We start from the raw sequence: 72,089 nt of genomic DNA on the forward strand, positions 1-72,089 counted from the left end.
ACAGACCAGAGACCTGCCACAGCGTCCTGTGGGGGCCTGGGAGGGGAAGTTAATGCCACATCTGACCTTCTCTCATCACCCAGATACCAGATGACTGCAGTCCCCAGACAGAAGCATAGAGCCAGTGTTTTCTTACCTCTGGAGGTCAAAAAACTTAGCAGGGCTGATGGTTCCTCCCCCAAATATCTAGAGAACAGACAGATTGTACAAACTCACCTGGGTATTACTGATTAATCACCAATTCGGAAGTTTTGAAAACTTATACCCTGGCTCCACACATCCGAGGACTCCAGGGGTGGAGGAACATCTCTCCGAGGCCTTCCCCTGGAGCCGTCAGGCCGTGGCAGGCCTAGGTGGGGGTCCATGGGTGGCATCTCGCTGGGGCCTCCAAAAATGTTGTACTCATGTGCCACCTGTAAGAAAGACTCGGACCCCACTTCAGGTATAAATCAGATGGTGATTTATTACACCTGCACAGGCAGGCCACCGCCCTGAAGGACAAACAACCCCAAAGAGAAAAGCAAGCTGTCTTTTATACCCTTTTTGTGCTACGTGGCAAGCCAAGCCAAAACAAAAGCAGAATGTGGCAGCTGGGGCGGAGTTACAATGAGTTGGCTCAGGGGGTTACACCGTGGCGACTGTGTGGCATACAACATGGTGGTTGGCATGGGGACAAACTTAAGAGACTCAGTAGCTTGGGAACCTTTGCTTATTGCTAGGGGGTTGGTTGTGGTAAATTTTCCCATTATTTTACCTGTTGCTAGGAGTTCTTGGGAACTCAGGAAACTTCCTTGTTCTATTCTGAAACCTGTTTGAGAAATTAACCCAGGGGTTTAGGGGGGTGGGTTAAGACGTGTGGGGACTCAGGCTGAGACAGTTAGGGGTCTTTGGGGGTCTTTTTGCTGAGTCTTACAGCGATTTTTTAGTTCTCCCTCATAGGTCTTTCTCCTTCATAGTTAAATATATTCCTGGTTATTTTGTTCTTTATTACTATTGTGAAAGGCATTGAGTCTTTGATTTGATTCTCAGCTTGACTGTTCATGCATAGGAATGCTATAATTTGTGTACATTGACTTTGTATCTAGAGAATTTGCTGAATTTACTTATCGATTCAAAGAATCTCTTGGCGGAATATTTTCTAGATGTAAGATCGTATAGTTAGCTAAGAGCAATAGTTTGACCTCTTCTTTCCCTATTTGGATACCTTTGATTTCCTTCTCTTATGGGATTGCTGTGGTTAGGACTTCCAGTACTACGTCAAATAGAAGTGATCAGAGTGGGCAATCTTGTCTGATTCTAGTTCTAAGTGAAAAACGTTCTCCATTTTCCTGTTCAGGATGATGTTGTTGTATGGCATGTGTGGCTTTTGTAATATTGAGGTATGTCCTATCTATGCCTATTTTGTTAAGCATTCTAACAATAGGGTGATGAATTTTGTCAAATGCTTTTTCTGCATCTTTTGAAGGTCTTTGTTTTTGCTTCTATTTATGTGGTGAATTACATTTATAAATTTTCATATGTTGAACCATCTTTGCATTTCTCAGATGAAGCCCATGTGGTCATGGTGGATTTTTTTTCTTTTATGATATGAAGCTGAATTTAATTTGCCAAGATTTTACTGAGAATATTTGCATCTCTGTTTTTAAGGGGTATTGGTCTTTTTTTTCTTGTGTCTTGCTTAATAAATTGTAATTACAACATAAAAAATGATTAGGAAGCTATATTAGTATGGAAAAAATGTTTATGATATATTGTTGAATGGAAAAATCTGGTTATGAAACATGTAGTATGATCTCAGTTTTATTTCAAATAAAAGCTATATATGTTTGAATATATGTATTATAAATGTGTACAGATACATATTTGTATATTCACACATACAGAACTAGAGATAGAGACAAAGGGAACTATCTCTTCAGTCTCAGCTTAATTTCAGTTACAGGGTGGAAATGCACTGGAAACTAATTAACTGGAAAAGATAATTACAATTATCTGTAGGAGTTGGAAGCACAGTTGATTTTGCTTATTTGCCTTTTCTAATTATATAATGATACTATCTTTATAATTTGTATATTAAAAATTCACTTTTATATTCAAAATTTTAGTCATTTCTACTACAAGGTATATTTATATAATATGATTATTTCATCCTTAGCCTGCAAATAAAACTCACACCACATTTCTTAACACTATAAAAATTTTGGCACACAATAAATAATATAATCCAAATAAATCTTGAATGGTTGATTTTAATAAATTAAGTATTATAAGCGAACATGCTACCTCCAAAGAGACATTAAATATATCTTACTGATTTTTAAAACATCCTAAATTCCATACCAGGGATTTTGTCTACTCAAGTTAACATTATACAAATACATGTAACATATTTACAAATGGCAGAATTACATGAGGTTTTAAAGTAAAAATAACTTAGAGAATCCTCTAGTTTAGCATTTACATAGCATTTTGTTATTTTATCATCAAGACTAAATGGTAACTAGGAAAGTTGATAATATATACTTTTGTTTTATGTAGAATGGAAGCAAGTAGGTTTATTTCTTAAATTTCAGAATACTACAACATTTATTTCTTTAATTTCAGAATATGAGGGTACGAATGTTTTGTTACATCAATTGCTTTTGTACAGTTTAAGTCAAAATTATAAGTGAGCCCTTCACCCAGAAAGTGTGCCTTTCACCCCCATTTAGGTGTGAATTTACCCCTCTTGTCTGCTTACTTTCCATTGAGTTTTACTACCAAATGTACACATGGGTGTTTACCAATCAGTGAATACATGTGGTGATCCTTATCCATTCTTGCAAAATTTCACTTGGGAAGCATATGGATTTAAGCACTTTTTAATACAGCACTATTGGAATCACAGCCAAGATTAAATTAAGGAAATCTAAGTTTCCTGTACTAGTTTATTCTTGGGAATAATTATGACTAACATGGAATTTCCCTATTTTGTGAAATTTCTTTTCTGTATTGTATCTTAGTACATGACACAGAATTTAAGAAACTTCACCATTTCTCACCCAAACAACTTTCACATGGTGGACAGTTTTGGAGAAAGCAGAGGTGGAATAAGGAAACAGGTAAGAGGATAAGAATCAATTAAATTAATTAATAATAACCACAGTTAAAAAGTTACCATGAAAGTTTTATCAGATTATTGAAATTGTGAAGTTGTGAGTGGAACACAACTGTAAAATGTAAAGCCAGAGTTCTAACTCTAGATGTCTTATGGTTAGTTGTATGAGATGAGGCAAGTCATACTCCTTGGAAATCAGTTTCTTCAACTTAGAAATGAGATTGGACCAGGTTTATTAAAATACCATTCAGATGCATAGTTATAATCACTCTAAGAAACATACAACTGTGGAAACCTTACTACTATCAGGTACTGCTTTGGCAACACTGAAAAAGATCAGTTTCAATACAATTTAAAACAATATATGAACTATCGTTTTCCACTTTTGAAACAAAAATGACTAGAATATTGTTATACCATGAATAGCTCTTATTTTCTTTAATTAAGAAAACTTTGACTTCCTATTGATCTAAAAAGCCATTTAAAAAATTTATGTAGGATTACCATCTCTTGGAATGTAGAATTCTGCATTCTGTTTATTTTTTAGTATTAATATTTAATTTATCAACAGATGTGCTTTCTTAGGAAACCAGTACTGAGTAATACTTTAAAATATTCATAAAATTCCTATTTTCATTACCGTTAAATCTCTGCATTCTTCAAGTGTTTAATGCAATTTACAGAATGGGAAGTTCAATATGAAAGTCTATATACCCTTTTAATGTCCCTAATTTGAATTACACATTCCCTCATACTATAAATCAATTAAAACCTAATGAGTAAATACCTATGTGGATTAGATACTTTCTGAGGAAATATGGGGAAATCATACCCTTAAATAAATATATTCAAGAGAAGATTTCTGTCTAGCTTGACTTTCTCCTTTACAAAGATCTGAGAAAGTAAACTCTAGCACTGTATTTTTACCTGTCCCTCAAAACTCAGCTTTGCTTTATTTCTGCTAGAAGAGGTGCTTTTATTTAACTAGATAAATTCAGCACAGGTTGCTGCAAACAGCAAATAATATACTATTTATCACTCTAAGGTAAAAGAGTCCATTCACACTTGAGGGAAACAACTTGTTGGGTCTGTGTAAACACCTCAGTCTCTCAGGTCATCCTACTTCAGAAGCAACCCAAAGAAATTACTATTTAGTTTTCCTTTATGAAGGATTCTAAAACAAAGCCACCTCTCTGTTCTCTTTTGAGTGGTACAGCCTAAACTTCCAGCAAGGCAGAAATTTCTTCTTGTATGCTAAAAATGGAAAATGTCAAATAACCATTATCAACTCTAAGTTAACCTTTTCACAATCAAGAAGTGGGGCTCATGGTAGTAAATGATGACAACAATGAACATTTAAGTCCTTATTATGTGCAAATACTCTACATTAATTAATAATCATTCAATTCTCATAACAACTTAAGAGGTAATAATGGTTAGCCACTAAATATGATAATGTAGAAGAAAATGATCTGCAGGTTAAAGCAACTAATTAATGTGAAATCTATGACACATACATTCATGATCTCATGTCCCCCAAAGTAGCTATACCTTTTTCAATTTTCCTTTTACTTACTTGGAATTTGAAAATATATTTTTAGTTCTTAATGGCTAATTCAATACAATAAGTACTTAATCTATTCTGGTAGGCATTTTTGGCACTATGGGGACACAGGAACAAATAAGGGAAGTCCTAAATCACATGCTGAGAATATGTATTTCTGGTACTAATTTTAATTTCATGAAGTATTCTCCTAGACTGAGCAATGTAAAAAGGCTTTTAGGTTTGTCTATACAACATACTTTGTCTATAGCACCAATAATGATCTTACAAGGGGGTCCATGGCGTCTTTCCTATCTTGCCTACATGCTACCAGAGGGTTCATGCTCAGTGTGTGAAATCTGACTCTCTCAAAGCCGCTGTTACATAATGTGAGTTTTTTTAGATTCCACTATTAGAAGATGTCTGAGTCACTCCTTAAATCCTATGAATTCTTATTTCATTTTACAGATTTAATGAGTTCCACCATGTAATAACAAGCAGCTGTTTCTTTAGGGAAAGATAATCTCTGGATAACACTACCAATCACTCTAAGGAATACAGTTATAATCACTTTATAGAAGAAACACACAACTGTGGAAACCTCACTACTATCAGGTACTGCTTTGGCAATACTGAAAAAGATCAGTTTCAATACAATTTAAATCAATATATGAACTATCATTTTCCACTTGTGAAACAATACAAATGACTAGAATATTGTTATGCCATGAATAGTTCTTATTTTCTTTAATTAAGAAAACTTTGCTCTAAAACTTAAAATGTGTTTGCAAGATTGACAGAACTTATAATTCTCTGAGACCACATGGGAGTGTAAAAAAGAACAAGGGATTCTGGCAGAAGCAGATTCAGTCAACAGACTGAATCAGTTCTGATCCTAACTCAGTCATCCTCCATACATATGAAGGGTTATTTGCTTTCTCTAAGCCTCAGCTTTTTTGTCTGTAAATTGAAGCTAATATGAATAGTCATTTTAATGATCCAGCAGAGATGATACAGTAGGTAGTTAATAGTTAACTATTTTTATCTATCATCTCTGCACTGCACGACTGACTAGGCTGAATTCCAAGAATATATACTTGGTGTGTCCTAAATTAGATGACCAGGTTAAGCATGAGACCAATTAATACAAGGACATACAGAAAACAAATAAATAAATAATATTTTTCTGGATGTTCTCTACAAATTTATCTTTGCATACAGCTGTCATCTAAAATCAGCTATAAAACTCTGGCTTAGTTAAAAGGACAATTACTTTAATCGTGTTTATGGCTTTAGTCTAGAAAATAACCACAGTGACAATCATCTTGAAGTCCTATTCCTATGGAATTTCTATAACTAATGTGCAAGATAACCACTACCATGAAAATAATGTCTTTTGGTCACTGAAATTATAAAGTGAAATAGAATCTAGAAAGAAACATTTCACTGATGGGTTCATTATACAGTGCCTATGATTGTCATGTAAGCCTTGGAATAAAGTACACTCATATTAAAATATGAGGCAAAATTCCTAAATAAAACGCCTCAATGATTAAGTTCTCCTGAGCTATTGCCTCAATTGACCAAAATTCTAACTTGCACAGTATGAACGTAACTGCTTGGCAAAGAAAATCAGTTTTAGAACAACCATTCATTTACAAACCCGAATCAAGATGCGTACCATCCACATGTTGGATTACTTCTATGATTACAGTACCTAGATTTTATTATTTAGATTAAATATACTTAAATGACATGCCCAGCTTAGTGAGGAGATCATGAATCACTCCCCTGGAGGAATTACCAAGGCATGACAAAACTTTATATATTTTAATGGTACAGACAATCTGATTATTACCTTGTATTTGAGGCAGTTTATCTACAGTTCACAAATGTTTTCACTGAATAACTCCAAAGTATCTTTTCATTGTCAGTAGAAGAGTCTGGCATTTAATCAAAATAGATTCTTCTAACTAAAAATAATTCAATAAACATTCTTAAATACCTGGCTAAAATTGGCAAATTGATAAATAGCTAAATAAGTAAGAAGTAGAATCATCAAAACACTCTTGAGAATATAGTTCTGCTTGGAGGGCTCCATGGAGGAAGTGCTTCATTTTCAAGAAAGGAATGACGTTTGTTTTGTTTTCGTTCAATTCTTTCCTGCCTTTCTTTATTTTCCTGAAAAGCAAGTACAAAACTATAAATTTACATATACATATGAACATTATTTTCAAATCAGTTTGCTTAATAAAGAATAAAATAATCCAGTATAAGATTACACTTGATATCACTTAATCTTTTTACTATTAAAAATTATAACATGAAAAATGAATTTGTAAAATAGAAAAAATTCACAATTCTATACCTGAAAGACAGTAATTACCAGTAGTGAGGACTTCTGAGAACAGATTCTCAAAAGGTAATTTACTAAGTATAAAGTTTAAATGTGCCACAGCAGCATGAGATTCTTTAAATTTTTTACAAATAGTTGATAATTCAACATTATGTTTTTTTATGTATTGAGTTTGAGCACATTTTCAAACATTTATTTAGATTTTTGTGAATTTTCTACTGAATTATTTGGCCCATCTAAGTATATGGTCTGAGTGCTTTTAATTTTTAGCAATTTGTATATTTTCATATAATAAATATTACTACCTTTGCATCAAACATTTTAACATTATCTTGTTTTAATCATTTGTAATCCTTGCACAATGTGTACATACATGGAGACATAACTTTGTGCCTCATAAATATGTATGATTATGTATCAATTAAAAATAAAAACAAAAATGAAAATCCAAACATATAAATGTTTCCTGTCACTCAGAGAACTTTCAAAACCGATAATAAATAAGAAAATAAACAACAGAAATTCCAATTCATGTGCACATCTATGAAACATGCTTTAAAATACTGTGTGAAAGATTAAAAGGAAGTGCTTACTTTCAAAGAAAAGTGAATTCAGGGAAAGTTGCTTTGAAGTGAAACACAATGAGTAAGAGAACCACTTGTGTTAAGTGTGGGGGGAGAGGATTTCAAGCACAGAAAACAGAAGAGGTGAGTGCTCTGACAAATGGGAAAAAACTTGAGATGTGAGAAAGAACAAATGGTTGCCAGTGCGACTAAGGTTGGTGGGAGGCTGAAGAGGAGATGGGAGCCAGATGACAATGAAAAGGTAGACTAGTGAGATCACACATACTGTGCGTGCAGCCACGTTAGCATTTAGAATGCAGGTGAATGAATTCAACAAACGACACAGAAGGCACACAGGGAGGTGAGAGGAAAACCTCTCTGGGAGAGGAACATGCCAGCCAAGGAGGAAACAGTTGCAAGGAGGAAGTTTATAGTGTCAAATGCAGAGATATTCTGGTGAATGGGGCAGAGATGCCCATTAGACCATCTAGATCAGGGGTCCACATGTGGCCCATGGAGGACATTTATCCGGCCCACTGGGTGTTTTTGCCACAGCTGCCTGTCTTGCTTAACAGCTGACTCGTCCCAGCCCGCCGGGTGTTTTTGTCACCCTGCCAGTCATGCTTAGCAGCCAACTTGTCCCGAGCCGCAGTGCGCATGTGTAGAATGTGTGCCAACTCTCTGACTCCACTCCTTCTCTCTGTCTCTCCCTGCCCTTCCTTCTCTCTGTCTCTCCCTGCTGGGTGTTTTTGCCATCCTGCTTAGCAGCCCACTAGTCCTGGCCCACAGTGTGCATGTGTGAAATGTGCCCCACACTCTCCAACTCCCCTCCTACTCTCCGACTCCTCTTCTCAGTCTCTGGTGTAATCGGAGGAGTCACCAGGTTGCCTGTACAGAGCCTGCTGCTGCCTAAGGACCAAAGTAAGAACAAGTTAGGATTTACTTTTTTTTGGAAGTTAGGAGGTCTTTTTTTTTTTTTTGAAGTTAGAAGAGCCTTTGTTTTGAAGTTAAGAGAGCTAGGAGTTTTTTTTTTAAGTTGGTTGGTTGGTTGCGGGTGGTTTCTAGGGGGGTTGCATCACAGCGATAACGCAAATAGCGCTCAGTGCTAATGCAAATAGTCAGTGCTCAGAGCTAATGCAAATGGTCTGAGCTCAGAGGTAATGCAAATAGTGCTCAGTGGTGATGATAACTGTAAATGCTCAGTGTTAATGCAAATTGTTAGCGATCAGTATTAATGCAAATTGTCAGCAGTGTTATCGCAAATGGTCAGCAGTCAGTGTTAATGAAAATGGTCAGTGCTCAGTGTTATTGCATGGGGGCCCCAAACTGGCAATCTGCCTCGGGCCCCATGGGAACTTAATCCAGCTCTGCAGACAGCCGAAGAATAGGAAACCCAATTTAATTGACAGTAAGTGCATTTATATTCTGATTGCTATTCAGTTGTATATGATGTTGTATGTTGTGTGCTGTGTAAGCCCTGGTTCGCACTGTTGTGATCTCTGAGCAGTGTGAGTTCAGCCATATGCTTGTATGGCTGAATTCACATTAGATTCGGAAAAAAAAAAAGGCATATGTGCCTTCTTTTTTCCTGCAGTGGAATCTGATTGCGTGGGTGAGAAGACCCACGCAATCAGATTCCTGTGTGAGTTCACAGATCACAGTGCGGTTAGCACAGGGTAGTGAGAACTTGAAAGGTGATGGAGGAACCAGCTCTGTAATCATGACTGTTCCTGCACCGCACCAGTGTGAGTCTGAGGTAAAAGCAGAGTTCCCCCATATGGGCACTGGCGAGGCTGAATTGATGGGCACTGATCAGACTGCATTGATGGGCAGTGCAGTCTATATGTCTCTGTGTGGGCAAAGTTATTGCTGGTACATTGTTTTTGGAGCACTGTATATATATATATATATATATATATATATATATATATATACACACACACACACAATACACATATATATATCGGTATTTTACTAATAGCAATTTGGAATCCCTAGGAAACAATGATATCAAGAAAGAGAAAAATTGACTCGGAGTGTAGGATATTCAAAGAACCGTGGACTTATGATTACTTTTTTGTGCAGTACAAGGAAAGAGCTGTGTGTTTGATATGCCAGAATATAGTGTCTGTGTTCAAAGAATACAATTTGCGTCAACACTATCAAACTCAACATAAAGATAAATATGATTGGTTGGTTGGAGAAGTGAGAAAAGATAAAATATTAAAACTGAAATATACATTGACAACTCAGAAAAATACTTTTGTGAAGCAGAAGCAGCTAAATACTTCATTACTGTGAGCAAGTTTTCAAGTTGCCAAGCTAATAGCATGCACTGGCAGACCATTTGTGGAGGGAGAATTTGTTAAAGAATGCCTTCTTTCTGTTGCCAAAGAGATGTGTCCAGAGAAGGCTGATTTATTTAGTACAGTGAGTCTTTCAGGACCCTCAATTACACAAAGGATTGAAGAAATGGGAGACAATTTGCATCAGCATTTGCAAAACTCTGCAAAAAAACTTTCCTATTTTTCCTTGGCACTCGACGAAAGTAATGATGTTCATGATTCTGCACAACTTCTAATTTTTATTCATGGGACGAATGACTATTTTGAAGTCACAGAAGAGCTTGCTGCACTGCAAAGCATCAAAGGAACAACTACAGAACAGGATATCTATGAAAAGGTTTGCCAAACTGTGAATAGTTTGGAGCTGGACTGGGCAAAACTAGCCAGTGTGACAACTGATGGTGCTCCTAGCATGGTGGGGTCTAACAAAGGAGTAATTGCTCGCATTAACCAAGAGATGGACAAACATAACCATTCTCAACCATTAGCCATATACTGCCTCATCCACCAACAAGCGCTGTGTAGTAAATCAATGAAGTGGGACTCTGTTATGAAAACTGTAGTATCTTGTGTTAACTTCATTAGAGGTAATGCACTAAAACACAGACCATTTCACAAATTTCTGTCTGAGGTAAATGTTACCTGTGAAGATGTTCCATATCACACAGAAGTCTGATGGCTGAGTCGAGGGAGAGTTTTGAAACATTTCTATGACTTACTTCCACAGATTACAGCTTTTCTGCTTTCAAAAAACAAAGAAGTACTAGAGCTCAATGATGCAGAATGGAAATGGCACCTTGCCTTTCTGACAGAAGTAACAGAGCTACTCAACAGTTTCAATGTGCAACTTCAAGGAAAGGGGAAGCTCATCTGTGATATGCAATCACATGTGAAAGCATCTGAAGTAAAATTAGGCCTCCTCATCAAACAAGTGAAGGAGGAAAATTTTTGCCATCTCCCCACAACTCAAAATCTGTTATCAGAAAATCCAGTGGTTGCATTCCCAAATAAAACATGTGTGGATTCACTGGAAAAGTTGCAAAAGGATTTCCAATTTAGATTTAAAGAGCTTCATCTCCATGAACAGGACATACAGCTTTTCCGTAACCCATTTTCTATTGACATTGAACATGTGGATACGATTTACCAAATGGAACTGGCTGCACTGCAGAATTGTGACTCTGAAAGAAGCAGCCTTTCAAGTCAAGCAGCCTTCCTAATTTCTATGCATCTCTCCCCTCTGAGACATATCCTAATCTGAGGACATGCACTCAAAATGGCAACCATCTTTGGCAGCACTTATGTCTGTGAACAGACATTTTCCAGAATGAAACATCTGAAATCTCCAACCAGATCTAGACTAACTGATGCACACTTGCATCACTTGTTATGACTAGCAGTGACAAATATGGAACCGGACATTGACCATCTCATTAGCCAAAAGCAGGCCCATAGTTCCCATTGAAATACTGGTAAATTTGTTGATTTAACTTTACTTGTTCTACATTTTAAATATTGTATTTGTTCCCATTTTGCTTTTTTACTTCAAAATAAGATATGTGCAATGTGCATAGGAATTTGTTCATAGTTTTTTTGTTTTTTTTTTTAAACTATAGTCCGGCCCTCCAACGGTCTGAGGGACAGTGAACTGGCCCCCTGTTTAAAAAGTTTGAGGACCCCTGGTCTAGATGTAAACCTGTCCCTTCCTGTGGTTTTGGCTCCTGTGGAGGACACAGACCAGTCTGCAGTGGGAGCAGACTAAAAAGGATACAGAGACCTGCCAAAGGGTAGATCAAACTTTCTACAAGTTTTGCTATGAAGAAAAGCAGAGAAAAGAGAGACAACTTGTGGAGGGAAATGCAGAGTTAAGAGTTTATTTTTATAAAGTTTCATGTCCTAGACCTAGAACATGACGGGGATAATTCAGGAGGATAGAATGCTGGAGTAGAATAGTGAATTTTTATTTTATTGCTTGACAGGAATAGTCCTGCTTTGTATTATTTTAAAAATATTACCTTCCATATTTTTACCTTTTTATTAAACAGTTGAATTTGAGAGCCATTTCACTTCCCTGAACATACTTCCTTTAAAGTATCTGTGGATTAGTATGAAATCTAAGCATTTATTGAGGGATACGTGAAATGTTAGTACTACTTGGTCTTTCCATTCTGCAATTTGGCTTGTCTCTCCATTTCTCTAAGTCTCTGTTAATATCATAAAATTTGGTGGTCTCCTTATCTTGGTGATTGACTCACTCTCCTCAAAGAGCAGCAGTACCAGGAAAGCCCTTGCACAACCCTGGTTCTGCAGGCTGACGCCTGGGGAGAAGAGGCTTCATGGTGAAGTATTGGGTGTGCATGCCTCTTTTCTCAGTATACCCACATCTTGGCTTCATGCAGGCATGCTTGCTTCCTTGATTGCCACTCCTATTAACATGAAGAGGCAACTTCCTTTCAAGATTTTTTTTTTTCCAATTGTTGGGGATTCATTGAGGGTACAAAGAACCAGGTGATATTGGCTGCTTTGTTAGATAAAGTTCCTCATAATTGTGTCCCGTCCCCAAAAGGTGTGTCACACACACAGACCCCCCCACACCCTCCCTCCTTTTGAGAAAAGAAAAGCTGTAATGAGATCATCATCAATCATTTTAGTATTTTAGAAAGAGGCAGACCATCCACAGGTGGAGGAAAAGCACCTAGGCTGTATCCACAGAAAGTGACAGACTAAATCTTTTTTTGTACATTCCACTGAACGTGGAGAAAGAGTTATTTGAAACAAGCTTGATCTGACCAGTAGGAGGCTGACAAGCCAGGACAGCAAACGGACAATTATTGACCTAACTATCAATTGACAGGAATCAATAATGTTACCTTGACAATAATTAAAAGAACCTTGTTGAAAAATCTGATTGCAGGGAGGCACCTGTGGCTCAGTCGGTAAGGCGCCAGCCCCATATACCGAGGGTGGTGGGTTCAAACCCAGCCCTGGCTGAACTGCAACCAAAAAAAAAAAAAAATAGCCGAGTGTTGTGGCGGACGCCTGTAGTCCCAGCTACTCCGGAGGCTGAGGCAAGAGAATTGCTTAAGCCCAGGAGTTGGAGGTTGCTGTGAGCTGTGTGAGGCCACAGCACTCTACTGAGGGCCATAAAGTGAGACTCTGTCTCTACAAAAAAAAAAAAAAGTATTAAAGTATCTAGTGAAAAAAAAATCTGATAGATTTGTAGTCTATTTCTCCCTTCAATTTTTTGCCTTATGTATGCTGATGCTTTTTTTTAAGTGTATATGTTTTTAGAATTGTTACATCTTCTTGATAATGTATTATTATAGGGTATTTTCCTTTATCCCTGGAATATTTACTGTTTAAAGTCTACTTTATCTGCTATTAATACTGCCACATTTGCTGTCTTATAAATAATGTTTATATGTTATATCTGTTTACTTCTTTTACCTTTAGTGTATTTATTTCTTCATATTTTAAGTGTGTCTTGTAGACACTGTTTAGTTGGGTTATGCTTTATTATCCAATTTATAAGTTTTTCTTTTCCTTGGAGTGTTTAGCCAATTTAGATTTTAATGTGATGGTTAATTTTATGTGTCAACTTGGCTAAGACATACTACCCAAATATTTTGTCAAATACTATTATATACGTCTCCATGAGATGAAATTAACTTTTTAATCAGTTAACTTTGAATAAAACAGATTAAACTTAAAATTTTAATGGGTGGCCTTATTCTATCAGTTGAAGGCATTAAGATCAAAAAGACAGCAATCCCCCAAGAAAGAGGAAATTCTGCTTCCAGATCACCTTTGGACTTGAGCTATAACACCAACGCTCTGGATCTGTAGTTGACCAGACTATTTTACAGATTTTGTGCTTGTCAGTCCCTACAAACATGTGAGCCAATTCCTTATAATAAATCTCTCTCTCTCTCCTCTCTTTTTCTCTCTCTCCTATTGGTTCTGATTCCTTGGGAAAGCCTGAATAATATACATTACCTTCTTGTCATTTTTTTCTATTAGTTCCATCTCTTTATTGTACCTTCTTTGCTCTTTCTCTGCATTTTGTCATTAATTGCATGTATTACATGTAATGTAAGAACCTCTACCGTCATCTACTTCTATTTCCCCATCCAAATGTACTTACACATTTTATTTCCACACATGCTATAAATTCCAAAATAAAATGTTATTATTTTTCCCAAAAGTAGTTAATTTTTTAATTCATTAATATTTTTAATATATCTTTCATTTTAAAATGTAAGGGATTTTTGGCTTTTTTCATGTTGATTAATTTGAGTGCTCTGTAGATCCTAGTAATCTAGCTTTTGTCTGATTCAAAATATGCAAATATCCTTTCTCATTATGTAGGTTGTCTATTTGCTTTGGTTCTTATCTCCTTAGCTGTACACAAGCTTTTTAATTTAATTAATTTCCATTTGTTTATTTTTGTTGATGCTGCAATTGCCATGGCAGTCTTCTTCATAAAGTCTTTCCCCAGGCAAGAGAGATGAAAAGAACCTTCTATAAAGAAGACAGACAAATGGCTAACAAAAATATGAGAAAATGCTCATTGTCCCTAATTATTAGAGAAATACAAATCAAAACCACCCCCAACATATCATCTAACCCCAATGAGAATGGCCCACATCACAAAATCTCAAAACTGTTGATGCTGGTGTGGATGTGAAGAGAAGGAAACACTTTTACACTACTGGTGGGACTGCAAACTAAGACAACCTTTTTGGAAGGAAGTATGGAGAACTCTCAAAGAACTCAACTTAGACCTCTCATTTGATCCTGTAATCCGCTTACTGGGCTTCTACCCAGAAGAAAAAATATCCTTTCACCAGAAGTACACTCACACTAGTCTGTTGCAGTTCAATTTACAATCGCCAAAATGTGGAAACAGCCTAAATGTCCACCAACCCAAGAATGGATTAACAAGCTGTGGTATATGTATACCATGGAATACTATTCAGCCATTAAAAAAAATGGAGACTTTACATCCTTCGTATTTTATATTCTACATTTACTAAGTTTCACATGTACCCTTGTAAGATGCATCACAGTTGTAATCCCACCAATCACCCTCCCTCTGCTCACCGCCCACCTCCCTCCCCTCCCTTTCCCTGTTTCCCCTATTCTTAGGTTATAACTAAGTTATAGCTTTCCTGTGAAAGCCATAAATTAGTTTCATAGTAGGGCTAAGTACATTAGATACTTTTTCTTCCATTCTTGAGATACTTTACTAAGAAGAATATGTTACAGCTCCATCCATAGAAACATGAAAGAGGTAAAGTCTCCATCTTTCTTTAAGGCTGCATAATATTCCACAGTGCACATTTACCACAAATTATTAATCCATTTGTGGATCAATGGGCACTTGGGCTTTTTCCATGATGCGGCAACCATGAATTGGGATGCAATAAACATTCTGGTACAAATATCTTTTTTATGATGTGATTTTTGGTCTTCTGGGTATATGCCTAGTAGAGGAATTATAGGATTGAATGGCAGATCTATTTTTAGATCGCTAAGTGTTCTCCAAACATCTTTCCATAGGAATGTATTAATTTGCATTCCCACCAGCAATACAGAAGTGTTCCCTTTTCTCCACATCCACGCCAACATCTCTGGTCTTGGGATTTTGTAATATGGGCTAATCTTACTTGAGTTAGATGATATCTCAAAGTAGTTTTGATTTCCATTTCTCTGATGATTAAAGATGATGGCATTTTTTCATATGTCTGTAATCTGTGCGCCTGTCTTCTTCAGAGAAGTTTCTCTTCAAGTCCCTTGCCCAGCCTGCAATGGGAATCACTTGCTCTTTTCTTGCTTAGACATTTCAGTTCTCTGTGGATTCTGGTTATTAAACCTTTGTCGGAGACATAACCTGCAAATATTTCTCCAATTCTGAGGGCTGTTTGCTTGCTTTACTTACTGTGTTCTTGGTGGTTCAGAAGCTTTTCACTTTGACCAGGTCCCAGTAGTGTATTTTTGAAGCTGCTTCAATTGCCCGGGGAGTCCTCCTCATAAATTACTTGCCCAGATCGATTTCTTCAAAGGTTTTCCCTGCACTCTCTTCTAGTATTTTTATAGTTTCATGTCTTAAGTTTAAATCTTTTATCCAGTGAGAGTCTATCTTAGTTAATGGTGAAAGGTGTGGGTCCAGTTTCAGTCTTCTACAGGTTGCCAGCCAGTTCACCCAGCACCATTTGTTAAACAGGGAATCTTTTCCCCACTGAATGTTTTTAATTGGCTTGTCAAACATCAAATAATGGTAAGTAGCTGGGTTCATCTCTTGGTTCTCTACTCTGTTCCAGACATCTACGTCTCTGTTTTTGTGCCAGTACCATGCTGTTTTGATCACTATTGATTTATAGTAGAGTCTGAGGTCTGGTAGTGTGATTCCTCCTGTTTTGTTTTTATTTCTGAGTAATGTCTTGGATATTTGAGTTTTTTTTGATTCCATATAAAATAAAGTATTATTTTTTCAAGATATTAAAAGTATGACAGTGGGCTTTAATAGGGATTGCATTAAAATTGTATATTGCTTTGGGTAGTATGGACATTGTAACAATGTTGATTCTTCCCAGCCATGAGCATGGTATGTTTTTCCATTTGGTAACACTTTCAGCTATTTCTTTTCTTAGAGTTTCATAGTTCTCTTTATAGAGATCTTTCATGTCCTCTGATAGATAAACTCCCAAATATTTCATCTTCTTTGGGACTACTGTGAATGGAATAGAGTCCTTAACCATTTTTTCAGCTTCGCCATTGTTGGTATATATAAAGGCTACCGATTTATGAATGTTGATTTTGTAACCTGAGACGCTGCTTTATTCCTTGATCACTTCTAAGAGTTTTTTGGTAGAATCCCTGGTGTTTTCCAGATAGACAATCATATCATCTGTGAAGAGCGAAAGTTTGATCTCTTCTGACCCTATATGGATACCCTTGATCACCTTTTCTTCCCTAATTGCAGTGGCTAAAACTTCCATTACAATGTTAAAAAGCAGTGGAGACAATGGGCCACCTTATCTGGTTCCTAATCTCAGTGGAAATGATTTCAATTTAACTCCATTTAATACGATATTGGCTGTGGGTTTGCTGTAGATGGCCTCTATCAGTTTAAGAAATGTCCCTTCTATACCAATATTCTTAAGTGTTCTGATCATGAAGAGATTCTGGATATTATCAAAAGCTTTTTCTGCATCAATTGAGAGAATCATTAGGTCTTTGTTTTTTAATTTGTTATGTGTTGAATTATACTTACAGATTTACGTGTATTGAACCAGCCTTGAGACCCTGGGATAAAACCGACTTGGTCATGATGTATAATTTGTTTGATGTGTTGCTGGATTCTGTTCGCTAGAATCTTATTGAATATTTTTGCATCTATATTCATTAGTGATACTGGTTTATAATTTTCTTTTCTTGTTGGGTCTTTTCCTGGTTTGGGGATTAGGGTGGTGTTTGCTTCATAGAACATGTTGGGTAGTCTTCCTTCTTTTTGTACATTTTGGAACAGGTTGAGTAATATAGGTACTAATTCATCTTTAAAGGTTTGGTACAATTCTGACATGAAGCCATCTGGTCCCGGGCTCTTCTTTTTAGAGAGATTTTGTATGGTTGGTGCTATTTCAGAACTTGATATTGGCCTGTTCAAAATTTCCACTTGATTCTGGCTAAGTCTTGGAAGGTGATGTGCTTCCAAGTATTGGTCAATTTCCTTCAGATTTTCATATTTCTGAGAATAAAGTTTCTTGTTATATTCATTAAGGATTTTTTGAATTTCTGTGCACTCTGTTGTTATTTTGTCTTTGTCGTTTCTGATTGATGAGACTAGAGATTTTATGATTTTTTTCCTGGTTAGGTTAGCCAAAGGTTTATCTATTTTATTGAAATTTAAAAAAAAACAACGTTTTGATTTATTGATCTATTGTATAATTCTTTTGTTTTCAATTTCATTTAATTCTGCTCTAATTTTGTTTTTTTTTCTTTTCTTCTACTGGGTTTGGGGTTGGAATGTTCTTCCTTTTCCAGTAGCTTGCGATGTCCATTAAGTTGTTAACTTCCTCTCTTTCTGTTCTCTTGACAAAGGCTTGCAGTGCTATACATTTCCCTCTTAGGACTGCCTTTGTGGTAGCACAGGTTCTGATAATTCGTGTCTTCATTGTCATTTTATTGCAAAAGTTTGGCAATTTCCTTCTTAATCTCATCTCTGATGCAGCTATCATTCAGCATAAGGTTATTTAACTTCCATGTTTTTGTATGAGTATGCAGATTCCTGCTGTTACTGAGTTCATCTTTTATTCCATGGTGATCTGAGAAGATGCAAGGAATAATTTCTATTCCTTTAAATTTACTGAGGTTAGATTTGTGACCAAAGATGTGATCGATTTTGGAGTATGTTTCCTGGGATGATGAGATGTATGTTTATTCAGTTTTGTTGGGATGAAATGTTCTGTAGATGTCTGCTAAATCCAAATGTTAGATGGTTATGTTTAAATCTGAAATTTCTTTGCTCAGCTTTTTATTGGAGGATCAATCCAACACTGCCAAAGGACTGTTGAAATCTCCGACAATTATGGAGCTGGAGGAAATCAAGTTGCTCATGTCTGTTAGAGTTTCTCTTATAAATTGAGGCGCATTCTGTTTGGGTGCATAGATATTAATAATTGAAATCTCATCATATTGAGTATTACCCTTAACAAATACAAGCTGACCAGTCTTATCCTTCCTTACTTTTGTTGGTTTAAAGCCTATTGTTTCTGCAAATAGAATTGCAACACCTGCTTTTTTCTAATTACCATTTGCCTGAAATATGGACAACATCCTTTTACCCTGAGTCTATGCTTATCTTTTAAGGTAAGATGTGACTCTTATATGCAGCAAATATCTGGCCTGAGTTTTTGTATCCAGTCAGCTAACCTGTGCCTCTTTAGGGGACAGTTTAAGCCATTCACATTAATGGATAATATTGATAAGTCTGGTAAAATTTTGGGTATCGAGTTTTTCAAAAGTCCAGTGGACATTTTTAATCCTTTCGCCACTGTGGAAATTGAAGTTTGATCAAAAGTTTCTGAGTGAATTAATTTTGTGGTAGAGGATGGTGCTGGTCATTGTGAAGGATAGGTCTGAGAATATCCTGAAAAGCTGGTTTGGTTAGGGCAAATTTCTTCAACATATGAATGTCATTAACGTATTAATTTCTCCATATAAATGAAACTCAGTTTAGCTGGATACAGGATCTGGAGTTGAAAGGTTTTTTGCTTTAGGAGATTAAAAGTTGATGACCACCCTCTTTTGGCTTGAAAACTTTCAGCAGAGAGATCTGCAGTCATTCTAATATTCTTCCCTTTGTAGATAATGGATTTCTTACGTCTGGCTGCTTTCAGAATTTTCTCCTTCATATTAACTTTAATGAAGTTAATTATAATATGCCTGGGGGATGTCTTATTCGGATTGAGTCATGCTGGGGTAATAACACCGTTTGCTATCTGAATTTCGGAATCTCTTGGCATGTCTGGAAAATTCTCTTTCATAATTTCATGGAGAAGGGCCTCTGTGCCTTGCAAGGTCACTTCATCACTTTCAGGGATTCCAATGAGATGGATATTAGCCTTCTTCGAATTATCCCCAAGCTCTCTGAGAGAATAATCCATTTTTGCTCTCCATGTCTCTTCCTCTTTGAGAGTTTGGGAATGTTCAAAGGCTTTGTCTTCAATGTCAGAAATCCTTTCTTCTGCTTGATCCACTCTGTTACTGAGGGATTCTACTGTATTTTTCAGATATTTGAGGGCTGCACATTCTTGCTTCAGTGCTTCAAAATCTTTGGTGGTTTCGTCTTTAAATTCGTTAAATACTTGGGACAACTTCTGAATTTCTCATTCCGACTTTTGAATTGCTCCTCGAATTTCTAATTCCAAGTTTTCCTCCATTCTGTTAATCTTGTTTTCAATCCAAATTCTGAATTCGATTTCTGACATCTCAGCCAGCTGTTTATGAATGGGATCTTCGGTTTCATCTGCCATATCTTTCCTTGGGGAGGTTTTGATCTATTCTGGTTATTCATGTTATCAGAGTTTTTCTGCTGATTCCCCCCATGATTGTTTTACACTGTTTTTTTCCCCTGCAGCTTTGTCGAGGACCCGTACAGTGCTATGGCCTGAGAAACTGGGGACCTGTTTGGTGTGGTGGGACTAAGTAGTTCTGTCTTATTTTTAGCTGGTGTCTGTTCAACCCTAGCGAAACAGTTGCTCTGGGTTGAAGTCTCATCTGTGGAGGAATACCAGCAATTAAGTCACCCCGCCCCCCCAACAATTGGAAAAGAAAAATCAAGCCTTCCTACAACCACACAGCCAGGGCACTAACTGAATAGTACTTGGGCGATTGGCTCAGTTCAAAAGGTCCAAAGCAATTGTCTCAGTCAGCACCTGTGTCAGGTGGAAGAGTTTAAAAGGTCTCTGGCAACTGGATCGCAGGGGTCTGGTGATCACTCAGATATGACTTGCTCTGATGCTCTGTGGAGTCAGGAGGACACACCCAGCAAAGTCTTAGAAGGTTGATGCCTCCTTCCCCACCTTGCACCTCTGTCACACCCAGTCACTGATAGCTCTGCAGGGCTGTGACCCAGTTGCCTACAGTGAACATACTCCAGGGGTTTGTACCTGCCTGCATCACAAGGAAATCTATTTCTGCTCAGCCAGGCCATTGCACTCTGCCTCTATCTAGCAGGGGGAGTTGAAGCCTAACAACCTTGGGCGCTTGATGGAGGCTGGGGGGCGTTCACTCTTTTCCAACCCCACCCCTGTTTGACGTTACTGACAGAACAGAACAACTTTGTAGGAATTTGTTTCTGTCCCTGCTAAATTCCCCCATAGAAGAGAAGCTGTTTTGAGTTCCCAGAGCCTGCGCCTCATTCCCTGTCTTCACTCCTGCTGGTTTGTATTTGGTTACCTGTCAGTCTAGCCTCCTGTCTTCCTTTGTCTATAGGCTGACAATCCCTTGAGGGCCGGGTGTGTCTTAGGCTCAGTAAAGCTGTCCTCTGGGTCAGCCCCACCCTGGGAACTTCCCAGCTCTCTGCGTGCATTTCTAGTCCCCACGCTCCACCCAGGCCGGTATGGCCTCAGGCAAACCCTTTACTCATGGGGCCTGTGTTTCCATCCCAGATCTTTTCCGTAGTGGTTGCCAACTGAGTAGATGCCTGGCCTCCTCTGGTTGCCCAGGGAGACAGGGGGTGTGGCTTCGGAATATCCAGGAGTGAGCCGTATTGCCAAAAGACGGCTGCTGCTCTGTCTCTGTGCCTCTGGGCACCACTGCTCTGGTGTGGTTCCCTCTCAGCTGACCATCCTCCCCTCACTCCCATGCCACCAAGTCAGCACTGACCAGCTGCAGTTTAGGCCCTGTCCACACCCCTCAAGAAATCACCCAAGAATCTGGACTCCTGGGGGACAGGCCTCCAGACCTAAGAGTGAGAGTGGAGGGGAGTGCTGGGAGCTCAGAGTTGCAGGTAGAGAATATACACAGTTTTATACAGTTTTATGCCTCGCAGGAGAATGCTGTGGCACCCTAGTAGAGGAGGTAGGTCCAATTTTTAGAGGGTCTCTCCCGTGGAGTGTAGTGGGAGGACCTTTGAACTCTGCTCATTTGTTTGTGGGGCACTCTGAGCCATTCTCATGGAGGAGGGGACTCCCGTCCGCTTGGTGATGGATTTTGTACCTTTTGTTTGTATCTTTGGGGTCGCAGCTCACCTCAGCGGGGTTGAGGTGCATTCTTCAACCTTCTCTCTTGGTGCAGCTCTAAGCCACCAGGTTACTTGCTAAATTTCTGTGCCTTAACTCTCCCTCTGGGCGGGAGCCTCTGTGGAAAGCTGGCTTCAGTCAGACATCTTGTTTCCACCTCCCCCTTAAAGTTTTTTCTTAAGTATTTTATCTTTTATCCAATATTTAAATAGCTTATTTTAGTTTCATGCACCTTGATTTATATAGATCAAGTCTAATATTAATGAGATGTATCAAGTCTAATATTAATAAAACATTGTAGCACTGGCATATGTATCATGAAATTGACAAAGGAACAAAGAGTTAAGAAACAGATCCCAATATATAAGAATGTACCATATAATAAAAGCAGCACTTCAAATCAGTGGGGAAAAGATGGGCTATTTTGTAAATGACACATTTGGAAAAAAATTAAGTTGGAATCATATTTCCCATTATACATCAGGATACATTCTAATTAGAACAAATGTTAAAATTTTAAGTAGTAAATGTTTAGTTTGAACCCTAGTTTTGAGTTTAATATTAAATCATCAAGTGTTTAGAAAAAAGAAGAGAGCACTTTCTTAACCACAAAGTGTGAAGGTCTTTTCAAGGATGGTTGAAAATCAAAGACCAAAAGAAAAGACTGATATGCTTGATATCTAAAAATAAAATTAAATTCTTTATAGCATAAAATACTATTGGTAAAGTTGGAAAACCAACGATAAAGTGGAAAAAAAATACTTCAATGCATAAAAAAATGAGAGGCTAATTTCTCTAGTACATAAAAATTTCTATAAATTAATAAAAAAGAATCAACAATCTAATAAAAAAATATATGCAAAGTCTATGAATTTACAGTTTACAGAAAAAAGTATATATAAAAATAGCCCTTATACTAATGATAAGAAAGATGCTGAAGCTTAATCCTAACCAGAAAATGCAAATCAAAATTATCCTAGATGATGTTTTTTAATTAGCTGAATGGTATACATTTAAAAAGTTGATAAGAAACTTTACTGGATAGATAGTAGATAAATTTTACATTTTTTTGATTGCTGAATCATGGAATTATATGGACTTTTACATGAATTTGTTACCTACCCATGTAAAATACTTACTCAGAAGAATGTGTTACTTACACAAACCTGATAAAAAATCCTATTTTTATGGATATTTGAAAATGGAAAATAGGATTTTGCTTGACATCAACAAAAAGCAATTTTTATAAACAGAAGGGAACTGAAACATATACACAATATATGTAGAACCTTCATAGTTGACCATCTCCTTAAGTTGACCTAATTTTCACAGACTGGGCATGCGCCACATGTACATATCATTACAGTAGGCCTCGTTCCTTATGTTGACCACCTCCGTGTGTTGACCAGTTTGTTAAAGTCCCTTGGGAGGTCAGATTACAGAGGCTTCACTGTATATTTTACACAAATATGTTATATACATATAATATTCAGCTAGATATTATTCCTCCCAAACCTCATTAATTAAAAGCTCTCTTTCATTAAAAAGAACTACATAAGACCTTCTCCTAGAGGTCATCACAGATAGCAAAACAGAATAAGAAATGGAATAACTTTCACTATTAAATTCAATGTTATTGTGTGTCACGACCAAGTTCCATCCAAAATAATCTGGCATACTTTCAGTAGCACACGTGTACTTTTCTGCTTTCTGTGATTTTATATTTCAGAATCACTGCACAGGAAAACTGGACATTATTGGTAAACAGCAAATGTGGAGATGTAGGTTAGGAATAAGATTATAACTGAAATTTTATGACTAGGTGTTTGAGGGAATAGTAGGAGCATTAACAGAGATAAGTAAATCAAAGAAAATACACTATATGCAGGAGGAAAGAATGATTATTCTGTCCCTAATTCTAATGTTATTTGTCCCATACCTACTGATCATTTCTACCTGGAAGGAAAAAAAAAACGTGCATGAAAAAGTTATGAGTATAATTACCAACAGTTACTTACCAGCCATTTTTCATATTCATTAATAGCTTGTTTGTCTTTATAATTTTTCTCAGCTCTTTTCAATTCTTCCTTTCTTTTCTCATTTATTTTTTCTTTTTCCTTTTGCTTGAAAAAAGCTTCTTTTTTTTCATTCCTTTTTAGGATAGTATAAAATATTGGAAAGTGAAAGGAAAATACATAATAAAGATTCCTTAACACATAAAAATCATTGACAATAATGAGACTATACTATATTAGCAAATTTCAAGTAAATAAATGTTAGAAAAGCCTAAAGTGTTATCAACATCTATCAAAAGATGTATGATTTTGGATTACCATTTTTCAACAGCAGTTAAATTATCTTTCTTTTTCTCAGCAACAATTTCTTCCTCTTTCTGTTTCTTTGCTCTTTCATATTCTTTCTCTTTTTTATTTTTTTCTTTAAGATATTCCATCTTTTTCTCTTTCCACTTTTCAAAAGCCTGAAAAAGTTTAGAATAATTTTCTTACTGTGACTATCATAAAACAAGTACAAAGATGAATAAGCATTAATCTAGATTTCAAATATTTAAAACAAATTAAGAAAAATATTCAAAGATTTTAATACTTGTAGTGCTTCCCCTTTCCTTAGAGCATTTTCTTCTTCTGTTTTCTTCTTGTTTTTTTCCTCAAGCCTCTTTTTTGCAGCTATTTTCTTTGCTTCCTTTTCTTTCATAGCCTTCCAGGCCTCAAATGATGCTAATGCTTCTTCTCTCTTAGCAGCTCTTTTCTGTAGTGTACAAAATAACAGATACACAAGAATGTATAAATAGACAACTAGGGCTGGATACACACACACACTTTTATCTTTGATCCTTTGATATTCATCATATATTGAGTTTCAAAGCAGGTAATTTAGAATAGAAAAGTTAATAATAATTTATAAAAATATTATCCCAATTATCCAGTAATTGCAAAATGTCCTTTTCTAAAAGCATTTATCAGATATTGACCTACTATTCATGAGAAGGAAGTCAACTATTATTTTTGGAAGTATACTAAATAAATGATATGACAATCAACTGTAATAGGCTAAGTGGTATAATAAAATGTTCACAGAAAAATATTTCAGAAAAAAAGGCAGGAAAGGTATAAGCTTATATAGTAAGCTAGAGTGAGGCTAAGTCACACAATAAGGAGTAAATCTTTGGTTTGAACCCTAGCTTTGAAGCATAAAATTCTCAGTATGCAAATAGATGCAAAATGTTGAAGACGTACGCCTGACTAAAAGATACGCAAGAGTCTGTATTGCAAGCATGCTGCTGTTTTTCTTAGTTCAAACTAATCCCATAACATTCTATTTGCTTTATAAGTATAGTATTAAATGGCATAAAACCTTATGATGGAGGTAACATAATTTAGAAGTCTAAGCACTACCTACAGAAGTGTTGTGAAAATCTAACAAGAAGATGTGTGGTACTGACCTACAGCAGAATGATGCCATACACAGATGGACAAGCACCACCCCTGCCATGCTGCTCTGCTCAGTACCAGTTTGTTACAGCACAGTTCATTTTGTAAAATGTTTCCCTTCTAAATTTACTTTAGTATTAAGTAGTGCAATGAAATGTTTTTTTCTAAAACTTTTACTTGGGAAGGTAGGAAAGAATTGAGAGTGTTGTAGGCAATCAAGCAGGAGTTAAAAAAAGGACTCAGAAGGACAGGAGAAACTGGAACAGAAGTCTAGCGCCAGTCAGTGGGAAAGGATGCAGGTCAAGAACTCAAGTAAAGGTTGGTGGGGAAGCTACATGTGGTTCAAGAAAGAAGAAAGGAAAACTGAAGGGTAATGAAAGTATAGTAATCCTGGGTGGCGCCTGTGGCTCAAGGAGTAGGGCGCCAGTCCCATATGCCGGAGGTGGTGGGTTCAAACCCAGCCCTGGCCAAAAAAAAAAAAAAAAAAAAAAAAAGAAAGTATAGTAATCCTTTATCTTCTTGGCTAAGTGTAGCTCTTTACACAAATGTAAAATAAAAATCTGTGTTTTCACATGAAAGTTACATTTGTATCAGTTTAAAATGTATAAAGTACAACAGAAATAAAATCAGAAATCAGTTCTGTAGTACAGACGTTATTTTTCCATTTAAAAAAGGTGATTTAGAAAGGTTAAATATTCAGAGGTATTTTAATGACATAAACATCAAGAACATTTTTACTTCTATGTTTCAGAATACCTGTTCATTTTGGATCCTCAAATTTTCACTTTCAATCCTTTTTATTCTGTGCATTTCATGTAAATATGTATTTTTCTTTTCTAACCATTCCTATAAAAACAAGAAAAAACCTGTATGATATTCAAGATTTCCCAATGAATTGGGACTCTTATTTCTGAAATATTTGATTAAAACTTCAAAAAAGGAAACACAAAATACATAAATTCTATATAAGCTCGTATGATTTTTCTTTCTCTGATAATATTCTAATATATAAAGGCGACTATAAGTTAAAAATATTATGGGTATATTATCCTTCTTAGTATTAACGATAGATTTTAAATATTGAACGTAATGGCTACATATATTAACATTTCTCTCTATAATTCACATACACAATGATCTAAAATGTATTACTCTGTATAAAAAGCAAGACAAAAAAGACCTTTTTTAGAATTGTGAAAAAATTAGTAAAATCATTTTCTGTGTAAGCCTAAAAAAGTTTCAGGAAAGGAAAAATTTAAAGATCCTTTTTTCTTCAGAATAATATAACTACAAGGAGCAAAAGCATAAAAACATGTATAGACCTTACAACATTTTGGCTTTTGCTATATTTCTATAAACTGAAATAGCATGTTCTTTCTTTAAAAATAACTATGATAAGTGAGCTGTGGAAGGGAGTAATTTAGCAAAATAGTTTTGGATTGCTCATGTATTATAAAAGAAAATGTTTCCCTTGTAATAAACTTAAGTATTAAATCATCATTCTGATAGTTTTATTTTATTCTTTGATAAAAATGTGGGCTTATGAAAGTGATTAGTTTTTTTCTTCATTTTTCTTTTTTTACCTGATAAACAGCTGCCCTGATGGCATCTGCCTTGTCAGGTTCTATGTTCTGTTTCTGTGAAGGCTTTTGGTCCAAGACTTTCAAAGTCCCTAAATAGTGAGAAGAGGTACTTGCCGATGGAGTTCTCCTTTTAGAATTAGATTTCTTTAAAAACTCAGAGGTCATTAATCTGAAAAGGTCCAAATAAATCAAAATTAAACATTACATCTGCACTTGGTATAAGTGAGATCTGTTAGAATATATAACTATTATATTTGAAAACTACATTGTAATTTAATGCATAATTACTTTGAAAATGATGTAAACATATTGTCTTTTCTTGTATATGAAGAGCCCTATTCAACATAATATGAATTTATAACTTTAAGTTACACAGTGCTTTAAAATGATCATTCCTTTTAGATATTTGTAATTAGAACCTTTTGAAGGGACATGAACACACTTCAAATTACATGAAAAAAATAATGAATATAGTAGGTTTTAAAAATCATTCCCTTAATATTTTCTTGCATTATTTTGTTACATAAACAACTGCAAATACAAAATTAGAGGGTGCACCCATAACTCAGTGGTTAGGGTGCCAGCCACATCCTCTGGTGGGTTGGAACCCAGCCTGGGCCTATTAAACAATCAAATAAACAAAAAAATAGCAGGCGCTATAGCGGACACCTGTAGTCCCAACTACTTGGGAGGCTGAGGCAAGAGAATGGCTTGAGCCCAGGAGATTGAGGTTGCTGTGAGCTGTGGTGCCACGGCACTCTCCCAAAGGCAGCAAACTGTGACTCTGTCTCAAAAAAAAAAAAAAAAAAAAAAAATACAGAATTAGAAAGATTAGTGCCCCATATTTCAGGGGCTGGTGAGAAAATATGGTTTGCCATCTTATTTGATACATAAAGTTTATTGCACTCCAGCTCTATTCGCTCATTTAAGCTTTGTCTTTGGCTGTTTTCCTGCTCCAACAACAAAACTGAATGGTTACAACACAGAAAATGAAAGTAACTATTTTCAGGTACAAAGCTGTACATTTCAATTGGCCTTGTTCTATTTAGTTAATGAAAATTTGATTAATGAGAATGTAAAAGATTCAGAAGGTTTCCATTAGTACTTACTAGTTAAGCATTACCATTGGCATGGATGAAGCTTATAAAGATTCTTATCATTTTAGTAAAATCACTTACTTCACAGAAACTGGAGGCTTTAAGTACAATTTTTCATGGTTAGATAAAGGCACCTAATCAAAAAACGCTGGACTTTAGCTTTATTACTGCTTTATATGTACAGTCACAGGAAAAATAGGAACAGTGCAGAGCTGTGTAGAGTATGGAGAATCCCTAATCATTGACATTAGGAAAGAAGAAAATTATCCCAAGAAGGCAGATCTTGGAGACTAAAGGTATTACAAAAACATGCCAGGCATAAAAACAACCAGTAATAAACTTAATCATTTATTAATTCTTCTAATATAATCAACCAAGGGGTTTTTATCATGATGTAACCTACTACATTACTCATGAGATGAAAATTAAAAGAAAATAAAGTAATGCCAACTGAAATTTCTTTTATGAAGTTAAATTAAAACTGCCTTTGCTGGAATTCAAATCTCTAAATGAAAGTTACTGATAACTTTGTTACCTGGCAGATGCACTGGACGCTCTATTATTTGTTGACTTGGCATTCTTCATATTTCTATCTTCAGTTGTTTTCTATTAAACAGAAAATGCCATAAATAATTTATTCACCAAAACTATCACTGTTAGGCTAAGAAGCCAAACTGCCAGTAAATCAGTGTTTTTAAAACATCTGTGTCAAACACAGCAGGCATTGGGAGGAAATCACTGAATGACATGCCCTCAAGGATATTAAATTTTAGAGGATTGGCTAACAATAAAAACATGAACTAGCGTGACTCACGAAGGAGACAAAATAGTGTATCATGACAGAGAGGGACTAGTGGGGTCTAAGAGGCTGTTTGAATGAAGTTAATCAGGGAAGATCTCCCTGAAGGGTTTATACCTTTTTTTTTTTTTTTTCTTTTTTTTTGGTTGCAGTTTTGGCCAGGGCCAGGTTTGAACCCACCATCCTCGGTATATGGGACTCGCGCGCTACTCCCTGAGCCACAGGCGCCGCCCGAAGGGTTAATATCAAAGCTGGGAGAAATAATGAGTGGAAGGGGCCCATGGGACAGTCAATGGAAATAAAAAAACAGCAAGTGCTAAAAGCCTGAGAAGGGAAGTAGTTTGATACTTCTGAAACAGACAAAGGTGAATGATGGGGAAACACAGCAAATGGTGGGGAGAAGGGAGAACTATGTGCTCAGAGATGAGCCAAATGAAATCATTGGGGGGTGGTAAGGAGTTTTTTTTGTTTTTTTTTTTTTCTTTTGATAGGAAAACCACAAAGAGACTTTAATGGGGAATGGTTAGACCTAAGAAAGATCACTCAGTGGAGAATAACAACAAAGGCAAGAGTCCAGTCAAAAGAAATATGTTATGATCTTACTTTCTAATACTAAATTAGAGCTGTCTGTTCTAATTTAGAATGACCTCTATTACCATTTCTAAAATCCTCTCTGTAAATTCCAGACTATACTTCTGGAAGAAGTTATCTTCTGGGATAAGTTTTCTACTGTACACAGACTGATGGGTGCTAGCAGTAAAGTGAGCACAGATGTAAACACATCCCTACCCTGGCAGTAGTGTTTCCTCACAGGAAAGGTAGCTAAGGCTGATATACCTGGAATAAGGCTTAATGAACCTTTTCCACAAATTTTAATAAAAGCCATTTAGTGTATTTTGTAGTTTAAAAGTCCTGCTCCACATGTTTGCCATTAGTACTGTTTTCTTCCCCTAACAGTGAAAATACATAGCTGCTAGCTAACTGTTGCTGTAAGAGATAAAGACCAAGTTTAGGAGGAATGAAAACTAAAAATGCTATGCCATAAATTTTAAAAGAATAGTACTCAGGTACAATTCTCAAGTAAACCAAAAATCTGTTTCTTAAGTTTTTACAATAATAATGTTCTTGAAGATGACACTATCCATCCCTTTAAAAAGGCATGAGTGTTGATAAACATTCAAATATTTTCATTACAATGGTAAAAATGTTTTAATGTGATATCAAAAAAAAAACACCTTTAATTCAAAAGCTCAGAAATTGTTTCAATAGCTGTATTTTTAAAACATGAAGATCTATAGAAACTCATGCACTGCAGGTATTTATTTCTAAGATATTTAAAAGTGTATCATTCGCTTCTGGTTATTTTCATAAAACATCAGGTTTCATTATCTTCAAAAGCTCAGAAATTGTTTCAATAGCTGTATTTTTAAAACATGAAGATCTATAGAAACTCATGCACTGCAGGTATTTATTTCTAAGATATTTAAAAGTATATCATTCGCTTCTGGTTATTTTAATAAAACATCAGGTTTCATTATCTTCAATGCATACTTTCCTTGCAATTAAAATTCTATTGAATTATGTAAGAACCACTGGACAATATAATACCACTATGAAAAGATGAGTTTTCCACAAGTAAATAACTCCAAAGATAAAATATTTTAAAGTTCTACTTCAAATTGTAAGCTGTAATATAAAATGTATATAAATACCTTTGTGGATTCTGTGGCCTTGGTGGATATTAAGATACCCTGAGGTTCAGATAGTAGTGGATCCACTGCTGAGTCATCTTCCATACTCAGTTCAGCTTTCTCCTTTTCTTCTTCAAGGTCATCAGCAGTTTCTTGACTTTCCTTAGATTTCTCAAGCACAGTAGTGACTAAGTCTATCGAAAATGAATTCTCTTCCACTTCATCTGATTTCAGGGAATTATGGTTTTCAGCGAATTCTTCATTCTGAACTATTTTGAGATAAAATAACAGAATTAAAACCCCCTTCTGAATTAATAATGTAGATAAGAAATTGGCTCGCTTTCCTTTAAATGAAGTCTATATTTTTTTCTTCCAAAATAAAATATGAAGAAAACTATATGTTGAACTTGAATAAACCTTTTTTCAAAAATGACCTATAAAGGAGAAAATAGCTACTCTTAACCTGATGAAGTACCTGACAAGCCTAATACTCAGAAACACAGCATATTAATAAATAGGATGAGCAGCTACGCTAAAACAAACACACACCAGGTGAGCTTCTTGATGCGTCAGCAGAGACGCCAGTATCTATTCAATTCTAAAGCCTGTTTCTCAGCTACAACAACAGGCTGTGTGAGTGATAGGCACTTATCTCTAGGCTACTATAGTTACTAGTATTATTACTAGCAGTACAATTGTTGAATTGTACATATGCAGAGAGAACCAAGAATTAATGCAATTTTTTACAGAGAAACCAGTCTCTAGTTAATTTCATGCCCACCATGACACAGTGTTCCCTCTGATACCAAAAAGGGACACCAAAGACAGGCTACTTATTCTCTCAGCGCTCCAAGGGACAGGCTCAAGCTCTGGCACAAAAGAATTGAGTTTGGCTTTTATAGAATTGTTTCTGATATTCTGATTCTACCACACTTTGGAATGTTCAAAGAAAGAAATCATTGCTTTCTGTGGGGTCACCAACTTTCAATTCTATCAGCACACTTCTTCCTAGCTAAACCAGCATGTATCTTCATTGTCAAAATCTTAATTCTGCTGGTTTCATTATGGCCATTGTGGGGGAAGTTGTTTTGAAGTAAGGTAAGCTAGGAGGTTTGGGGGGATTATTTTGGCCACTTGCTTTTTTTAAAATGTTAGTTTTAAAATCAGTTTATTATTACAGTTATACATTTACATTTGAAGAGTACTGATGACTCGACTGATGACTGAAATCTCTGAAGCTGTTAATCAGTTTATTCAATGAAAAGAATAAGAACCCTGGAGGCCAAGATTTAAAATATGGCTCCGCCACTGACCTTGGATATGTTTCCCAAATCTCTGTACTTCAGTTTTTCTCATCTGTAAAATGACAAAAATTATACTACATAGTAAGCACTTAATAAATGTTAGTTACACATTCCAGTCCTAGAAATAGCCATACCTTTTAGCTCTCATTAAATTTCAAATTGTGACACTGAGAAAAGAAATAACATTAACAACTCCACACACCACACTTACTACATGCTTACTATGGTATTATTGCAAATGCTTTACATGTATTATTAATTTGTTCAATCCTCACCATCACCCTATAAGGTAGATTAGTCTTATTTTCTCTATTTTAGAGATCACTATACAAGGCCAGAGAGGTTAGTTACTTTGCTTAGGTAGCTGTGCTTGATTTCAAACCTAGCTTAGTCTCATTCTAAAATTCCACCTAGTTATTATGTTATATTGAGGAATTTTGCACCAACACATGCATAATAATAGTTTTCCTTAAGTGCTCACCCTACTTGTGCCAGGAACTAGGCTAGTGGCTAAAATGCACTGTATCACTTAATTTTCACAACACCCTCATGAGAGAGATAATACTATAACTTGGGCAAATTGAGGCACTGAGAGATTAAGTCATACATCAAAAACCACAGAGTTACGCTGGACGTTGTGGCTCATGCCTGTAGTCCTAATATTTTGGGAGGTTGAGGTAGGAAGAGTACTAGCCCAGGAGTTTGAGACATCATAGCAAGACATCATAGCAAGACATCTTCTTTACAAAAAAATATAAATAAATAAATAAATTCATTAGTCATGCTGACAAGTGCCTGTAGTCCCAGCTACTCGGGACACTGAGGAAGGAGGATCACTTGAGCCCAGGAGTTTGATATGGCAGTGACCTCTGACGATGTCACTATACTTTTGCCTGAGCAACAGAGAAAGACTCTGTCTCAAAAAATAAAAGTGAAAATAAAAAAGTTAAAGCAAAAAATTAGTTAACTGCATAGTTGGGAATAAAACACAAGCAAACACAACATATATTTTCCTGTAAATGTGCAAGATATCATAGTATTTCTTTTACAAATAGGATTCTAACACAGAATTAAAAATAAGATACAATAATTAGATATAACCACCTTTTACGGATGCTTTTCCCTCAGATCCTGGTGAAAAAGAATCTTCAAGACTTTCCTTAAGCGATGATGGTAATAGACTTGGATCCTGTTTTATTTGAGGAAAAAAAATGCATTTACCACTTAAGTTTAGTTCTTAAGATTTGTGGGGCCAAGAATGCATTATCAAAACTGTCTCATAACCTAAAATCTGCATTGCTGGGGTTGGCTACTTAAACACCAAAAGCCAATGGAAACTACTATGTTTTACTTCCAAGTCTCAATGTCTTGGTCATTAAAAGGGGTTACTTAACGAGTTATTCTAGTTCTTTGTCTAATAACCACCTCTATACGTGTTTTTAGCAATTTTAAAAATGCCTGCTGCTCTAAAATAAAATCTCTTATAAATATTTAAGCAAAGTTTTGATTTTGATAGTTATGTCTATAATTCTCCTTTAACAGAAAGATAATAGTAGGTAAAAAAAACTTTAGTTTCAAATAAATAAGTTGTCCAAGTGAAAACAGTTATAAAATCAAGTAGACAGCTACTTCCAACTATTTTAGATAGTTTAAGTGTATAGATTTCATGTACTTTGGTTGTTCTCAAAATTCTAAAGATTATATCTGAAGTAAAATAATTGTGTTTAAACAACTCTTTACAGTAATCTAGCCTAAAAGTGATGGTATTTTAATGTAGTTCAATTGGTTGTGTAAGTAATATATTTTAATTTTCTTTCCCATAATATTTTATGGGCATAAAGAAAATTAAATGTCAAAAGCAATACCATTTGAGAAGATGGTAGAAGGGTTAAGATGCTAGAATCTTCCTTGAAAGACCAAACTTAACCGGAAGACACTGGTAAATTAATAAATTAGTTAGCTTTTTGCCTAAAGGAATTCCCCAATCGGTACAGCTCAAGGGGTAGAAGGCCACAGCTTCAGTGGACTAGCTTGAGGAAACAAAGGATAGAGTCTAGGATCAGAAGATCAGCCAGTTAAGTTTGGGGAGAGGGCGTATGAAATCTGCATATGAAATTTACCAAGAACACTCTCCTCTATAAGGGAGACCTCAGAGGATTGTGTAATATCATAGAAGCAAAAACTAAAAGTATTAAACAGAGATTTCCACTGCAGGGGAGACATGGTCAGAAATCTCAGTCCAGCCATGATAACTGCTTACCAGAAAACATGTTTGGAGAGACATGCTATAATACAGAATCTCTACAACATATCATTTATAATAAGTAGCATTCAATTAAAGTGATCAAGTAAAGAAACAGAAAATGGTGAAAAAAATACAACAAAGAATAGTCAATAGGAATTAACCCAGGGATGGCTTAAAATTTTCAGTTAGCAGACAAGACATTAAAGTAGCTATTATAAATAATGTTAAGCACTTGGAGGGAAATATTAATACATGAATGATGGCTAAACAGATGGGGATCTTATCAAATATACAGAAAATGTCGAATACCACAACTGAAATAACATATTCACTAAATGGATTTAACAGATCAGAGACATCAGAAAATGTCAGCAAACTTGAAGACAGAGCACTATAAATTGTTCAATCTGAAAAACAAAGGGCAAAAATAATAAAGAAACGTGAAAAGAACCTCTGGGGTCATTTGGAGAAATGAAAAATTTCCATGCATATGTAATTAGAGTACCAAAAGGACAAAAAAGAAGTACAGGATAGGAAAAAAGCACAAAATTTCTCATTTTCATGGAAGGTATCAGCTTATAGATCCAGAAAGCTCAACATATCTTAAATAGGAAAAAAAAAAAAAAACTAGAACTAGGCACCTTATAGTCAAATTTATAATTCAAAGATACAAACAAAAGCCTTGAAAAAAAAAACCCTAAAAGTGGACAGAAGAAAAACCCCGACACATTATGTACAGAGGACAATAAAACAAATGGTTACTCATTTTTCAACAGAAACGAGAGAGGCCTGTAACAGTAGAAACCTATAAAGAGCTGGGAGTAGAAGGAAATCATCACCCAAGAAGAACATATTCAGACGAACCACTCTTAAAAAATGAAGATGAAATAAATACTTTTAAGATAAGGAAAGAGAGAAAATCCATCAAAACAGTTTATAAGACTAAAGGGAAATAACACAAAAAACACAAAATGGTAATCTGGATATATAGGAATACAGATTCCCAGAAATAATACATATGTTTGAAAAATCTAAAAATATTCCTTTCTTCTTTTGATTCTTGATGCCCCATGATCATATCAATGTACACAGCTATGATTTAACAAAAAAAAGTCTAATACAAAGAATTAAAGGACTATTGTCTAAAGAAAAGTTATAACTGTATTATAGAGATATATCATCTGTACAGTAATGTATATGGCAACAGTAGAACTATGGATGAGGGAGTACATGGAACAATACTGTTGCGGGTTTCTAAATTAAACACAAAATAATACAGTGTCAATTTTAAATAGACTGTAATCATTTTTAGATGCCCCCTGTAATCCACTGAACAACTACTAAAAATATAACACAGATAGGTATAACTAAAAAGTCAGCAACAGAATCTAAATGAAAAAGTAAAATATTCATGATTAACTCCCCCGCAAAACAGGAAAAAAGCAAGAGAAACAACACTGTCAAAAAAAGATAAACAGAAAAAAAACAGCAACAGGTTGCTCCTAAATCCAACCATATCAGTATTTATATTAAAGGCAAATGGACAAAATATTCATAACTAAATAGTATAATTAAAAGGCGTAAGACTGTGAAACATAAGAAAAGTGACTCTTAAACTGTCACTATAATAGAATTCTCTTAAAGAAAAAGATAGTTTGAAAAGAAAGGATTAAAAAATAAATAGACCATGCAGACACAAATTAGGAGAAAGCTGAAGTATTAGATAAAATAAACTATAAGATAAGGAGTAACACCAGAGTTTGAGATATTTCATGATGTGAAAATGGGTCAAAAGATAATAATAAATGTGCATGTACATGATAGACGAACTATGAAATACTGACAGAATAAAGGGAAGTATAGACAAATCCATAAACACAACTGGATATTTCAATATCCCCTAAGTTGGTAATTAGTAAATCTACTAGATGAAAATTTATTAAGTACAGTGAAGATCGGAGTGATACTACCAACCAAGTTGACCAAACTGAAATTATAGAACATTATATTCAATACCTAGAAAACACACACACACATATATAATGGAATTTTCACCAGATACATTTAGGTTAGGCAATTGTTTTCAATTAACAATATTTAATTTAATATTTCGTTTATTTAAAAATTAACAATATTTAATTTTGGAAATATTTTTCCAAACAATTTTAAAATATTTGGAACTCAACAATTTAAAAACATTTGGAAATCATAAAATGTATTATCTGGATCACAATCAAATTAATTTATAATCGATAGGAAAGGGATATATAGAGAACAATCAACTTCTTGAAAATAAAATAATTCACCACAAAATAACCTATAGGTCAAAAAGGAGATCACAATAATCCCTATACATTATATGTTTTAAAACATTATCATGTACCCCCTGAATATGTTCGATTATTATTTGACAGTTAAAAAAATAAAATTTAAAAAAAGAGATCACAAGGGAAATTAAAAATATATTTTAAAAAATAATAATAAAAATAAAAGTCACCTGAAAATGCGAGGCTGCTAAGAGTACACAGAAGGAAATTTATGGTTTTCAGTGGGTTTAACAGAAAAAAATGAAAAGCTTAGAATCAGTGAGAAAATTTTCAAATTTAAAGATAAATTAAACATAAAGAAAAAGGACTAGTAAGGACTAAAAATCAGCTAAACTAGAAACAAGACAGTAGAGAAAAGTAACAAAACCAAAGCAGGTTCGTTAATAAAACTAACTTTAATGAAAACTAAGCAATACCTATTAAGATCTAATAAGAAAGACAGAAAACACAAATTATATGTATTAGAAACAAAAGATGTCATGATAATCCTACAGTCATCAAAAGGATGAGGGACTATCATGAATAACTATGTCTCTAAATTCCACATATCAGATGAAATGGACAAATCTGCATTTCAAAATATCTATGAAAAAAATAAAATGTAATGCCAAATACATTTCCACAAAGAAAACTGGTGAAATATTTTTATTTAAGGAAAAAATGACACGAAATTTCTGGTTTCACAGTAACAACCTTTCAGAAAATAAAGGAGAAAGATACACTCCCGAACTTATAAAGTACTCAAGCCTGATAACATTATAAGAAAAGCTTATAGACCAATAGCTTTCATAAATATAGATTCAGAAGTCCAAATATTAACAGAGCAAACCCATAACCAAATATCATACCATCACCAATCAGAGTTTATCCTAGGAATGACAGGTTAAACATATGAATAACAATCACACAGATACTCACCCACACACATTGTGTGCTCAGGGAAGGTAGGAGGAATGGATGCAGTGAGAAAGCAAATGTAGCTTCCTCTTTCCAATTTCTGGCTGTGACACTTGCAGGGGAAAGGGGTGCAGTGTTAAGTGGGAGTTCACACAAAGTTACCTAAGCACAATTGAACACTGATGGAGACGCTAAGAGTGAAGGTCCCAAAAATATCAATACAAAAGAAAAAAAGGCTTGAACAAAATATAGATGGGAAATCCCTAAAAAGGTGGACTTAAAGAAGATTCAGAGTGCAGTCAGGAAGGCTTTTATAATGAAGAATATGGAAATTCAGGTTATTTAAAATAGAAGTGTCTAGTCTAATCAACAATAAAATCATAGTTCTAGATTATGGGCTATGTTATAGTCATTAATGTAAATGCAGTCTCAAAATCACCTAGCTGTATGGCTTTATGACTTAATGCTAAGAGACAAAGAAAAAGCAAGAAACAAAATATTACAAATATTAAGAAGGCAAGTATGATAAAACACAGGAAAACAGACTAGAAGGGCAAACAAAAAGAATGAACGTCACTGCCATCAGGTGGTGGGATTACGGTTGGCTATTCTCTATTAAATTTTCTGTCATAGTATGATATTACTTTAAACTTCAGATACTTTTAGAAAAATTTTAATCAAGAGAAATATCCAGCATTTAAAGTAAGGTACCTGTCCCTGTTAAATAGTGTTCCCCCTAAATTATGTCCATCCAGAGCCTCTGAGTGTGACCTCATAAAAATAAGGTACATGTAGATATGATTCGTTAAGATGACACATTTGGATTAATGAGGCCCTAAATCTCATAACTGGTGTTTTTTGTAGATAAAGAGGAGAAACATACAGACACAGAGAAGCACAGGGAAGGCCACATGGTGATGTGACGGGGATTGAAGTGATGAGTTACAAGCCAAGGGACACTAAGGACTGTCAACAACTTCCTTCCATAAAGCCTCCAGAGGGAACAGGTCTCTGTTGGACACCTGGATTTTGGACTTCTGGCCTTCAGAACAAAGAGAATAAATTTCTGTTGTTTTAAGTCATCCAGTTTGTGATAATCTGTTACAGCAGCTACAGGAAACCAGTATAATATTCAATTGACCAGAAAATTTCATTAAATATAAAATAATTGTTTGGGTTTTCCTCCTGGTATTCAGAACAAAGAAATAACACAGAAGAGTCAGAAGATGTGCATCACTCTGTCTCCTTTCTACTGGTGAAGCTGAACTGCAGAGGAAGATTGGAAATTTGAATTGGTAGCCTATTGTGCTTCCTAACACTTCAGGTCTGAATTAGAGGGATTCCTCCATTCAGTTGTAGCACAAAGGAGCTCCTCTGGGAGTGTTACTTCCATGGAGAAAATCCTTACACACCATTACTGTTAACAAGTACTGAGAGAAAGAAAAAAGCTTGATCAGGTAAGTTTACCTCATTTCCCAGATCTGCCTAAGCAGATTATGGAGAAGGATGTTCTTCCCATACTTTCCTTCTGAAGTGTTCATAAGGGAAAATTTGCTCCCCACAGTGAAATACTAAGGGAGGGACTAGGTGTTCTCCCTCCTAACAACACACAGTGAACTCCCTGAATGAAACCGGGAAGGCCACATTGAATTTCATTTTTGCTATATCTTAAAGTGGCACAGAACAGTGCCGTGAACTTTCAATATACATTTGCTGAGTGAATAAAATAAAATGAATAAAACGACACTGACTATATTGTTCTTAGCCATAAATTATATAATTCAATGATATGTAAGTTAAAAAAATCTTGAAACTACAAATATTCAATATTATAATGATTCAGAAAAACAATTTTTCCCATATTTTAATTTCCTGTAATTGGATGCATCTTATAATCACGGGTGTGTTATAGCTTCATTGGAAGAGTTTTCTTCTTCCTTAGTGGTACACAAAATAATGCTACTTCTTACAATTAAAGACGCTGTAGACTCAATGGAATATAGTATTTTAAACAAAACTTAAAATTACGAATTGCAGAAGAAAACAAGTCAAACACATATACATGCACACAAATTCATTCTCTCTCCCTTTCCCATAAGCAGATGCAAAGGTCTAAATTCAAGAACACAGTTCAACAGTTCAGCAGTAATGCTAACCTCGGGCGCAAGGTTTTCAGAGTATGTTTCTTTCTCAGCTTCTAATTGTTGGTCATTCAATCTTGAAAGGGAAGAAGGTACAGAATATGATTGCAATTCTTCACTGAGGGCAGTTTCCTTATCTTCTCCAAATCTATCATTCTCCTCCACATGGATATTATTTTTTAATATGCTCCTCGGCCGAGGTGAAGGTTTAAAGTGGTCATCTGTTTCAAAGTTGGTGCCATTTTCTGCTAAAAAATGAAAGGCTTTAAGACGTGTGAAAAAACAAACAAACAAAAAAAGACCATGCCTTTACATGGCTTTAATTTACCACTAGGGTACCACCATACTTCGGGCTCTCTGTCCTGGAGAATCCAGATGAAGCCCACATCTATTCTCCATACAAAGCTCTAGTAAGGCACAAATAAATGATCATTAATAATAAAGGTAAAAAAAAAAATAGTTGCCACCCTGAAAGTTAAGTAGTATACTTAAGTTTTGTGAGAAGTTAACTCTTCAACTTCATGTACTCTCACAGTATTCAAAAACAATTTTTTTTAAAACAAAAACAAATAAAACCTTGCCTCAATTTTTACTTCTGTAAAATGAAGAGGCTCATCCAGGCTCATCCATCAAACCTTTATTCGGTTCCTGATACCAGGTCTTGTATATATTACTGACCTCACAATCAAGGCAGTGACAACGGACAGGTCCAAGGACTCTACAGGTTGTTTTTTACAAACAAAATTACAAGACAAAGGAGACAGAAGTGCTAATTCTCACTAGGGAAAAGAATATTGATCTAGAAGATTTAGATCTGTGAGTTACTATTCTTCGAGTCTATCAAATTTCTTTAGCAGTTATTAAATAGTTACTATTTCCATTACTTCTAAGTTTAATACTAGAATCTAATACTGGTATGCATCTAGCATAGACAGGAAGGTTTTCCACTAATGTATTTATTGTCTGAATTTTACCTGTTCTACATATTTATTTCTCTATTGTTCTATAAATGTATTCTTCTAAAACTTCAGAATTGGCCTAATTAAAACCTTTCTCACCTTTACCTATAAATGGGCTTACAAATGCTGCCAAAGGATTCCACAACTATACCAAATTAGTACCACTATGATGTTTCCTTGACAATTTTAGCTATGTCCTCAACTCTGGGAAAATGTTCAAACCCAAATCCAAGAGTCCTAGATTCCTCCCACTGTTCTTCCCTATATCCAAGGCACCACTATATCCTATTGGTTCCACTTGCTAAATACTTCTCTCATTTACTCCACTTCCTACAACCCCACTGTCAGCTCCTTGTCCATTTGATCCCAGATGACTGCATTCATGATATTTATAAAATGCAGATCAGATTGCATCACCTCTCTCCACAAATTCTTCAGTAGTTCCCTAGAGATCCAATCCTGCAGAATGAAAGTGCAGTTGCCTTTGAGATATATAGAAGGCTTTCATGGTTTTGCCCCTGACTACCTATAATGCCCTATCTACTGGCACAGCCATTTCATAATTTGTGTACCTGAAATCCTAGACTAATAGCGGTTTTACACACATGGCACAATCCCTCCTGCTGCCATATTCTTACCCCCAGCTGATCCCTCTGCCTAGAATGTCTACTTTTTGCCCCTCCTCCTGAAAAATTCTTGTATGTCTTTTGAGCCTAAGTTTAAGCAGCATGTTCTATAATGCCTGAAAGGTGTTGAGTCGAATTTTCTTATTATTATGATAAGAGCACTTAACATGAGATCTAACCTCTTAATTCATTAAGTGCAAAATACATTATTGTTAACTATAGGCACAATGTTGTACAGCAGATGTTTAGAACTTATTCATCTTGTATAACTTAACTTTACCCTGTTGAATAGCAACTCCCCAGGTCCCCCTCTTCCCAGCCTCTGGCAACCACTATTCTACTGTTTCTAGCAGCTTGACTATTTTAGACATCTCATATTTGAACCTTGGCTCTGAAACTTATTAGCTCTGTAACATTATACAAATCATTTAACCTCTATACATTGGAGGGTTTTCCACTAGCAAAATTAGTTAAAAACTCCTAAGGTGCCTGTGTGACCTCAGTAAAATTCTATATAGTGTGTAGCATAGTGTCTCATCACAAGGCAAACACTCAAAGTTCACTGACAATTATGGTGAACATTTCTTTCTCTTTTTCTTTTTTAGGTTTATCACTGCTGCTTTCTTTGGGGTAGTTTCTCCTCCACTCCATCCATGTGATTTTGAGGGATTAACAAATACCTCCTCCATACTCAGTGAGAAGAGTGTATCCAGGATACATCCCATTCCCAGCTTGTCATAGAAACTTCAATTCCACTGTCAAAAGCAAGTGGTCCAGAGGTCAGGCAGATGCACCAGTATATGTTTATTTGGAGTTGGAAGACATGCCTTGAAGGTCATGGAGATAGGAGGATGTGATGTGGAGACTGTTAGCGCCTAATGAAGAACTACCTGAGAGAAAGGAGCTGTGAGTACAGAAAAATAGGACCAAGGGCTATAGTAACTGGGGCTGAGGATGAGAGGAGCAGGGAGTTAGGGAAGAAGTAAAGGGGAGAAAAGAGAATGCAAAAGGCATCCTAAAACCCATTGAGTCCTTTAATTACCCCTAAAGCAAGGCCTCTGACAGCCATCTTCAATAAGGCAATGACTTCCCCTTTCCACTGAAGTTTGTTTGGGTTGGGTCACTTACAGCCAAGAGTCGTGACTATGGCTATTATTTGTTATTACTGTTATTATTATCACCATCTTCTCTAGGAAGCCTTTCCTGATGTCTTCAAGTAATTTTACGTGCTCATCCTGTGTTCTCACTATGCCTTTTGTACATCTTCCAACAAACTTGTAATGTGTTGGATGATTGCTACTATGTGTTCTCAATGTCCAAGATTTAGTTACTATCACAGTGCTGATACTAAATTAAAACATAATGTATTCACAATAAATACATGTAAATAAATAAAATGATATCTTATTGGAGGCGGAGCATGATGGTGGCCGAGTAACAGCTTCCTTGCATCTGGGCACCTTAAGTCTGGGGAGATAGGACTCCAGGCATCTCTGGCTGGTGGGATCTGCCTATCATCACTCCTATGAGGATACAGGGAGTCAGCAAGAGACTTCTGGACCCCAAGAGGAGGACTAAAACAGTGGAAAACCAGCAAGTGGTCGCGTGTGTTCAATCCATCTAAACCCGCCCACAACTGTAAGTTCAGTAGCAGCGAGACTGCAAACCAGAAAGGCCTTACTTGTGAACTGTTTTGGTGTCCTTGGACTTGGCACTGAGTTGAACTGCCCTGGGGAGAATTCTGGCCGTTGTCTAGGGCCCCAGTCTGAGCCGCTGAGCCAGACAGAGCTAATAGTGTTTGGCGGTGGGTCACACGGAACCATTGTCAGTGATCTGCCCCGGCAAGCTCCGCCCTCAGGGCCGCAGAGCTAGAATTGGGTGGGAGCTGGTAACCCAGCAACCAAGTAGCCTAAGGGTGGGGTCTGAGCCGCCTTGCAGCCCTAACCCTCAGGGGCAGAGTGAGACCGGTTTTGGCACACTGGGTAAGTGGATAGCCACTTCAGCAGTGATTCCAGCAAGAAAGCTGGGGAAGCTTCTGCTCAGCAAGTTTACAAGTTCAAAGTGCCTTTTAAGTGGGCTGAAGAGAGATTTAGGGTGTCTACCTGCTGGGGTTTGAGAAATCAGCAGCCTCCAGTCGTATCAGAACTGTGATTAACATCTCAAACCCCAGAAGACCACGTGTTGCTCAGACAATATTCAATAACATATACAAACTGCTTTGTTTTCGGTTGTGTAATTTTTTTCTTTTTTTTTTTGTTTGGTTGGTATTTTTTGTTTATTTTGACGTTGTTGATCTTTTGTTTTTTAATTTCAATCTTTTCCATACAGATCCCTTTTTCTTTCTCAATTTTTCTACTTTAATTATAATTTCCCATTGCTGCCTTTTTTAATAACTAGAACTTCATTTTTGCTAGTGTTTCTACCGCTATCATTTGGTTTTTCACCCAATTTTATCCCCGTAAAGTTTTCTGTTTGCTTGTTTTGGTTTGATTTATAGCATTTTTGTCTTTCCTCTCTACTTGGTGCAGGTGGGGTACTGTGTCTGATCAGGTTAGCAAAGAGCTGCTGACCTCAAGGGAACCACCCAACTGGGCACCCCCAGAAGGTGGGGTTTTTTAAGGTTGTGTCAAAGTACCCTACTGTACACCTATATTGCTCTGTCTCCCTCTTTCTGTGCCTCTCTTCTTTTTGTCAATTTCCTTATACCCACCCCCTCTCCTTTCTCTATCTTTCTGTTTTTTCTTATCACTCAGTCCTCCTTTCTTTCATCCCTTTTTTGCTCTTAAAACTTCTCACCCTTCTGGTCCTGTAACCCTTAGTCCACAGGCACAAGAACTTAAAGAGCAAGAGGAACTGAAAGGAAAATTAGGGCAAGGAAACAGATAAATAAATCACTCATGAAGAAGAATCAGCAGAAAACTCCAGGCAACATGAAGAACCAGTCTAGAACAACCCCACCAAGGGACCATGAGGTAGATACTGCAGATGATTCCACCTGTAAAGAAATGTTAGGAATGACAGAAAGGGAATTTAGAATACACATGTTGAAAACAATGAAACAAATGATGGAAACAATGAAGGAAATTGCTAATAAAGTGGAAAATAACCAAAAGGAAATCCAAAAACAGAATCAAATCAGAGATGAACGATATGAAGAATATAAAAAGGATATAGCAAACCTGAAGGAACTGAAACAGTCAATTAGGGAACTTAAAGATGCAATGGAAAGTATCAGCAACAGGTTAGACCATGCAGAAAAAGAATTTTAGAGGTAGAAGACAAAGTTCTTGAGATAACTCAGACAGTAAAAGAGGCAGAAAAGAAGAGAGAGAAAGCAAAACGTTCACTGTCAGAACTATGGGACTTTATGAAGCGTTCCAACATACGAGTTATAGGAATTCCAGAAGGGGAAGAAGAATGCCCCAGAGGAATGGAAGCCATACTAGAGAATATATAAAAGAAAATTTCCCAAACATCACCAAAGATTCTGACACACTGCTTTCAGAGGGATATCGGACCCCAGGTCGCCTCAACTCTAACCAACCTTCTCCAAGACACATTGTGATGAACCTGTCCAAAATCAAGACAAAAGAAAAGATTCTGCAAGCTGCCAGGAGTAAGCACCAGTTGACCTACAGGGGCAAATCCATCAGAGTGACCGGAGACTTCTCTAATGAAACTTTCCAAGCAAGAAGACAATGGTCATCTACCTTTAATCTACTTAAAGAGAACAATTTTCAGCCCAGAATTCTGTACCCCGCTAAGCTAAGCTTAAAAATTGACGGAGAAATCAAATCATTTACGGATATACAAACATTGAGGAAATTCGCCACAACAAGACCAGCTCTACAGGAAATACTTCAACCTGTTCTGCACACTGACCACCACAATGGATCAGCAGCAAAGTAAGAACTCAGAAATTAAAAGACAGAACCTAACCTCCACACTGATGCAAAAGATAAAACTAAGCAATGGACTCTCACAAAATAAGACGAATAGAATACTACCACACTTATCAATTATCTCAATAAATGTTAATGGCTTGAATTCCCCACTGAAGAGACATAGATTGGTTGACTGGATTAAAAAACACAAGCCATCCATTTGCTGTCTGCAAGAAACACACCTGGCTTCAAAAGACAAATTCAAGCTCTGAGTCAAGGGTTGGAAGACAATTTTTCAGGCAAATGGAATTCAGAAGAAAAGAGGAGTTGCAATCTTATTTTCAGATACATGTGGATTTAAAGCAACTAAAGTCAAAAAAGACAAAGATGGTCACTTTATATTGGTCAAGGGAAAAATACAACAAGAAGACATTTCAATTGTAAATATTTATGCACCCAATTTAAATGCTCCCAGATTCTTGAAGCAGACCTTACTCAGTCTGAGCAATATGATATCTGATAATACCATCATAACAGGGGACTTTAACACTCCTCTTACAGAGCTGGACAGATCCTCTAAACAGAAATTAAACAAAGATATAAGAGACTTAAATGAGACCCTAGAACAATTGTGCTTGATAGATGTATATAGTACACTCCACCCCAAAGATAAAGAATATACATTCTTTTCATCGCCCCATGGAACATTCTCCAAAATTGATCATATCCTGGGACACAAAACAAATATCAACAGAATCAAAAGAATTGAAATTTTACCTTGTATCTTCTCGGACCATAAGGCACTAAAGGTGGAACTCAACTCTAACAAAAATGCTCAACCCCACCCAAAGGCATGGAAATTAAACAATCTTCTGTTGAATAACAGATGGGTGCAGGAAGAAATAAAACAGGAAATCATTAACTTCCTTGAGCATAACAACAATGAAGACACAAGCTATCAAAACCTGTGGGATACTGCAAAAGCAGTTTTGAGAGGAAAATTCATCACTTTAGATGCCTACATTCGAAAAACAGAAAGAGAGCACATCAACAATCTCACAAGAGATCTTATGGAATTGGAAAAAGAAGAACAATCTAAGCCTAAACTCAGTAGAAGAAAAGAAATATCCAAAATCAAATCAGAGATCAATGAAATTGAAAACAAAAGAATCATTCAGAAAATGAATGAAACAAGGAGTTGGTTTTTTGAAAAAATAAATAAAATAGATAAACCATTGGCCAGACTAACTAGAAATAGAAAAGTAAAATCTCTAGTAACCTCAATCAGAAACGATAAAGGGGAAATAACAACTGATCCCACAGAGATACAAGAGATCCATCTCTGAATACTACCAGAAACTCTATGCCCAGAAATTTGACAATGTGAAGGAAATGGATCAATATTTGGAATCACACCCTCTCCCTAGACTCAGCCAGGAAGAAATAGACCTCCTGAACACACCAATTTCAAGCACTGGGATCAAAGAAACAATAAAAAAGCTTCCAACTAAAAAATGCCCTGGTCCAGATGGCTTCACTCCAGAATTCTATCAAACCTTCAAGGAAGAGGTCATTCCTGTACTGCAGAAATTATTCCAAAAAACTGAGGAAGAAGGAATCTTCCCCAACACATTCTATGAAGCAAACATCATCCTGATACCAAAACCAGGAAAAGACCCAAACAAAAAAGAGAATTTCAGAACAATCTCACTCATGAATATAGATGCAAAAATTCTCAACAAAATCCTAGCCAATAGATTACAGCTTATCATCAAAAAAGTCATTCATCATGATCAAGTAGGCTTCATCCCAGGGATGCAAGGCTGGTTTAACATACGCAAGTCCATAAACGTTATCCACCATATTAACAGAGGCAAAAATAAAGATCACATGATCCTCTCAATAGATGCAGAAAAAGCATTTGATAAAATCCAGCATCCTTTTCTAATTAGAACACTGAAGAGTATAGGCACAGGTGGCACATTTCTAAAACTGATTGAAGCTATCTATGACAAACCCACAGCCAATATTTTACTGAATGGAGTAAAACTGAAAGCTTTTCCTCTTAGAACTGGAACCAGACAAGGTTGTCCTCTGTCACCTTTACTATTCAACATAGTGCTGGAAGTTCTAGCCAATACAATTAGGCAAGACAAGGAAATAAAGGGAATCCAAATGGGAGCAGAGGAGGTCAAACTCTCCCTCTTTGCTGATGACATGATCTTATACTTAGAGAACCCCAAAGACTCAACCACAAGACTCCTAGAAGTCATCAAAAAATACAGTAATGTTTCAGGATATAAAATCAATGTCCACAAGTCAGTAGCCTTTGTATACACCAATAACAGTCAAGATGAGAAGCTAATTAAGGACACAACTCCCTTCACCATAGTTTCAAAGAAAATGAAATACCTAGGAATATACCTAACGAAGGAGGTGAAGGACCTCTATAAAGAAAACTATGAAATCCTCAGAAAGGAAATAGCAGAGGATATTAACAAATGGAAGAACATACCATGCTCATGGCTTGGAAGAATCAACATTGTTAAAATGTCTATACTTCCCAAAGCAATCTACCTATTCAATGCCATTCCTATCAAAGTACCTACATCGTACTTTCAAGATTTGGAAAAAATGATTCTGCGTTTTGTATGGAACCGGAAAAAACCCCGTATAGCTAAGGCAGTTCTTAGTAATAAAATTAAAGCTGGGGGCATCAGCATACCAGATTTTAGTCTGTACTACAAAGCCATAGTGGTCAAGACAGCATGGTACTGGCACAAAAACAGAGACATAGACACTTGGAATCGAATTGAAAACCAAGAAATGAAACTAACATGTTACAACCACCTAATCTTCGATAAACCAAACAAGAACTTACCTTGGGGGAAAGACTCCCTATTCAATAAATGGTGTTGGGAGAACTGGGTGTCTACATGTAAAAGACTGAAACTGGACCCACACATTTCCCCACTCACAAAAATTGATTCAAGATGGATAAAGGACTTAAATTTAAGGCATGAAACAATAAAAATCCTCCAAGAAAGCATAGGAAAAACACTGGAAGATATTGGCCTGGGGAAAGACTTCATGAAGAAGACTGCCATGGCAATTGCAACAACAACAAAAATAAACAAATGGGACTTCATTCAACTGAAAAGCTTCTGTACAGCTAAGGAGACAATAACGAAAGCAAAGAGACAACCTACACAATGGGAAAGAATATTTGCATATTTTCAATCAGACAAAAGCTTGATAACTAGGATCTATAGAGAACTCAAATTAATCCACATGAAAAAAGCCAACAATCCCATAGATCAATGGGCAAGAGACATGAATACAACTTTCTCTAAAGACGACAGACGAATGGCTAACAAACACATGACAAAAAGTTCATCATCTCTATATATTAGGGAAATGCAAATCAAAACAACCCTGAGATATTATCTAACCCCAGTGAGAATGGCCCACATTACAAAATCTCAAAACTGCAGATGCTGGCATGGATGTGGAGAGAAGGGAACACTTTTACACTGCTGGTGGGACTGCAAACTAGTACAACCTTTCTGGAAGGAAGTATGGAGAAACCTCAAAGCACTCAAGCTAGACTTCCCATTTGATCCTGCTATCCCATTACTGGGCATCTACCCAGAAGGAAAAAAATCCTTTTATCATAAGGACACTTGTACTAGACTGTTTATTGCAGCTCAATTTACAATCGCCAAAATGTGGAAAACAGCCTAAATGCCCACCAACCCAGGAATGGATTAACAAGCTGTGGTATATGTATACCATGGAATACTATTCAGCCATTAAAAAAAATGGAGACTTTACATCCTTCGTATTAACCTGGATGCACGTGGAAGACATTATTCTTAGTAAAGCATCACAAGAATGGAGAAGCATGAATCCTATGTACTCAATCTTGATATGAGGACAATTAATGACAATTAAGGTTATGGGGGGGGGAAGCAGAAAGAGGGATGGAGGGGGGGGTGGGGCCTTAGTGTGTGTCACACTTTATGGGGGCAAGACATGATTGCAAGAGGGACTTTACCTAACAATTGCAATCAGTGTAATTGGCTTATGGCTTATTGTACCCTCAATGAATCCCCAACAATAAAAAAAAAAAAATGATATCTTATTAACAGATGTTAAATAGTAAAATAAATTATTAAAACATTTATAGCTTTTTAAAATTTATGCCAATATTGTTAGAAGCACTTCAAATATGCAAATTCATTTAATTACCTGAAATCCACAGAGGCAGTTCAACTATTATCCCTATTTTTAAAATGAATACACAAGGATCAAAGAGGCCTTGTGCCCAAGATTAAAAATTCTAGTAAGCTGCAGATACAAGAATAAAGTGGCAACATCCTGCCTCCACAGTTCATGTTCACAGTTCATCACAAAAACATACCCTGAAGAAAATACTTTCTATAATCATTACTCATGTAATGAGTGAAAGTCATACAAAATAAAAAGTCTGATTATTGAATTCCTTATAAAAGAAAGAAAAAACAGAGAAAACCTTCAAGTTCTCATATTTTTATAAAACATTACTTGCTACTCAGAAATATCTACCACATTAAAAATAGGGCTCCAAATATGTGTACTGTATAAAAAAAAATCAAAGAATTCAGAGGATAAATTCATGAACTACATTCCCTCTATCACAAATAATTCATGTATTCATTGATTCATTTAAACATTTAATGTATTCCATGTGTCAGACATTATCTTAGTACCACTAGCCTCAATTTTTATTCAACCTGAAGAACCCGAGAATAATGACTTTAGTATATTTTATATCAAATTCCACTTCCAGAAGAATTGTCAAGTTCTCAAAAAGAAAAATAAATGCCCATACATTTAAAAAATGCTTTGTTTTATGCTCAAATGTATAAAATTACCTATTTAGGTAATTATGTTATACATACTGAATATAATATTGTATATACTACATATAACTAAGTGGAGCACTTATAATTGTGGCCACCTAGTGGTTAAAATACACTATTTCCTTATTCATTTAATTCATCGTAGGTTTTTTTAAAAAGATATGAAATAGGTGGATTACTACTTTATTGAATATCCACTACCAATTTCTAATTATATACACTAACCTGTCTCAGATCAATTTTTAGCTGCTATATGTTCACATTTTCTTGATAACCATGTTCACTTATATTCCCCCTTTCTTCACCTTTGATTTTTTACTCACAACATCGAAACGGTCCATGTTAGCATGTTAATTCTTTCATTGTGCCTCATGTTTGCATTTTTGTAGCATTTTATAGTTTCTGAGATGTACTTCAATAAGTTCGCAAAACTATTTGGTAAGATAAGAAAAGGCTTTATCCCCCTCCTCCTGGAGAGAGTGAGGTTTAGTCTATTTGCTGTAGTCATACATAACTAATATACAGTGGCTTTTTTCCCAGTGTCCTGGACACTATTGTAATCTTTTCACTTATAGCCTTTCCTCATCTTAAAGTTAATGGGATTGTGGGGGAGGCTGGAGGAGGTCTCCCGAATATGCCTGAAATTAAGTTTTGTATGATGTTATTAAAGATATCTTATGCAAAACATGAAATATTTACCAGCACTGCATTACAATATAACCTAAGGAGATCTTTTTACACTTACAATATAACCTAAGGAGATCTTTTTACAATTTTTACTAATATATCCTTTATAAAACAGAAAGAAAGAAGACTGGAAGATATAAATACTTAACCTGCAATGCAAAAGTTCCTGTGTGGGCTCGGAACTTGTAGCTCAGCCACATACACCGGAGCTGGCGGGTTTGAATCTAGCCTGGGCCTGGCAAACAATGACAACTGCAACCAAAAAATAGCCGGGCGTTGTGGCAGGCGCCTGTAGTCCCAGCTACTTGGGAGGCTCAGGCAAGAGAATCACTTAAGTCCAGGAGTTTGAGGTTGTTGTGAGCTGTGGCATTTTACCCAGGGTGACAGCATAAGACTCTGTCTCAAAAAAAAAAAAAAAAAAATTCCGGATTGGTCCCTGCTTCTTTCTACGTTTGCTCCTTGTCCTTAAAGCTCATTGAGCATTGTAAAACTCATTGAGCATTATGGGGAGAACTACTGTAATAAATGATCACACCAGGAACTTCCCCTTGGAAAACTGAACCTTAGTGAATTTTCTTAGAGACAAAAGGGTCTCCTCTTTTCTCAAGGCAAGCCTGAAGGCTTCAACAAACCACAGCAACAACAAAGCTCTCCCTTTAAATATATAAATGTCAAACAAATTTTCTGGCAAAAATGTTAAGATAGAATAATTTTAAGGATTAGTCCCAATGCTGCTACAACTAATCTCTGGCATGTGAGGGGGATTAGAGAGGATTCCATTTTTTTCTATCCTTAAAAATAAAATTGAAGTTTGCAGGTCTAGGTGTTTTGGGATCTGCAGCTATGGATAACTGAAGGTGCTGAATGTACAGCCATACACAGGAATCACAGGTTTTCTTTCTAGTTCTATTATCATGACTTATGTCTGTAAAATAAAAAAGTTAAGTCTGACTTTCTAAATTAAATATATATAGGTTACCACATTAAAGATGCTATGACAGGTTATCTGAAAATAAATTTTCAAGAGATGTGATTATCATAATCTTAAATAAATTACCTGAAGATGAACTTTTGATTGAAAGAATTCTGGGTTTAGGTTTCACTTCAATTTTCTCTTTTTCAATTTCCTGGTCTTTATTTTGAGAATCAGATAAGGAATTTACAACTACATCTTCACAACCATCACATGCCATTTCGTCATCATTTTTGATGGCACATACTGATTCATCTTTGATTATGTCACTGTTTGATTTCTTGGTTTTTAAAAAAGACAGTCTTGGAGAATTCTTTTCTTCATCATCTGATATCTGAAAATCATTCACTTTTTTCTTAAATGAATTTTCATCTACTGAGGTATCAGAAAAATCACCTAAGGAAACTGAAAAATGGAAAAAAAATGTTTTTGACAGTATTTTTCAAAATTGTGATGGTTACATTAAATTAAACAAGTAGAGTTACCTTAAAGATTGAAATGAAATTACTAAAATGGATACATGCAAATCTATTTTATAAAGAGATTTGCAGTTCTAACAAGCAGCTAACTTTGGGCGTTTTCATTGGCATTTATAAAATAATTTCAATTTCATTATTTAAAATGTATTTATTGAGTGTGTATAGGGTGCCAAATTAAATCATAATGAAACTAATACATGAAACATAAAGTGCCTATTTTTTAATCCGGCCCCTTATTATAGTCAAAAAACACACGATTTATAACAAGCATTATAAAAGTGCTTCCAATGTGACCAAAGCTTAGTTCTGTGAGTGCCAGAGACTAACTAGCTGGAAGGCCTCCTAGGGTTGACCTTAAAAATAAACTTGTCTTCTCCAAGGTGATTTCCCACACATACCTATTTTTTTATTGCAAACCTCCTTTCAATTAATTTATATTTTCATGTGCACATTCAGAAACAACTAAGGACAATATACAACATCTTGAAAATTAAGATGCTTTCTACTCAAAAAGTTGGAAATCAAAAACTAGTGAATTCATAGGTACTATTTTAACATAAGTGATTATGGAAGATGGAGGTGGCCAAAACACAAAACAAAGGGAAGTGAAAAAGAAAAGTAGTTACTTTCCTATACTGTCACATACCAATCTCATCACTGTCAAAGTCATCTGAGTATTCAGAACTCCTCTGTCTGGCTGAGCGAGCTGTAACTGCTCTTATTAGTTCATCCTGAAATGAGATAATCAAAATCAATTCCCATCCAAATGTGGAGGTCTCATATTTGGAATTAATTCTTTAACTAAACAATGCTTCATTTATAAGTGCTTTCAAACTTAGGTTTCATTCATCCAATAAGCATTCACTATAAGCCTACGTTATGCCTTGCACCTAAGCCCTCCAACTCAATGCAGAGCATTACAGAAAAGAACCCTCCCTCATAGAGCTTATAGTTACAGTGGAAGAAAGGAACAATATCAAATAAATTAATTGCAGGTTATAATTAGGGCAAGAAGGGACTCAATTTAGATAGGATTTATTATTATGGAAATTGCCATTATAGAAGAAACTTTGGTTTCAGCATATTGTAGAAATGGCTATTATAATCCACACTTCAAATTTAGAGGCTGAGTTCAAAACTGTAGTGACCCAATAGAAAAAACTCAATTATTATGTTACAGTGGAAAAAATGTTTTTATATAAAAATGGCAATTTAAAGTTGCAGTTTAATGAGACAACTCTCTTTAGCCGGGCAAAAGTCATCTCATTCAAGACTCACGTTTGTAGGGTGGCAGATATCCAAAGATTGGCCATTGCCTCCCTCAATTCAGGTATCTTTGAGGGGCTTTCCCAACTTCAGAGGTTCCTCCAGGGTTCAACTGAGATATTTGTCAGGACTTCAGTAGAGTTCAACTTCTTGCTCTGTCTGTCCTGCTTCATTCTTTTACTCTCACGGTCCTCATCTAGACAGCACTGCCCAATAAATACACTTCCTGCTTGTATATTTCTATCACAGAGTCTGTTTCCCAAGAAACCTACACTGCATTGTTACCATTGTATGTTACTTAATATATATAATATTTTGTATGGAAAATATATTTCATTGTCCTTGTGCCTGGACATATAAATTAAAAAAAATAAATGAAGCTTTTTGACTTAAAAAAACAAATAAAAATAAAACTGCAATTTAAGTTTTAACTCAGTAAGAACCTAATAATGAGGCTGCTTTGGTGGTGTCAAAGCTAGACAGAGAGTTTACTTGTACTGGAACCCAAAGTAAACATCTGCAAAACCTTAAAAGAAATGTTAAGATTTGATTCTGTTTTATATAGGACTGTTCCTACAATCACCAAGTCCAACATTCCTAATACAGTGTTTACCTTCTAAAATCCTTCAAAATAAAATTGCTTTGAAATACTATACCTGGAAAGTAGTTCTTTTGGTAACTCTTGGACTCCTTGTATATGCCAAAGTTGTACTAAAAACTTCATCAGACATAGTGTATTATTTTTGTCTTTACCTTTATAAAATTGTGAATAGATATTGGAATAATTTAACCTGGGATGATGGCTGAAATATAGAAAAAACAAATACAGAAAAAATACATTGCATGCTTGAGAACTTCTATCACCCATTTGGTGCTCCCCAAAGCCAAAGCGAATAAGAAAAGCATCCCATATGAACACTGAGCTGCGTCTTCACTTAAAAAAGTAAAGAGTTCTTGTAAAGAAATGCCAAATTCTCACAAGGCTGTTTGCAAAACAGGAGAACTCGAATGAATGGAAGTAATCCTAAAACAGTTCTGCAACGATTTTAAGAATTGGCAAATAAATGATTTCAACAGGCTAATTAAACAAAATACTGCCAATAAACCTTGTCACCTTTCTTCTATTCTAAAAGTACACTCCGACCAGTCACGCCTTATTTATAAGGCTACCAAGAAGATCGCCAGCATAAAAGTCATGAACACCAACTAATACCACACACACAGAAAAAAATGCCTGCATACAGCGCTACCCAGAGAAAAAATACCATCATGCTAAACAAATGTCCAGGGATGGATTTGACAAGCCATTTTCCCCTCTCATAGAAGTGTTAACAGGGCTGTGTAAAACAGAATGACAAAGTCTGCGCGATGAGCTGCATTAAAATTGCTATTTCTTGTGCTTAGGGTAAGGAGGCCTGGGTCTCGGCCACTGGGCTACCCACAGCAGCGCGTGCCCTGGGACCATTCTCGGCCTAGCCAGGTGGCGCCCGGATCCCCGCCTCCTTCTCACCGCGCCCGGCGCACCCCAGCCCCGTGCACACCCAACTGAGATCTCCGTCCGGTCTCCTCCGGCCTCTATGTCCCGCTTTCTGTGTCCACCTTCGCCACTCCTGCGGCAGGCTCCCCGCGACCCTGAGGACCTCGGCCCTAGTCTCGGGCCTGGCAGCGCCGGAACAGCGGGCACAGGCTGAGCGAGGGGGCGGAGCGAATGAGGAGCTGGGAGGCGGTTGCTAGGAAACAGAGTCTCCGGAAGGAAGTGACTACCCCACCTCCGGGTCTCTCGGGTACCAAACCGCCCCTCGGCCCAAAGCGTCACTGGGCAACCACCGGGGCACAGGAAGTGACGTCACCCTCCCTGAGTCTGAGAAGCGGGTGCGCTATATACATAGCGATATAGAAATATTATGTTACAGTATAAATAGTAACGCACCACCACGTTACCACCAGTAGTCAGGACTTCTTGCTTCTGAATTTTAGGAATCACCAACCTGGTTGATAAAAATGCAACAGGCGATGCACATTCAAGCCATTCAATAGATCTAATTGCTTTCCTTAGCGGCGTATAGGTGACCAGGAAGCCAACTTGAATGAAATTGGTTCTAACAGGAAGGTTGCAAGAGACTTAAGAGCGGGGTAGGATTTTTTTTCTTTACGGAAAAGAAAAATGATCCAGAGAGAGAGATGGCGTCTCCTTTCCGGCTGCTTGAGCATTTCTGCTGTCGCCTAGGAGACAGGACCCGCCCAGCTCCCGTTCTGAGAGCCTTGCCCTTGCCAGGAGGTACAGGTCTTTTTCCGCAGATGTAGCGTGAGCCCAAAGCACATTCGTCGGTTTAGCAACAGTGAGGACATGGAATTCTGTGAACCGAAATAGAGTGTCACTTGACGGGACAAATACCACAGTAATGAGGTTTGCAGGCTCCGGAGTCAGACTGGGTCGCATGTTTGCATCCTGGCACACATGTGGATGGCAGGTTAAGGTCTCACTCCATTTTGTTATCTGAAAAAAGGAGGTAATTAATATTAGCCACCTGAAGGTTGCTGTGAGATTTAATAAAATAACACAGATGGAATACTTAGAAGAGCGCCTGGAATTACATTCAGTCAATATTAGATTTGCCTTTTATCTAACTCAGCTACAAAGGACCTGGGGAAAAATTGACTCTTGTCCATACAACCGAAAGTCCATTTCACATTTTGCTTCAATGTAGAATTGTCCCCTTTTTATATTTAGTGAATATTCTGATTAAAATCAAATCAACATCATTTAATTAGCATAGGTAATCTTAAAACAAACAAAAACCACTTGACTCATTTCAAGTCTTTACATGTATCTTTACTATTTTTAATTTTTAAAAAGCTCAATCCTAGTTGAATTATCTGAATGAATTCACTGACTAGAAATAAAACTTGTACCTGATATTTTTTCCTTATCTCTAAAATATATTAATATCTCACATATTCAATTATTTATAAACAAATTGAAATATTTACTAAATAATTGTATTGAAAGTCAATGTGCATAATAAGAAATAAGAGAAAAAATTTCAAAATATTTCCAACTCATCTTTTAAAAAATGTTCAGTTTATATTATTGAACTTGTTTAAAAACAACATTAGATCAACATTTGCTAAAAATTTGAGTGAATTTCTGCCTAAGAGAAAGATTTTCCATTGTTACCAATTACTGTTATTTTTTCTGATCGATATGAAATATTAATCAACAGCTATGTTTTCATCATAGTTACTTATGCCTACTATAGGAGGACCGTGTCTACATTTTCCTTATATATGAAATGCTAATTTTCTCATGTTGAAATATTTATACTTACACAAAAATATCTGCTCTTTTTTTATTCTTTTGGCTAAAATTTTAATTTAGGTATGATTAAAGGAAATAAAGTTCACAAACACATTAATAAAAAGGGCCCTTCAGAAGAGATTCTGTCTTTTCTACAGAACATACTAGTTTTGGATTTTCAACTTAATAATTAATAGATGATAATAATTAAAAGATGATATCAAGTTATGCCTTGGAAATCTGTGGTAAACAAAGATAGTTTAATCTAACTGGTTACTTCCCCACAAGACCCAAAAAACAATGTATTTTCACTAAAATGCAGAATCTTATGTAGTATATTAACATTTTCAGACAATCCAATAGGTGTATTAATATTTTCAGACAGCCTCAGTATATGTTAATAGTAACGTTATATAAAACCCGAGTTGATGATATTATATCTAATGTTTAGTTGGCAATAAATATATGATTTGTTGAATGAACTCATGTACCATAAATACATGTCACTTTAAAATGAAAAACAGGCTCAGCACCTGTAGCACAGCAGCTGGGGCGCCAGCCATGTACACAGGAGCTGGCGGGTTCAAATCCAGCCCAGGCCTGCCAAACAACAAGTACAATTACAACCAAAAAGTAGCTGGGTGATGTGGTGGGCGCTTGTACTCCCAGCTACTTGGGAGGCTGAGGCAAGAGAATTGCTTAAGCCCAAGAGTTGGAGGTTGCTGTGGGCTGTGACGCCACTGCACTCTACCCAGGGTGGCAACTTGAGACTCTGTCTCAAAAAAGAAAAGAAAAGAAAAAGAAAAACAATTTTTGAAGCATTCCTAAAGAAGAGCATAGATACTTCAAAATTAAAGCACTACAACATACAATTTCAGTAGCTTATATACGTTTTCTGTTTTATTTTTATTTTTCAGAAGGATTTGCGTAGCTATTTTTTTAAATTTAATTCCCTTTTTATTTCTGAGTTTTGCCATCACCCACTCATCCATCCATTCAGTATACTCATGCGAATAACATTCTGGGTCAGTTTTTGAGAGTCCAAAGGTCTCTTGTAGGGCTCTTGTAAATGAGAGACTGCCAGAAGGCTGAGTATACATACATATAGTGACGATGCACTATGAGAAATACCCCCTTTGATGAACAAAGTGAGAAGTTTTCAAGAGAGAAGGAAGAATTCATCCTGGTGGTGCTAGAAGATTTTCACAGAGAAAGTGAGTTTGAGCTCATTAAGGAGCTTAGGAGAGAAGGGAGGCTTAGAAGTACATTTAAAGCAACAGAAATCAGCTGTAAGTATGAAGCTTAAGCTGGTTGTGGTTTTAGGTGGTTGAGCATTGGTGCTTCGAACTCAAGACTGATGGTGGTAGTGCTCAGATTATGTTGCCTATTGGGCAAAAAGGGCTAGTGAGGAGACTAATGTACTGATGAAGAAGCAGCTGAGAAGTGACCTTCAAAAGTTTCCGGTTCTTATCCCACCAGTCAAGGTTTTTATTGTCTTGAGGCTGATAGCACAAATTGGAGTTTAGGAAGAGATAAAAAGGGACAGAGAGTCTTGTTCTCACAGCCTGTTCTGGTTGAATAAGTAAAACACCAATCTAGCATTTTGAGTAGTGCATTACGTAAAACAAATTCCCATGGATATCAATTGATAGATCATGCTGACATTAAGCACTGAATGCCCCTGTTAGAACAGACTGAGAGTAAACACCCAGGTGCATTTTCCAATGCTCATACCACCTTATGGGATGAAAATAGCAAGGGACTTGAAGAAGGGAAATACCAGACTCTTGAGAAAAAGCAACTATGACCTTCTACTCTGGTTAGAGCTTATAAGTGAGGGAAAACTAGGTATTGTTACTCAGGGAAAACTAGGTATTGCTACTCAAACATACCAGTGTACATTCTTTTTGGTTATCATGTTACAAAGAAAAATCATTATGCAACGAAAGCAGCATGATTCCTCATTCTAGATCAAAACTTTTCATTTTGATGAACCATTTCAGTTATCAGGGTAATGTCCTCAGTTAGACGTCCGCTATGGATATTGTTCTAGTTAGATACACTATCTGGTTAGAAACTACCTCTGCTACCTGTATATTGCTAACTATTCTGGGTCTAGAATTTTTTGTACTCTACTCCCATCATTTAATTTAGTCTTTATAAAATCTTGTGAAATTTGTGCTTTTTATATTGACATTTTACAGACGAGAAAATGAAAGTACAGAAAAATGATTTACTTTTTACCAACATATAGATATTAATGAATAGAACCAAGATTTGGAACCAGGCAGGCTGATGCAAGAAAGTTAAGTACTATGGGCTATAGTGGGCCCCCCTGAAAAGTGCATGTCTTAATTCCCAGAACCCGTGAAAGTGTTAGTTTATATGTTGAAAGGGACTTTGAAGATGCTAATGATCTCAAGATGGGGAGATTTTCTGGGGGAGACAATGTAGTCATAAGAGTCCTTATAAGAGGGGGCTAGGAGGGTAAGAGTCAAGAGAGAAGGAGGTGTGACCACAATGCAAGCAGAGGCTGGAGTGATGTGGGGCCATGACTAAGGGACAGGGGTAGTCTTTTAGAAGCTGGAAAAGAGTAGGGAACAGATTCTTCCCTAAAACCTCCAGGAGGAATGTAGCCCTGCCCACTCATTTTAAACTTCTGATCTCCAGAACTGCAAAAGAATGTGTGTGTTGTTTTAAGCCACTAAATTTATGATAATTTGCTATGGGAGCAGTAGGAAATTAATAAAACGCCTATGTTACATTTTCATGTTTTATATTTGATTTCTTTGATCAAGATTCTGATACTCAGACTAGCAAAAACTAGATAGTATATACACATTTACACACATATAGACAATTTTATGTTAATATGTCTTATTTCTGGTGGAGTCTGTTACACACAGCAGGGAAGCAGCATTAATTATGGCTTATCCAGTTAATATTTTAGCCTATAAGAAAAAAATGAGGAAAAACTAAGAAATGTCATGACTATATTGTGCTAAGGAAAGGAAATATTGACAGTTGACTGGCAGATGAACCGAGTGGGGAGAGAAGAACTTGGAAAGAGGCTAGATAAAAGATGTCATGCAGGAACGTATGGTATTTGCTAAGGAGACATGTGGTATGCTTGTGAAATAGATGATAGCAGTGAACATGGAAAAGAATAAATATATTTAAAATACTGTAAATAACATGATTGATGACTTAGATAAAGAGTTGTGTTCTGGCTTGGCGCCTGTAGCTCAAGCGGCTAGAGCGCCAGCCACATATATCATAGCTGGCGGGTTTGAAACCAACCTGGGCCCACCAAACAACAATGACAACTAAAACCAAACAATAGCCAGACATTGTGGCAGGTGCCTGTAGACCCAGCTACTTGGAAGGCTGAGGCAAGAGGATTGCTTAAGCCCAAGAGTTTGAGGTTGCTGTAGGTTGTGACTCCACGGCACTCTACCAAGGGCGACAGCTTGAGACTGTCTGAAAAAAAGAAAAAGAGTTGTGTTCTTAGGAAGGATGAACAGCATGATACAAGGCTGAGACTCGCTGAGATTGAGGTGCTGTGATAGAAGGGAGTGGATGTGAAGCTGAGATTATAAGGGGAGCAAATACAGAAAGGAACAGAGGATAGGACCCTGGGAAACATTGACTGGGCTGTGGCCAGAGGTCATAATTAGCACAGGAAGACAATCAACTGCCAGAGAAATAGGAAAAGAATAAAAAAGGAAAATGGTTCACAAGTAAGGGAGTGACCAATGGTGCCTATTAGCCAAGAAGATAGAGGAACAAACTACAATTGTCCCCCAGAGGTCACTGGCCTCCGTAGCTCACTCTAGATAAGAACAGTTTCAGTAGAAGGACCAGAGGGAGGATGCTGGAGCTCACACCTGCTCAGGACTGTGCATTATGCACTCCCAGTCCCAACTCTTGATGAGACTGACATTAAGACATCAAGTTGACAACTTTTAAATCAGCAGTAGTGCTATTATTTGAAAAGGGAAAATGCTGCAATGCTACAAAATCAGGGCATTCCTCCCTCCCCCATCCTCGCCAGAAGTTAAACATTTCCCAGCATTCGACTGGGTGAAAAGGAAGGCGAAGATGATTACATTGTGTATAGTGAATAGGCGATAAGAAAGTGGGACAAAGAGAGAGGGTATCTTTCCAGGAGTCAGTGGTGAAGGGGAAGAGTCAGGTACAATAACATCTTAAGATACAGATTTTTCTTGTAAATTTGGAGGAATATTATTCTTGCCTGGAAATATCCTAGACAAGACTGTTTACATTGTCTTTATTATGTTGTTTAAATTTAATCCTTACCTTTAATAACATCTCACATATAGAAAACAGCAGTATACTTACATAGGAAATTGATCAAGTGTTTTATTTCTTTCCTGATCTATTAGCATGCACAGTGTAGAGTATTTCCATGGATCTTATTTTTCTACCTGTAGCTCCCCCTTATATGGAATTTCTCAGTGCCTTTCTGCTTTGTACATATTTTCTTCAAGACAAATCTTATTTCAGGATTTTTTAAAACATCACTTATTAACATGTTATTGCTTATTAGATTGTTATATGTTATCTGTTATCATTGTATGAGTTTATAAGTTTATGAGTTTTTTGGAGTTAAAATCCAGCATTAGAGAAAGTCTAGGCATGTGGGAATTTCTTTATAAAAGATCGTCCCTTTTGGAATTGTTTAAAAAAGGTCCAGAGCCTAACTGTTAGTTAATGAGAATAAAACCAATTATTAAACACCCTGCACAAAAGCGAATTTTGATTCAGCATTGTGCTCATGTAGAATGTAATTATTGCTTCTTTATCTCTTCTAAATGTTTTTCAGAAATTCCATAGCATGAATTAGAAACCAAATTCCAGAAGATGGCAGCAAAGGATTTACCATCCAGAGATACACCATGCACGGGAGCATTAATACTCTTGGGATAATTCATTGTGCTTAAGAGTGATTTAAAAAAACATAGAAAAATTAACTCCTTATGAAATCATTTCATAAACATTTTTGAATAATCAGATTTTTCTTTATTATGAGAAATTTAGAAACTTACTGGTTTAATGTGACAAGAAAATAATTATAAAATATATATTCAAAAGACAGTATGTAGTATCTAAGCTGCTTACCTCCCAATTCATCTCCTGTTCTCCCAAACTCAACCATGATCAGTGTTAATAGTTAAGATTCTCTTCTATACACATAAAAATGCTCGCATTAGTTTTTCTATAAACTGGTCATGATGTTTGAAAATCCTTTGTGTAAATTAAAAACTGATTTGTGCATTATTCTACATTTATACAATTATATATATTTTAAAAGAACATTATTGATGGTCCTGTAGGTTATTTATGGTTCCTGTAAGCAGCCTGGTGGCACATTTCTTACTTTATTTACAATAAAATCCTAGAGATTGAATTATTCGGTTAAAATATATGTACATTAGATAGTATTATATTTACTGCCTTCCAGGATGTTTTTTACAATATATATTTCTGTGAATATTATGAGGATGGTTTTCACTTAAATTTATTTATTGATTACATACCTTCATTTTACCTTACAGGGATAAATGATGCATTTTCATTTCCTAAATTATTATTTGCATTTTATTTTGTTAAACTCTCCTTGTTGTCTCCTTTATAAGTAATTTCGTATACTTCATTGTATACGAATTGAAGTAATTTCATTGTCTTCAAATGAAAACTAGATACCAAATAAAAATGTAAATATAAAATATTGTTTATTTTTAAAAATGAAACATTAGGGGTTAAAGGAAGGAGGAATTATTTACATGTAGCTGGAAAATGCTCTTCTGTGGGTAAAAATGAAATATTTTAAATTTACTTTATTCCCATAATTATTATTCCCAGCATTCAGAGGATATTGTTTAATATAATTTTGTTGAAGAAATCCATTTGGTCACAGGAACTAGAATTAAAGCTATTTATGTTTAAAACAGGCAATGATGAATGGTAAGGCATTCCTAAATACTTTATGTAACTTCAAAGGCACTACATTGCCCAATCATGCATTCAGTTTTGAGACATTTTATATAAATATACTATAGCCAAACTTAGAGTAAACTTAGATAAGAATTTTCTATTATGCAAGTTTCTTAACCTTAAAATGAACTTCTCTAATTCTTAAGTAAATATAATATTATAAGGTGATGCTTTTATCCTTTGGCCTATATCCAGATGTCGGATTTTTGTTTTATAACAGCATGTTGATGCAACCCATAGCCTACTAATTTTTTTCTGTTTATGGACACAGAATAAAGAGTGTACCCCATAAAAAATTTATACAGTCTTCTTTTTCCTGCATTGTGTATTAAAATGTCTCCTTCTCTTCTGTAATTAAAGCCCACAAAATTCCCTTTAAATAGTCACTGTTATATCTGTTAGATAAGATAAATTTTTATCTGTCAGCAAATCTGTTCTTCTCTTATTTTTGTTACGCTTGTTTTTATGCATGTCAAGGAAAAAAATTCATAGTATCTGAAAAGGTACAGATAGCACAAAAAATTTTTGAGAGGGCTTACATTTCAAAATCTTTTGAAACTTTAGTCCCACCCTTTTAAAAATCTCGGCATTATAAATGAAGTTAGACAATAAAGTTATAAGACATGATTTTGCATCTGGCTTATGAATACCAGTCTTAAAGGTTATATTCAAATGTGTTTAGACTATTTTCTTTCAGACAAAGCAATTCAAGAATGTTATGTCTCATTTAGAGATATTCACTGTCCAGTTGAACTGTGATACACTTACTTGTATGTAGCTGGAATGCTATAGAAATAATTATTTAATTCTTGATACACTTTGACAGTGTTAAGGGACCTATCTTCATGCTTCCCATGACATGGAACGAGTGCTTCTGCATAGGATGCATGTGTTCCTTTGGGAACAACTCTATCACAATTTTATTTTTCATGCTTAATCAAAATATGCTCCCCAATTTTCTATACATTAGTTCTAGTTGTATTGTACAGAGTCACAGAAAATAAATCTAATTTTCCTTACACATGAAAAAAACTTGAATTTTGGACAAGATTTAGTGCACTTGCCACAATTTGACATTTCCCTTTACTGCTATTTCTCATGTTTCTCATAGTTTCAAAATTCATCAACATCCTGGTTATGTTTTTCTGGACAATATAGTTTGACTTTGTCCCCCAAGAGTTGTATCTTAAAGTGAACAGAGTAACATAGATGTTATTTAACCTGTACAAAGGAACAATCCATTTTGAAGGTCTGGATACTGCTAACACAGCCTCAGCTTACATTATCATTTTTCTAGCTGATAGGTTACTTGCTGAGTTTGCCCTGTGTACTTGTAATCAACCTCTGATTTTGTAATCAATCACAAATGCTGAGATTTTCCAGGTCCTACAGGACCCAACAGATACTTTGATCCTTAATATAGGATTTTTACAATTTAATATGTTACATACCATCATTTGGCTTGAGATATCTCTTTTCAATTTATCAATCTATAGATAACTTCCTGGGGTCTATTTTATTGTTCAGAATACTATTTTTTAGTTTTGTATTTAAATTTAATAAATATATGTACTTGGCCTATGTTTATATAAGTTGTTAATTTAAAAATTACAATATTCATTTACCTGCATTTATGGGTACATTTGTAACTAAGTTCAATGCAAGGTGATATTGCTATTTCCCATGGAAGAAACATTTATAGAAATTAAATCAATTTCTGAGCCACAATCTTCTCCCTCCCCCCCCCAAGGTAGCAGTAGCAGCCTGAGGGCTCACTCATATTTGGTTCTCTTGCCTTTTAGCAGCAATTGCCAAAGCAGTTATTAATTTGGACGAGAGATGTTTTAAATAGTGTTAATAGTCTCATAATAGGATTGAAATCTAGAAAAATATCATATAAAAATCATAAATGTCCAAGAAATTTTAATTAAAGTCTTAGTAGAGATTAATACAGCATATATTTTGCCATAGTTTATTATTCCTCTCTGCTGTGATTTATTGAAAATTGTTTTACTTTTCTAAAAATTCCTCAACTCTATTATATTTAAACTTTGATAAAGGCAATTCTGGAGTGGTAATGTGTAATGAACAGATTTTTCCAAGGACAGGACAATTAACTTATGAGAGTTTAAATACTTTTAGATTCTGGTAATGTTAATAATAGTGCTAATTTTTTCCTCAAAAAATGGAGTATTTCTTGAATCGGCTACTATACCCATTTCAATTCTCTATATTTCATCTTTTCCAGAATGGATTATTTTATGAGCTTTCTCACTATGCTTGCAGAATGTACGAACATGGACAACTGTGTGATATATTGGAAATACACGCTGATATGATATTCAAAAATAGAGGAGAGAAAGCTGCTTCAAAGCTATAATGCTTAGATGTTAGAAAAATATCTGGGAACTTACCTCTGCTTACTTTCCTGTGTCCTGGATTTTACTTGTTCATACACAACCAGAAATATTACCCTTTCAGTGGAATAAGAGATTTCATGAGACAGAATTTTTTGTGTGTATTTTCAAATGTGACATGCATTACTGATGTTCCCTTTAAGTTTAGAATATCTTTATTGTTGGACACTTATGAATGGCAGGAAAATAGAGGAAAGTACTTTTGCAAGAAAAAATGAGTTAAAATACAGAGGAAAAGAACAGAAGAAAAATAATAAGCAAGGTTGTAAATCAATGTCAGAAGAGGAAGAATTGTGATGAAGTAACAAGAATAATGCTGAACCTATTACATTACACCTGTGACTCTACTCACAACTGTTTTGTTTTTTAATCAGTTTCATGATTTTTCTTTTCTTTTTTTTTTTTTTATTGTTGGGGATTCATTGAGGGTACAATAAGCCAGGTTACACTGATTGCAATTGTTAGGTAAAGTCCCTCTTGCAATCATGTTTTGCCCCCATAAAGTGTGACACACACCAAGGCCCCACCCCCCTCCCTCCTTCCCTCTTTCTGTCCCCCCCCATAACCATAATTGTCATTAATTGTCCTCATATCAAAATTGAGTACATAGGATTCATGCTTCTCCATTCTTGTGATGCTTTACTAAGAATAATGTCTTCCACTTCCATCCAGGTTAATACGAAGGATGTAAAGTCTCCATTTTTTTAAATGGCTGAATAGTATTCCATGGTATACATATACCACAGCTTGCTAATCCATTCCTGGGTTGGTGGGCATTTAGGCTGTTTCCACATTTTGGCGATTGTAAATTGAGCTGCAATAAACAGTCTAGTACAAGTGTCCTTATGATAAAAGGATTTTTTTCCTTCTGGGTAGATGCCCAGTAATGAGATTGCAGGATCAAATGGGAGGTCTAGGTTGAGTGCTTTGAGGTTTCTCCATACTTCCTTCCAGAAAGGTTGTACTAGTTTGCAGTCCCACCAGCACTGTAAAAGTGTTCCCTTCTCTCCACATCCATGCCAGCATCTGCAGTTTTGAGATTTTGTGATGTGGGCCATTCTCACTGGGGTTAGATGATATCTCAGGGTTGTTTTGATTTGCATTTCTCTAATATATAGAGATGATGAACACTTTTTCGTGTATTTGTTAGCCATTCGTCTGTCATCTTTAGAGAAAGTTCTATTCATGTCTCTTGCCCATTGATCTATGGGATTGTTGGCTTTTTTCATGTGGATTAATTTGAGTTCTCTATAGATCCTAGTTATCAAGCTTTTGTCTGATTGAAAATATGCAAATATCCTTTCCCATTGTGTAGGTTGTCTCTTTGCTTTGGTTATTGTCTCCTTAGCTGTACAGAAGCTTTTCAGTTGAATGAAGTCCCATTTGTTTATTTTTGTTGTTGTTGCAATTGCCATGGCAGTCTTCTTCATGAAGTCTTTCCCCAGGCCAATATCTTCCAGTGTTTTTCCTATGCTTTCTTGGAGGATTTTTATTGTTTCATGCCTTAAATTTAAGTCCTTTATCCATCTTGAATCAATTTTTGTGAGTGGGGAAAGGTGTGGGTCCAGTTTCAGTCTTTTACATGTAGACATCCAGTTCTCCCAACACCATTTATTGAATAGGGAGTCTTTCTCCCAAGGTATGTTCTTGTTTGGTTTATCAAAGATTAGGTGGTTGTAAAATGTTAGTTTCATTTCTTGGTTTTCAATTCGATTCCAAGTGTCTATGTCTCTGTTTTTGTGCCAGTACCATGCTGTCTTGAGCACTATGGCTTTGTAGTACAGACTAAAATCTGGTATGCTTATGCCCCCAGCTTTATTTTTGTTACAGAGAACTGCCTTAGCTATACGGGGTTTTTTCCGGTTCCATACAAAACGCAGAATCATTTTTTCCAAATCTTGAAAGTACGATGTAGGTACTTTGATAGTAATGGCATTGAATAGGTAGATTGCTTTGGGAAGTATAGACATTTTAACAATGTTGATTCTTCCCATCCATGAGCATGGTATGTTCTTCCATTTGTTAATATCCTCTGCTATTTCCTTTCTGAGGATTTCATAGTTTTCTTTATAGAGGTCCTTCACCTCCTTCGTTAGGTATATTCCTAGGTATTTCATTTTCTTTGAAACTATAGTGAAGGGAGTTGTGTCCTTAATTAGCTTCTCATCTTGACTGTTATTGGTGTATACAAAGGCTACTGACTTGTGGACATTGATTTTATATCCTGAAACATTACTGTATTTTTTGATGACTTCTAGGAGTCTTGTGGTTGAGTCTTTGGGGTTCTCTAAGTATAAGATCATGTCATCAGCAAAGAGGGAGAGTTTGACCTCCTCTGCTCCCATTTGGATTCCCTTTATTTCCTTGTCTTGCCTAATTGTATTGGCTAGAACTTCCAGCACTACGTTGAATAGTAAAGGTGACAGAGGACAACCTTGTCTGGTTCCAGTTCAGAGAGGAAAAGCTTTCAGTTTTACTCCATTCAGTAAAATATTGGCTGTGGGTTTGTCATAAATAGCTTCAATCAGTTTTAGAAATGTGCCATCTATGCCTATACTCTTCAGTGTTCTAATTAGAAAAGGATGCTGGATTTTATCAAATGCTTTTTCTGCATCTATTGAGAGGATCGTGTGATCTTTATTTTTGCCTCTGTTAATATGGTGGATAACGTTTATGGACTTGCGTATGTTAAACCACCCTTGCATCCCTGGGATGAAGCCTACTTGATCATGATGAATGACTTTTTTGATGATAAGCTGTAATCTATTGGCTAGGATTTTGTGGAGAATTTTTCCATCTATATTCATGAGTGAGATTGTTCTGAAATTCTCCTTTTTGTTTGGGTCTTTTCCTGGTTTTGGTATCAGGATGATGTTTGCTTCATAGAATGTGTTGGGGAAGATTCCTTCTTCCTCAATTTTTTGGAATAATTTCTGCAGTACAGGAATAAGCTCTTCCTTGAAGGTTTGATAGAATTCTGGAGTGAAGCCATCTGGACCTGGGCATTTTTTGCTTGGAAGATTTTTTATTGTTTCTTTGATCTCAGTGCTTGAAATTGGTCTGTTCAGGAGCTCTATTTCTTCCTGGCTGAGTCTAGGGAGAGGGTGTGATTCCAAATATTGATCCATTTCTTTCACATTGTCAAATTTCTGAGCATAGAGTTTCTGGTAGTATTCAGAGATGATCTCTTTTATCTCTGTGGGATCAGTTGTTATTTCCCCCGTACCATTTCTGATTGAGGTTACTAGAGATTTTACTTTTCTATTACTTGTTAGTCTGGCCAATGGTTTATCTATTTTATTTATTTTTTCAAAAAACCAACTCCTTGTTTCATTAATTTTCTGAATGATTCTTTTGTTTTCAATTTCATTGATCTCTGATTTGATTTTGGATATTTCTTTTCTTCTACTGAGTTTAGGCTTAGATTGTTCTTCTTTTTCCAATTCCATAAGATCTCTTGTGAGATTGTTGATGTGCTCTCTTTCTATTTTTCGAATGTAGGCATCTAAAGCGATGAATATTCCTCTCAAAACTGTTTTTGCAGCATCCCACAGGTGTTTGTAGCTTGTGTCTTCATTGTTGTTATGCTCAAGGAAGTTAATGATTTCCTGTTTTATTTCTTCCTGCACCCATCTGTTATTCAACAGAAGATTTTTAATTTCCATGCATTTGGGTGGGGTTGAGCATTTTTGTTAGAGTTGAGTTCCACCTTTAGTGCCTTATTGTCTGAGAAGATACAAGGTAAAATTTCAATTCTTTTGATTCTGTTGATATTTGTTTTGTGTCCCAGGATATGATCAATTTTGGAGAATGTTCCATGGGGTGATGTGATGAATGTATATTCTTTATCTTTGGGATGGAGTGTTCTATATGCGTCTATCAAGCATAGTTGTTCTAGGGTCTCATTTAAATCTTTTATATCCTCGTTTAGTTTCTATTTAGAGGATCTGTCCAGCTCTGTAAGAGGAGTGTTAAGGTCCCCTGTTATTATGGTATTATCAGATATCATATTGCTCAGACTGAGTAAGGTTGTTTCAAGAATCTGGGAGCACTTAAATTGGGTGCATAAATATTAGGATTGAAATGTCTTCTTGTTGTATTTTTCCCTTGACCAATATAAAGTGACCATCTTTGTCTTTTTTGACTTTAGTTGCTTTAAATCCACATGTATCTGAAAATAAGATTGCAACTCCTCTTTTCTTCTGAATTCCATTTGCCCGAAAAATTGTCTTCCAACCCTTGACTCGGAGCTTGAATTTGTCTTTTGAAGCCAGGTGTGTTTCTTGCAGACAGCAAATGGATGGCTTGTGTTTTTTAATCCAGTCAACCAATCTATGTCTCTTCAGTGGGGAATTCAAGCCATTAACATTTATTGAGATAATTGATAAGTGTGGTAGTATTCTACTCGTCTTATTTTGTGAGAGTCCATTGCTTAGTTTTATCTTTTGCATCAGTGTGGAGGTTAGGTTCTGTCCTTTAATTTCTGAGTTCTTACTTTGCTGCTGATCCATTGTGGTGGTCAGTGTGCAGAACAGTTTGAAGTATTTCCTGTAGAGCTGGTCTTGTTGTGGCGAATTTCCTCAATGTTTGTATATCCGTAAATGATTTGATTTCTCCGTCAATTTTGAAGCTTAGTTTAGCAGGGTACAGAATTCTGGGCTGGAAATTGTTCTCTTTAAGTAGATTAAAGGTAGATGACCATTGTCTTCTTGCCTGGAAAGTTTCGTTAGAGAAGTCTGCGGTCACTCTGATGGATTTGCCCCTGTAGGTCTACAGGCGCTTACTCCTGGCAGCTTGCAGAATCTTGTCTTTTGTCTTGACTTTGGACAGGTTCGTCACAATGTGTCTTGGAGAAGCTCGGTTAGAGTTGAGGCGACCTGGGGTCCCATAGCCCTCTGAAAGCAGTGTGTCAGAATCTTTGGTGATATTTGGGAAATTTTCTTTTATAATATTCTCTAGTATGGCTTCCATTCCTCTGGGGCATTCTTCTTCCCCTTCTGGAATTCCTATAACTCGTATGTTGGAACGCTTCATAAAGTCCCATAATTCTGACAGTGAACGTTCTGCTTTCTCTCTCTTCTTTTCTGCCTTTTTTACTATCTGAGTTATCTCAAAAACTTTGTCTTCTACCTCTGAAATTCTTTCTTCTGCATGGTCTAACCTGTTGCTGATACTTTCCATTGCATCTTTAAGTTCCCTGATTGACTGTTTCATTTCCTTCAGCTCTGCTATATCCTTTTTATATTCTTCATATTGTTCATCTCTGATTTGATTCTGTTTTTGGATTTCCTTTTGGTTATTTTCCACTTTATTAGCAGTTTCCTTCATTGTTTCCATCATTTCTTTCATTGTTTGCAACATGTGTATTCTAAATTCCCTTTCTGTCATTCCTAACATTTCTGTATAGGTGGAATCCTCTGCAGTAGCTACCTCATGGTCCCTTGGTGGGGTTGTTCTGGACTGGTTCTTCATGTTGCCTGGAGTTTTCTGCTGATTCTTCCTCATGGGTGATTTCTTTTATCTGTTTCCTTGCCCTAATTTTCCTTTCACTTCCTCTTGCTCTTTAAGTTCTTGTGCCTGTGGAGTAAGGGTTGCAGGACCAGAAGGGTGAGAAGGTTTAAGAGCAAAAAAGGGATGAAAGAAAGGAGGACCGAGTGATAAGGAAAAAAAAGAAAAATAGAGAAAGGAGAGGGGGTGGGTAAAAGGAATATTGACAAAAAGAAGAGAGGCACAGAAAGAGGGAGACAGAGCAATATAGGTGTACAGTAGGGTACTTTGATACAACCTTAAAAAAAAAAACCAACCTTCTGGGGGTGCCCAGTTGAGTGGTTCCCTTGAGGTCAGCAGCTGTTTGCTCACCTGATCAGACACAGTACCCCACCTCCACCAAGTAGAGAGGAAAGACAAAAATGCTATAAATCAAACCAAAACAAGCAAACAGAAAACTTTACAGGATAAAATTGGGTGGAAAACCAAATAATAGCGGTAGAAACACTAACAAAAATGAAGTTCTAAATATTGAAATAGGCAGCAATGGGAAATTATAATTAAACTAGAAAAATTGAGAAAGAAAAAGGATCTGTATGAAAAAGGTTGAACTTAAAAAACAAAACAACATCAAGAACATCAAAATAAACAAAATAAAACAACCAAACTGAAAAAAAAAAAAAGAGAACACAACCAAAAACAAAGCAGTATGTATATGTTATCGAATATTGTCTGGGCAACACGTGGTCTTCTGGGGTATGAGATGTTAATCACAGTTCTGATATGACTGGAGGCTGCTAGTTTCTCAAACCCCAGCAGGCTGACACCCTAAATCTCTCTTCAGCCCACTTAAAAGGCACTTTGAGCTTGTTCACTTGCTGAGCAGAAGCTTTCCCAGGGAAGTGCTTGTTGCTGGAATCACTGCTGAAGTGGCTATCCACTTACCCTGTGTGCCAAAACTGGTCTCCCTCTGCCTCCGAGGGTTAGGGCTGCAAGGCGGCTCAGACCCCGCCCTTAGGCTACTTGGTTGCTGGGTTACCAGCTCCTACCCAATTCTAGCTCTGCGACCCTGAGGACGGAGCTTGCCGGGGCAGATCGCTCACAATGGCTGCCTGTGACCCAGAGCCAAACACTATTAGCTCCGTCTGGCTCAGCGGCTCAGACTGGGGCCCTAGACAAAGGCCAAAGTTCTCCGCACTCCCGCTCAGGCTTTCCCCAAGGCAGTTCAGCTGAGTGCCAAGTCCAAAGACACCAAAACAGTTCACAGGTAAGGCCTTTCTGGTTTGCAGTCTCGCTGCTACTGAATTTACAGTTGCGGGCGGGTTTAGACAGATTGAACACATGTGACCACTTGCCGGTTTTCCACTGTTTTAATCCTCCTCTTGGGGTCCAGAAGTCTCTCGCTGACTCCCTGTATCCTCTCAGGGGTGATGATAGGCAGATCCCACCAGCCAGAGATGCCTGGAGTCCTATCTCCCCAGACTCATGGTGCCCAGATGCAAGGAAGCTGTTACTCGGCTGCCATCTTGCTCCACCTCCTCATGAATTTTCTTGATGTTTGTTGAAACTAGATAGAAATCTATCAATTTTTATTCCTTCAAGAACAAGATCTTAGATTTGAATGTCATTTTTGTGTCCTAATTCATATCTTAGTAAATTTAAAGTAATTACCAAAATAGATTGAAGTCTTTTGCTTTCCTTATGCATATTTTTATTTTTTACAATTTCTATAGTTATAGGTAAAAATTATAGTTTTATAATTTGTATAACTACTTATTTCACATTTTAATATTTTTTCTGTTTTGAATTTAATGCAGATGTTGCATGCTGGCCCTGTGTTTGTGTTTCTTGCACCGTGGCATTTTTTTGTTTGTTTTGATTTATTAGTTAAATTTGAGTTTTAGGAT

At 36.1% G+C, this 72,089-nt stretch overlaps 1 protein-coding gene across 4 annotated transcripts; it reads right to left on the reverse strand.

Annotated features, from left to right (window-relative positions):
- Positions 1 to 1,867: 1,867 nt before the first annotated feature.
- On the reverse strand, positions 1,868 to 54,628 carry MAP9 (microtubule associated protein 9). 4 transcript variants are annotated; one of them, XM_053583392.1, is made up of 14 exons: positions 54,509 to 54,628; positions 53,619 to 53,765; positions 52,343 to 52,427; positions 51,302 to 51,622; positions 39,200 to 39,429; positions 32,679 to 32,763; positions 30,292 to 30,539; positions 28,316 to 28,386; positions 26,684 to 26,852; positions 25,857 to 25,946; positions 24,256 to 24,417; positions 23,985 to 24,130; positions 23,670 to 23,802; positions 1,868 to 6,821 (listed from the first exon to the last, which is right to left on the reverse strand). In XM_053583392.1, exons 2-14 carry the CDS (start codon positions 53,691 to 53,693, stop codon positions 6,699 to 6,701), a joined length of 1,938 nt encoding a protein of 645 aa, XP_053439367.1. In that variant the 5' UTR covers positions 53,694 to 53,765; positions 54,509 to 54,628; the 3' UTR covers positions 1,868 to 6,698. The 4 variants fall into 4 exon arrangements, with proteins under 4 accessions (XP_053439367.1, XP_053439377.1, XP_053439348.1 ...); XM_053583402.1 differs by lacking the exon at positions 32,679 to 32,763 and adding an exon at positions 31,584 to 31,626 and having other exon boundaries at positions 39,200 to 39,432; XM_053583373.1 differs by having other exon boundaries at positions 39,200 to 39,432.
- Positions 54,629 to 72,089: the final 17,461 nt, after the last annotated feature.

The sequence above is a fragment of the Nycticebus coucang genome, chromosome 1 (assembly GCF_027406575.1).
Source record: "Nycticebus coucang isolate mNycCou1 chromosome 1, mNycCou1.pri, whole genome shotgun sequence".
Lineage (NCBI taxonomy): Eukaryota > Metazoa > Chordata > Mammalia > Primates > Lorisidae > Nycticebus > Nycticebus coucang.

Coding starts and splice junctions, on each gene's coding strand:
- MAP9 (XM_053583373.1), bottom strand. CDS start 53,693: ATGTCTGATGAAGTTTTTAGTACAACTTTGGCATATACAAGGAGTCCA. Junction 32,764..39,199: donor CTGAAAACCTTGCGCCCGAG/GTTAGCATTACT, acceptor CAAATAAAACAG/GATCCAAGTCTATTACCATC. Junction 28,387..30,291: donor AGGCCACAGAATCCACAAAG/GTATTTATATAC, acceptor TCTGTTTAATAG/AAAACAACTGAAGATAGAAA.